The following is a 71,729-nucleotide window of genomic DNA, read 5'->3' as shown; positions in this document are numbered from 1 at the left end:
AGCCGCCGGTGGGTGTGTCTATGTGACGCCCTGGCAAAACCAGGTTGTCACAAAGGTTGCACAAATCTCTCAGATGCAGGACTCCATCCTCCTTGGCATACCAACACAAACCCACACCCAGGTACACAACACCAGCCAGTAAAGCCTAGTCACCCCCCCCATGACAATAGGGACACACCAGTGGGCGGGACCAGGTGGATGGGAGCGCCCACCTAGGGGTCCTGAGGTGTTCTGGGAGGGAACAAGAGTTTAGTGTGGAGTGAGGAAGAGAGAGCAGTGTGGAGTGACAGCGGAGTCAGGGTTTGGGGCCCTTGGACTACCGGACTACTGACTAGGTGGCAGACGGCAGACAGGACCACAGGCAACGGAGATCCGGTCGCGGGAGACCTTAAGTGGACCGGGGCAGGGTTGTAGCCTGCCGGTGCCGACAGCAGGAATCCGGTCCAGAGGCCGTGCACAGTCGGGGTGCCTGGACCCTAGGGCGAGGAAGGTTTCAAGCCCCTTGTCAATTAGGTAGCCGGGGACAAAGTTCCAGGCCTTGTTCCACCAGCAAGCCCAGAGAGCGAAACGGAAGCCCAATGCGGGGGATAGGGTTTCCGCCAGAATCAACAGAGATCCCACGGGTCAGATTTTGCGGGCCACAGCTCCCAACATACAAAGTTACCGGAAGTGGACTTCCCCTTTTCAAGCAGAGTTGCCCCAGTGAAGACACAAACACTGAGTGCAGGAGGAAGGGACCCCTGTTTGCTACATCAGGGTGTGGGACCATAATACACCCGCCGGAGGTTACTGGTCACTGGCAATTTGGTTTACCACTGAACTCTGTGTGCAATCTTTTGGAACTGTGAGTACACCATTCCGGCCCGGTCCGGCCTTGCATGACACACTCCGCATCATACTCCCTCTCTCCCTGCATACTTGGGCCCCGGGACAACACCCGCCCTACCCGTGGAGGGGATACCATCCTGCTGCCCCACGCCATCAGCCCCGGGTGTCCCATATCCAGGCAGCGGTGGTGCTACTAACTCTCACCGCAACCCACGGGTGGCGTCACTGACAAACTTTCTCCCTGTAAATACCCCCTTATTGAGTTGCGAGGACGTACGGCTGCACGAGCCCCGGGTCCGGCTGCCACTCGAGCCACAGATCTCGGATCCGATAATAGATGAGGGGAGAAAGGACTTAGTGTGCAACGATTAAGTACCACCATAATAGATCCAGTTCACAACCAATTATATTGCATATAAAAATCATTTTTATTGTAACAATTATAAAAGAGTTTGGATTGTCATCAAAGTTTAAATTTTACACAGTACAAAATTGAATTTCAGGGTAAACAAGGACAAAGACAAGCAGCACATTATCCCAAACATGTAAAATGTAAAGGGCTGACTAATATATAACCTATGGAAGATATAATTGAATCAGAATACAAAAGGGTGATAAGAAATATTCCATAGGAACATGGGGTGAGTTAAGCGGGCTTTACACGCTACGACATCGCTAATGCGGAGTCGTTGGGGTCACGGAATTCGTGACGCACATCCGGCCGCATTAGCGATGCCGTTGCGTGTGACATCGATAAGCGATTTTGCATCGTTGCAAAAACGTGCAAAATCGCTAATCGGCGACACGGGGGTCCATTCTCAAATCTCGTTACTGCAGCAGTAACGAGGTTGTTCCTCGTTCCTGCGGCAGCACACATCGCTGCGTGTGACGCCGCAGGAACGAGGAAGCTCTCCTTACCTGCCTCCCGGCCGCTATGCGGAAGGAAGGAGGTGGGCGGGATGTTACGTCCTGCTCATCTCCGCCCCTCCGCTGCTATTGGGCGGTGGTTCAGTGACGTTTCAGTGACGTCGCTGTGACGCCGCATGGACCGCCCCCTTAGAAAGGAGGCGGTTCGCCGGTTACAGCGACGTCGCCGGACAGGTAAGTATGTGTGACGGCTGTGGGCGATGTTGTGCGACACGGGCAGCGATATGCCCGTGTCGCGCAACAGATGGGGGCGGGTACCCACACTAGCGATATCGGGACCGATATCGCAGTGTGTAAAGTAGCCTTTAGATCAAGCAAATAAGGGGGATAAATATAGTAACACTCTAAACCCATATACCCACAATCTCCCTATACCGAATAACGTATTAGTAGCTCACCCGGAGCTTAACAAGATCCAATGGCATATTAGGAGATCATAGTTAAAGATGGATCAAACTCACCCATGTGCAGAATCGCGCCAATATAGTCAAAGATCGTGTGCCCCTACGCGTCTCGCTGAAAGCTTCATAAGGGGGAGGTAAAAAGGAAATACTGCCGATCAAATCCCGGATCCGAGTGTCCCGAGCAGCCCCTGTCGTGGTCTCCCCCCCCCCCATCCGCGACATCTACATCGTACAGCACTGAAGAGAGTCACTCTATCAGCGGTGGAGGACTCGAACTAACAGCAAACACCTGAGTGACGGCACCGCCGATCATGCTGCTCACTTCAGTCACTCGGGTGGTTTGCTGTGACAGCTGGAGGACTCCAGCTGTGGAGCGACAGGCACCCGCCGTACTGTGGGACCTGTAGCTGTGATATCAGGGGTTCACCCTAGTTTATTCTGATCACTGCGGCTCTGTCCACACTCACAGCTGGCAGCCATGCTGTATGGTCGCTGGCTGTGACAAGAAAGGGATATAGCAGAGCTGGAAGCGTCGTGGGACCTCATGTGGATTACTTTGGACCTGGAGGGGTGTTTTGGGGGTTAATAAAGTAGTGAAAGAGGGTGGCTTTTTATTTTATTTCAAATAAAGGATATTTTTGGCTGTTTGTGGTTATTTACTTTCACTTACAGATTAGTGATGTGGGGTGTCTCATAGACGCATGACATCACTAACCTAGGGCTCAGTGACCGCTATGGGCTGCTGCCATTAACTCCTTATTACCCCGGTTGCCACCGCACCAGGGCAACGGGAAGAGCCGGGTCCAGCGCCAAAAAATTATGGCCCTTACCACCCTAATATCAGCCCCCAGTTGTCTGCTGCACCTTGGCTGGTATTAGAAAAATGTGGGGATCCCACGGCATTTTTTTTTTAATAAATCAAATAATTAAAAAAAAGTGTGGGATCACGTCTATTTTTCATAACCAGCCAAGGTACAGCAGAGAGCTGAGGGTTGCAGCCTGCAGCTGCTGCTGTTCCTGTGCTGGATATGAAAAATGGGGGGGGACCCCATGTTATTTTTTTTTACCCCCAAAAAATAAAAAAAAAGCTAACCAAGCTGGCTATCCCTCTATCAAGCTATTCTATTATTTCTTTCTATGTATTCTGTTCTTTCTTATTATCTAATCTATATGTTCTTATTATCTATCTATCTAGCTATTCTTTATATTTTTTCCATCTATTCTAACTATCCATCCATTATCCTTTCCTATCATATTTTGTTTCTCTTCTACGCACCTACATTGCAAGTGTTTTTTGGGAGATTTCCAGGCTCTCTCTGACAAGGTAAAAAAGGAGCCAGCACGATCTGAAATTGGCATGCATCATATAAAAAGTGAAAATTCACAGATTTATTCCAACTGTACTATAATAAAAAAAATGAGATTTTTAGCAAATAATTGATCAATTCTTTGAGCCACCCCTGCCAACGTCACGGCAAATCTCAATAGGGGGGTCCTAACCTATATTACGTATTTCATGTGCCATGCGGCCTCCTAGATAAAGTTAAAAGCAGAACCATAATGGAGCACACATACCTGTAACCTGTATATAGCCGCTTCCATGTTGCAAAAAAGGCAATTGTGGATAGAGACCAGCCCAGGTCCCAGCATGTGGAGCAAGCTCTACACATACCAGGACTATATCAGAACTGACCCTCCCAGTGCCAGACAGCAACCATTGATAAAGGCGGACCAGATCCAAGAATGGTGCTTAATTAGCATTGCCTGTGGAAAGGGGTGAGGTAACTGAATCTGAACAGCTACCAACAGGAGGAATACATTGCAAACCAAAATCAGGCGTGCATGGTATGGTGATGGTCAGTCACCAGAAATTGTAGCATAACTACAGTCATAACAGAGAAAAAGAAGCCAGCACGATCTGAAATTGGCATGCATCATATAAAAAGTGAAAATTCACAGATTTATTCCAACTGTACTATAATAAAAAAAATGAGATTTTTAGCAAATAATTGATCAATTCTTTGAGCCACCCCTGCCAACGTCACGGCAAATCTCAATAGGGGGGTCCTAACCTATATTACGTATTTCATGGGCCATGCGGCCTCCTAGATAAAGTTAAAAGCAGAACCATAATGGAGCACACATAACTGTAACCTGTATATAGCCGCTTTTTATGTGTAGAGCTTGCTCCACATGCTGGGACCTGGGCTGGCCTCTATCCACAATTGCCTCTTTTTATGTGTAGAGCTTGCTCCACATGCTGGGACCTGGGCTGGCCTCTATCCACAATTGCCTCTTTTGCAACATAGAAGCGGTTATATATACAGGTTACAGGTATGTGTGCTCCATTATGGTTCTGCTTTTAACTTTATCTAGGAGGCCGCATGGCACATGAAATACAGAATATAGAGTAGGACCCCCCTATTGAGATTTGCCGTGACGTTGGCAGGGGTGGCTCAAAGAATTGATCAATTATTTGCTAAAAATCTCATTTATATTACAGTACAGTTGGAATAAATCTGTGAATTTGCACTTTTTATATGATGCATGCCATTTTCAGATCGTGCTGGCTCCCCTCTCTCTCTCTCTGACAAGGTGCAGTTTTGGTTGCAGTTTGGGTGCAGTTTTGGTTGCAGTTTTGGTTGCAGTATTTGTGTGCAGAAAAAACTACAGCGTGTGTGACGCCCTGGACCCCAGGGGTCACAGGTAACAACACCAACAACACCACACACACACCCCCATCCCTTGTGAGGACACATCCGTCACCCGAAAGGGAGACCTGATGTCACTCGAAAGGGAGACCTGATGCCTCCCTCAGGGCCAGTAGGGCACACAAGGTGGGCGGAGTCAGGCGGAAAGACACGCCCACCGAGGAGACTACGGTCCTGAGGCAGGAGTTAGATAGAGAGTAGGTGTGGAGGAAGGAGTAAAGCTGTCAGGGACCCGGGTTGGAGACTGGGACCGCCGAAACGTCAGGCAGGCAGACGGTGGTGGCCGCCTGCAGGAGTACCGATATAATGACCGGCGGAACCGTATTGACCGGTCCTGGGTTGGAGCCCGCCGGACCTGAACCGGGGAGTCAACGGTTATCCGGAGCACTACTAACCGGGTACTCAGACCCCGTCCTAGCTTAGAAGCCACTGACTTTAGGCAAATTCACTGATTGCAGTCTGGACCTCACGGGTTCATCCTCACCCAAAGTCCCGAAAGAAGGCAAAAGCCCACCGATACCGGGTGAGAGCCACCGCCAAGGGCCAAACATCCGACGGGCCTGCGCCTGCGGGTAACCGAGGGCTCTTCCGGCAGCTAAACGCCGGGGAGCGGGCTACCACTGCCCAGGCAGGGGAGCCAAAAGCAGAGAAACAGAAGGTGCAAGGGAAAGGGACCACCACCAGCCTCACAAGAGACACAAGCCGGCTTCGGGACCCGACCATCCCCGAACTTTGGTTTACCATTGACTCTGAGTGTGATTTCATAGTGAGTACACCAGTGCCACCCGGGCACAGCACGGCACCGCAGCACGGCACCTTGCACCACGACATCATCGCCTGCCCCACTGGGCCCCGGGACACACCGTCCCTACCCACGGAGGGGCTAACATCTAGGCTGCGCCCCCAACACCGATCCCGGGAGCCCCCTTCACTCCCGCCGCAGCGGTGGTGCATTCCGTCACCACGACCCGTGGGTGGCGTCACGACTCATCCAACGACAACGCGGCCCCCAGCTGCGAACCTCATCCTACACCACCACCCTACTGCCTCCCCTTAACAGAGCGACGTGGCCCCCGGTCCGGAGGCGCTCGAGCCACCGACAACCCGAGCCTGGACCTCGAGCGGCTCGGCCCAGCAGGGAGCAGCCGAGCCCTCCCAGGGCGGTACACATGCACATGTAGCCTAAGGGCACAAACACATCAGCGGTATTCTGCCGCACTGCCGGATCTGGCATAAGGGCAATACAGTACAATACAGTTCACAGACAGTGCGGCAAGCCCCGGTCACATGCTGTCACATGCTCCGGTCACATGACCTCCTGACGAAGCCCTAGGCGGTGAAACGCATTGAGGCTTGGTGGGTGGGATCAGTTAACATTCTGGTCAGGTCTGTATACCCTTACTACACTATTGGGCTATGTGCCCACGCTGCGGAAAATGTCAATTGTTTTTGCCATTTGGGTTTTGCACTGCAAAGCTGAGTTTTTGACCAAAGTTCTGCAACAAAAAGGCTGCAGTTTGAACTGCATAGTGCGGACAAGAAACCCAAATTCCCATAGACTTTGCTTGAAAAGCAGAACACAACCATTTTGGCATTAAACGCTGCAGTTGAAAAAGCAGCAAAAAAGCAGGTAAAAAGCAACATGCGGACATAGCCTAAGAGGCTCCCCTTGTGGCCCATAGGTGTGTTGATAATCCACGGGGGGTTTAATATGGATGCTTCCTATATTATAAGCATGATTCGACCCATTTTTGGTATACGGGATTAAAAATCGCTGTTAAGTGAGCAGACTGTTTTTGATGTTTTGCTATAAATGTATTTACACTTTGGAATAATGGTATTTTATAGATACTTGTGGTAATTAGTTAAATCAGTGTGCTCATATAAGACCACTCCCGAGTTTCCACATGTGGGTTATGTGTCAGTGATTTAGCCTCCATATATTTACTATATGTGTATACAGACCGAGGATTCTGTTGTAATACCGTACTATATAAGGTGTTAAGACCTACTTCTCGGCCCCCACCCACCCTTCCCCAATTCGTGGGAGTCACAGTTGTATACCTTTCTACCCTGCTGTGCCTTCATGGTTGTTCATGTGTTTTTATCATTTTTTGCTAAATAAATTAATAAAGTATTTTAAGGAAGTTTGGCATCATATATTCTTGGTCAGAGGATATAAGTGGATCTATTGTTTGGTAGGATGCAATCCTGATAATGTCAGTACAAAATGTGGAATATGTGGTTACATGACCGCATGTGCCCAGAGCTTGCCAGTGAACTTTAAGGCCGGTTTCACACATCCGGCTTTTTGCCGTTTTGCCGGATCCGGCGCTCTCCCGTACAGACAATACAGTACAGTGACAGCGCTGTAACTTCCGGGTCACATGCGCCGGTCACATGACAGCATGTGACCGGCGCTTGTTGCGCTGTCACTGTACTGTAGTCACTGTATGGGAGATCGTCGGATCCGGCAAAAAGCCGGATGTGTGAAACCGGCCTAATGTACTGAACTGTCCTTGTGCTGGATCTGCGAGTGCGGCTGGAAAACACTGATGTGAAACAAGCGTAACCAGCACTCCTCCCATTTGGCACAGGCATTTTTAATTAGCAGGAGAGTGGAAGAGGAGTTCCACCTATTTTTTACTTTCAATTCACAGTCAAGGAGCTTGTGGAAGGTGAGGTCATTTTTGTGTTGTTTAGTACATTTCTCATGGTGCTGTGCTTTTGTACCTTAGTTTGGCCTGGAGTTTTGGGAACTCAGCCTTGCAGCCCTGCTGGTGCACTGTGGTGAAGGTGGGCACATGATGCTGCACCTTTAAGGCCATAAGGGGCCCACTGAGATATTTGCTGTGATGTGGCAATAGGTTTCATACAATTCTGATCAGAATGTTAAAGGCAACCTGTCCGGTCCCATATGCGTTCTAACCTAGAAGAAGGGTGATTTGTGGCCTAGAAACCTCTTCTTACCCATCCCTGTATTGTAATATGAATGTATAAAAATATATTTTATTACTTACGTGTTACCTATGTAAATAAACAGAGGGTCTAGTCCCCTGGGCGTCACATTGCCCTGTGGGCATGATACCATGGATTTACATGAGTGACGTACCCGTTGCTCCTTGAGATTGTGCTCACTTCCCATTGCCGCAGTGCTTGTTATCAAAGTGCTTGGTTTCAGATGCGCACTGCGTATGCTCAGAAGACTCCTGCGGTTCTGACCATGCACAGAGCGCGTCTGAAGACGAGAAGCAAGAACCTGGAAGGCTTCGGGAATGGTAAGTGTGCACGCATGGGATCACAAGGAGAGACGGGGATGTCACTCATGTAAATCCATGGGTATCACGCCAACAGGGGCAGAAGAAAACCAAAAATGAAAAAACAAAAATAGACCAGCTCACCTGTACCCAGTGCACGGACAATAGTAGTAATAGTTATAGCAGTAATGCACATAAAAAATAAAAAACATTTTTTATTTCAGCATATTTTTTTTTTTTTCTGTTTTCACATACAGAAATTAAAAACTATCTCTATGTGAAAACAGAACTTTTTTTTTTTACGATATTAAAAAAAAATAATTACACACACACACTGTTGCTGATGGACTGAGCAAAGAAAATAAATTATCTGGTCTTTAAGGCTACTTTCACACCTCCCGTTTCTGCAATGCGGATACCAATGGTCTTAAAGCTTGCAAGTGCCAGCATGTTGAAGACGTACTTTGTGGGCAGGGATAGCGCGTGATGCATTCCTGTCCCACAAAATAAGAGAAGCCGCATCACTGTCCCGTGTGCTGTACATGCCTCCCAGTGCTGTCTGTGGCCCCCCCCCTCCCCTTTCAGCGCTGTATGTGATGCACAGCCATGTCTATGCCTCTCGGTGAGGTGTATACCCTCTTGGGTTATGTATGTATGCCCTCAGCCTTTCATGTGGTGTATATACTATAGCCCCCATGTCTCCTGTGATGTGAATATGCCCCCAGCCCCTCCTGTGCTATATATATGGTAGACCCCATGTCTCAGCCTTCATCTGCAGGGAAAGATGCGGATTTGGCGTGCGAGCCCACATCAAGCTCTGGGAGACAATTCATGAGGTGCATGGCACACCACTAGTCGTAAAGGGGTTAAAGAGAACTTAGCATTTGGATTATGCATGTTAAAATAAAAGTATGGCCATAATGTAGCTGTTATTGATTCAATAGAAACCATCCGTGCACAAATCCATAGTCTGGTTGTTTAATCAGAATTTGAAGTTCGGATGTAACAAGCTTTCGATGCATTTGGGCAAGACAAAGGGGTAGGGTCTACGGCTCTGCCCCAACCACTCTGCTGCCTCTTCTGTGTCTATCTTCCTCTTGTTTAAATGTTCGTGTCAACGCCATTCTAGCTGCGGGTGGCGATTGAGCAGATTAATCTCCTTGTTGGCATGAATAAAATAGTTCCGGTAAAAGTACATGCGCAGATTGACCTCCCGGCAGTCTTGAGTAAAACTGCCCATCTACTTCTAAGACCATGTGCACATGGTGAGTTTGGTGATTTTTTTGTTTTGTTTTTTTACCTCAGTACATTATTTGTAGCCAAAACAAAGAGTAGGTGATAAATACAGAAGTGGTGTTTCTATTAGGATATGTCCGCACCCTGCAGTTTTGTCGTAACGACAAAATGCACCCTGTGGGCAAAAACTCATGCGTTTTTGACCATTTTTTTTAAATTTGTTATCACCAATGACTGAAAAAATCCATTAGATGTGCTTTTCCCCGGCTCAACCCGATGCACTGGTGCGGTGGCAAATGGGGTAATATATGGGGTTGATACCAGATGTGTAATGTCACCTGGCATCAAGCCTTGGGGTTAGTGATGTCATGGTGTCTATCACATACCCGACATCAGTAGCCCAGTCAGTAATTAAAAAAAAAAAAAAAAAATTAGACGACAAATTTTTATTTGAAAAAAAAACCCTCCCTAACACATTCCCTCTTTCACCAATTTATTGAAAAGAAAAAACAATCAAATCCGGGTCCGAAGTAATCCAATAAGGGGGTTCCATGACGATCCATACTCACTGTCCCAGTCAATGAAGAACAGAACGTTCCCCATTGGCTCGGAGAGCAGTGCAGTGACCTGAGCTAACATCATGAGGTCAGCCCAGGTCACTGCAGTGCATTACGAGCCCTTACTTCAGGTTAGCGAGGTACATTACTTGCGGTGATGGAAGCCGCTACACACCTGACGTCAGTGCTGGTCACTGAGTTCTATGCCCGCCGCGTTCTCAGATCATCTCTCACGAGTGGCCTGTGACGTCACCGCTAGTTAGTCTCAGGCCGCTGGCGAGAGGTGATGTGAGAACACGGCTGTCAGTGACGAGCCCTGACGTCAGGTGGGCAGGAGTTAATCACCGCAGGAAATGAACTTTACTAACCTCCTGACGGCAGCGGTCATCATCCCCGCAGGCAGCTGCGGGGCTGGAGTGGGACACAGACTGCAGGGGCACCCGACTTAAGTTCCTTTCCCTGATTGTACACCGTTTTGGTCTCCACATCGTCTTTTTTAATGCTTGGAATAAAGAATATAATGTTTTTACCACAGAAGAGTCTGTGCCGGCTCCTTCCCTCTTCTGCTCTTCCTCACAGTATTACCGGCTGGGACCTGCCGGTGGATACCGAGCACTTGCGAATGCAACAACCCAAGCTACAGGTGAGCTGAAATCCTTTTCCTCTTGCATCTGTGCAGGCACCGTACTGCACAGACTGCAGGGGCACCCGACGGAGGTCACATGGAAGTGCTTCCGTGCGGCTTCCAGGGATTTTGCGGACCCATTGACTTGTATTGAATCACGTCCGTTATTACGGAACAGAATAGGACATGTTTTATAATTACGGAACGGACATACCGCATCCGATGTGTTTTTTTTTTTTTGTAGGAACTGATGCTTCCCTGTGCCATCCCGTCCTACACAAAAGACCCTGAAAACATGGTCCTGTCAATAGGTCCGCAAAAAAACAGGAACTGACCAGGACAGATGGAACGGTTATCTGAATGAGCCCTTATATGAAGTAAAATTCGCCCCAGCAACCATGGCTCTTGAAAGAAGGGGCTGAAGCTGTGGAGATTAGCTCCAACCTGAGGGGCCGGTAAGAACACTTTGGGCGGGCTCGGTATATTGTGGGCGGCTCCCTGATAGGCCAGGCTCTGTGCGGGCACCGTACGGTGACGTAATGGGCCAGGCTCTGTGCGGGCACCGTACGGTGACGTGATAGGCCAGGCTCTGTGCGGGCACCGTACGGTGACGTAATGGGCCAGGCTCTGTGCAGGCACCGTACGGTGACGTAATGGGCCAGGCTCTGTGCAGGCACCGTACGGTGACGTAATGGGCCAGGCTCTGTGCGGGCACCGTACGGTGACGTGATAGGCCAGGCTCTGTGCGGGCACCGTACGGTGACGTGATAGGCCAGGCTCTGTGCGGGCACCGTACGGTGACGTAATGGGCCGGGCTCTGTGCAGGCACCGTACCGTGACGTAATGGGCCGGGCTCTGTGCAGGCACCGTACGGTGACGTAATGGGCCGGGCTCTGTGCAGGCACCGTACGGTGACGTAATGGGCCGGGCTCTGTGCAGGCACCGTACGGTGACGTAATGGGCCGGGCTCTGTGCAGGCACCGTACGGTGACGTAATGGGCCGGGTTTTGTGCAGGCACCGTACGGTGACGTAATGGGCCGGGCTCTGTGCAGGCACCGTACGGTGACGTAATGGGCCGGGCTCTGTGCAGGCACCGTACGGTGACGTAATGGGCCGGGTTCTGTGCAGGCACCGTACGGTGACGTAATGGGCCGGGCTCTGTGCAGGCACCGTACGGTGACGTAATGGGCCAGGCTCTGTGCGGGCACCGTACGGTGACGTAATGGGCCGGGCTCTGTGCAGGCACCGTACAGTGACGTAATGGGCCGGGTTTTGTGCAGGCACCGTACAGTGACGTAATGGGCCGGGCTCTGTGCAGGCACCGTACGGTGACGTAATGGGCCGGGCTCTGTGCAGGCACCGTACGGTGACGTAATGGGCCGGGTTTTGTGCAGGCACCGTACAGTGACGTAATGGGCCGGGCTCTGTGCAGGCACCGTACGGTGACGTAATGGGCCGGGTTCTGTGCAGGACCGTACGGTGACGTAATGGGCCGGGTTCTGTGCAGGCACCGTACGGTGACGTAATGGGCCGGGCTCTGTGCAGGCACCGTACGGTGACGTACGCGCTATTCTCCAGGACATTTTTCCCCTCCTGACCGTTCTGTAGTCATGTCATGATGACCCGCCCCTATGCTCCTATTGGTTCGGCGCCTTCCAGTCACTGCACAACTTCATTGGTCACCAGTAAACCGCAGTCATTGATTGGTCCGAAACAGCGCTTCAAATAGGCAGAACCCAATGATGTCCTAGCTCCGCCTACTCGTTCTGCGGGCGCCAAAACTCAAAGGCAGAAGGAGCGGGAGATCCAGACTCTTCTCATCTCCGTGTATCCCGCCATGGCCACTCCGCCCAAGAGAAGCTGCTCCGAGCTCCCGCCATCGCCCTCCTCAGACACGTCCTCTCCGGGGGAAAGGAGCAAGGTGAAGCGGATCTCTATAGAGGGGAACATCGGTAAGAAGTGTGGCTATGGCGGGCTCAGGGGCTGCACTGTGATTGGGTGACCAGGCCGGGTGTAGTGGAGGTGCCGGGTTTGGGCTGTTGCTGGGATCTGTATGGCTTTCCCTTGCTGTACTGTGCTGCTTCCCTGGGATATAAAGGGGCAGTATAACATAAGACGTCCTCTGGGCCAAGTGGCGCTGTCTGACATTGGCTAATATTCTGTGTTTCTGACATGCTGGGACTTGTAGTTCCCACTGATCACATACTGCGGTTACTGCTATAGGTCAGTTACTTCTGCCAGAACCTCCAAGAATTAGCACATTGGGTAATATCTCTGCTGCACACCCTCATGAAGTGGTCACACTGATCGGGGTGCACAGACTTTTGCACATAGTTTTGAATGTGACATGTGAGCATCTGAGGCTAGATCTGGGTATATTTGGCCCATTCACCTCGATAGGACTTTCAGGGAACTGCTTTCTGGAGCCCAAAAATTCCACCATTGTATCCTAGAGCGGGCTGATCGATCTGATTTACACCTTAGTTGATGATGGCCGGGGTCACACGTCCACTTTTTATGGCCCAAGTACAAAGTGGCCGCAGATTTCCTGGCCTCAACATACAAATGTGGCGCCCCTGACCTGGTCAGGCACCACTGAGTACTGCACCCATGCTGGGGACAGTACAATACAGGTAATCCAGAAGGCTGACCGAGGTGTGACTACACAGGCGCATAGTGATCAGGTCTCACACATGTACCTTTGAGAGGACCCCTGGGGATCCCAGGAGGGGGAAAAGCCTTCACCTTCACTGGAATAGTGGAGGGGGCCAAAAGCCTCCATCTCCTCTCAAGGGGTGTGGTAAGAGAATCTGGTTGCTAGGTGGCGTAGGCAGGCACAAAAGGGAAAAGAGAAGGAGGAGTAAAGAGTCTGCAGCAGAGTGTGGAGGAGTGAGGAGCAGAAAAGAAAAGCTCTGACAGGAGCAGCAGTGAAGGTCCCAGATGTGAGCCGGTTCAGAGCAGAGTCCAGGGAGCTCCGAGGAGAGCTGACCCCTTCCCCTGGGCTGCTGTAGTCTGACAGCGTCCGCGCAGTGGCTACCGACGGGGGAGAACGGTCACCTAGGAGTGCTACCCGAAACCCATCTCCAGCTAGAGAGAGAGCACAGAGTGGGAAGTAAGGAGACTGCTAGGGAGAACCAGGCCCAAACGGGCGGCAGATCCCGGAGTGGGGATAGATCCACCTTTCCCTGCTAAACCTGCCGGTGTGGGGCCCTCAAAGCCCACACCACAACACCACAAAAGCCGCAGCCACGTAGCCACAGTTAGGGCCCATAGCTCACAGGAGGCAAGCAGCTGGAGTGAGCTGGTCCAGGCCACAAGCAAACGGCAAACGAAGGGGAGTGAGGCTTCAGCAACTTCCCTGGGTGACCCCCATAGGGACTAAAAGTCGGGGTTACCCCAAACCACCAAGGGCTAAGGAAGGCGAGTTGGTAGTCACCATCAGAAGTCAGCCTGAAGGATACCTGGTTCCCGCCTGGTTCATCCCAGCTACGCCCGGGTTACTCACCCTGCCACCTGAAGTGAGTAAAAACCCTGAAAGACATTCTGCCTGTGTGGAGTTATTCTGCGCCTTGTGGTTCTGCGCACCTACACAGGGCCCTGGGGCTTGCCTCACTCTCAGGAGGCTATTCCAACTAACTGCACTCACCATCAGCCCCAGGCGTCCCTCAACCTGCAGTGGCGGTCCCTACTGGCCGCAATACTGAGAGTGGCGTCACGACAAGAAGAAGATCTCCTACCGGTGACCAGATCCAGCTGCGTGGAGTCCCTGAAGGTAATGCACTGACCCAGCGTTTGCGGGGCTTCACACAAACAGCAATTATGTTTTACAGAAATGAAGAGGGAGATTCTTTTTTTGGCGTGCACCTGCTCCAAACTTGCCTGAGAACATCATATTGCCATGCCCGAACCTCAGTGCGTCTCTTGGGCTACATTCACACAACCAACCCGTTTTTGCGGTCCGCAAGAGACGGTACTGTTTTTCCACGTATGCATCTGTGTGACAACCGTTCCGTATATGGTCCGTGTGCCTTGTGGTTTAGGTGTATAGCGCCACCTGGTGGAAAACAGCGGAGTTAGCATTTTTGTCTCAAACGGCACGAGAGAGAAAAAAAGTGAATTAAAAAATTGTAGGGCATAATCAATTCAATACGAATCGACGCCTATAGCTGCCGCCGTTCTCAAGTTAATGGCGGTGGACAGGATATGGGTGGACAATAATGGCGGTGGACAGGATATGGGTGAACAATAATGGCGGTGGACAGGATATGGGTGGACAATAATGGCGGTGGACAGGATATGGGTGGACACACTACATCTCTCGATCAAAAAAAAAAGACTGGCAGAACTTTCAATAGTGTGTACAGGTGCAAAACACCTCTAAAAAAATGTATTAGGTTGCCTTTACAGTTATATTTTTCATTATGTACAGATACGTACCTGTTCATACTATTGGAAGTGCTGCCAGTTATATATAATATATGTCAAAGCCTGCGATACTTGATTTGAGAATATGGTGGGCTGGAGAGCTCAGTGATGAGCGCTGAGGTCACAAGTTCAGCAGAGTTCATTAACGCAGGTAATGAACTTGGTTAACCTCGTGACGTCTGCGCTTGTCATTCCCCGCAGCTGCTCATACACTGCTGTGTGAGCAACTGCAGGGCTGGAAGAGGCACCCATAGACGGAAGCCATACGAAAGGGCTTCCATGTATTTTGCCCACCCATTGATTTGTATTTGGTCACGGTCTGCATTTTGAAGAATAGGAAATGTTCCATAATAACAGAATGGATATATGGACACGGATGGCACACAGAAGCACTTCTATGTGCCATCTGTTCCTACACAAAACACATTGAAAACATGGTCTTGTCTGTAGGTCCACAAAACATGGAAAAAAACCAAAAAACTGACAAACGGAACAATCATCTGAATGAGCCCTTAGCTTTACTGGTGGGCTGACACTTTACTTTGGATACTCCATTTGTCGGACCAGAAGAATCATTAGGATTTGTGCATGAGTAGTGAAACAGATGGGCTTTGGACATTAAAGGGAACCCGTCGTGCCCAGAATCACTATTTTCTTGCAGATATATGGTTCATCTTCAGGTACACAGCATAAAAACCTTACTGAAGCTACAATGAGAAAAGGAACTCTAATCCTGAATTACCCACCAGCCTCTAGTCATTGGAGCTGTGCAGGGTCCTTTATAATTACTGCCTCCTAGCCAGGGACATCCCCAGCACACTGACAACCTAGTATAGGGTACTTTCACACTTGCATTCAGCGCAGTCCGTCACTATGGAGAATAGCGCAGTCAGTTAACGCACTGCGCTATTCTCCATAGACTTGTATGGATGACGCACTGTAACGCAAGTGTCAGCGTTCCATCCGCTGGACGAAGCAGCGTCGTTATTTTGATGATGCGCCGGGCGGGAGGAAGACAGCATGTAACTTTTTTTGAGCATCGCAATCCGTAGGATTTCACTGTGCATGCGCTCTCTGGCTCCCTGCACCAGTAACCAAGGTAAGTATCGGGTAACCAAGCAAAGTGCTTTGCCGATATTTACCCTCGCTACGTGTGCAGGAAGCCCGACACTTCCCCGCTTGGCTCTGCCCCCTCCCGCACTCCACTCCGCATGTATGTACACATACATACACACATGCATGCATACATACATACACACTCACCTGTCCTCAGCGCCATGGCCCGCTCGGCTCCACCCACTCTGCACTCCGCCCCCGCACACATTCTCTGTGGCCGAATGATCAGCTGATCGGCCGCCGGCATGTGAGAGCGATCAGCTGAGCGCCCGGCAGCCGGCTATTGAGAGCGATCAGCTGATCGTTCACAATAGTCTGCTGCCGATAAAACTGTAGATAAGAAAAAAAAAAAAAGCTTTCCGTTGTTTTGTACGATCCGTAGCATCCGTTGTGCCATTATATGCAACGCATCCATTGCATCCGTCACACAACGCAATGCTACGGAAGCCGTCCAGAGCAAGTGTGAAAGTAGCCTTACACACACTGTAGAGCTTTGGGAGTGATTACTGCATACTCTCTGTATAGTGAATGGTAACTGTTATAGCTAATTTCCTGGCTCTGATAACGAAGCGAAAACAGTGTTCATTTTATCTCTGTAGCCTCTGCTCCATTAAGCCTACCAGATATAAAGTGAATACTTAACAAAAGTTTAACACAATCTGTCATCAGCATAATGTTGGGGTTGAGACCCTGATTCCAGCAATGTATCAATTAGTTTTATGGGTGCAGCAGAGAACTGTAATTTCAGCAGTTCTTTTGAATGCTGAGCGGTGTATGGCTATGTGCGCACTTTTTTACCGCGTTTTTCGGGTGCGTTTTTGTTCAGAAAACTGCATGACTAAGGGTATGTGCGCACGTTGCTTTTTACCTGCTTTTTTGCTGCTTTTTCTTCTGCGCTGTTTAATGCCAAAATGGATGTGTTCTTCTATTCAAGCAAAGTCTATGGGAATTTGGGTTTCTTGTTCACACTATGTTGTTCAAAATGCTGCCTTTTTGTGGCAGAACTTTGGTCAAAAACTCAGCTTTGCAGTGCAAAACCCAAATGGCAAAAACAATTGACATGTTGCTTCTTTGAAAAGCTGAGTTTTTGACCAAAGTTCTGCCACAAAAAGGCAGCATTTTGAACAACATAGTGTGAACAAGAAACCCAAATTCCCATAGACTTTGCTTGAATAGAAGAACACATCCATTTTGGCATTAAACAGCGCAGAAGAAAAAGCAGCAAAAAAGCAGGTAAAAAGCAATGTGCGCACATACCCTTACTTCACCAACAAAGTCTGAGTTTTCATCTTTGCTGTCTGCACACAGTTTGTTTTAGCTGCATTTTTGTGGTGCGTGCCCACAAAAACGCAGCATGTCAATTATTCCTCCGTTTTTCACCCATTGAGTTCAATGAGATCAAAGACGCAAATTGCAAATATAGCTACGTTCGTATGACTAAAAATGCAACTATAAACGCAAGGGGTGGGTAGTACAGTGACGTGTACAGGAAGAGGATTCCTTCTGTTGATAGAAGAGTGAATCCTCCCGGTACCGCCACCTCCCGTCCGGCGCCATGTCCAGACGGGAGGTGGAAGCAGCTGCAAAATCAAAAGTCAACAGTAGAAAAAAAAATCATACTCCCTTCTCTGCAGACTCCCGAGACACGTCCGATCATTCCAGGACCTGCCGGTGATCAGCTGATGCGGTCACCTGACTGCGTCAGCTGACAGTATACGTCCAGCGGTGAGGCCGGCTTTTTACCGTCCGGCCATTTTAAACGATCAACTGATGCCGTCAGGTGACGGCATCAGCTGACTACCGCCAGGTCCTGGAGCGATCAGACTGGAGTCTGCACAGAAATGTGTAGTGTGTGTTTTTGTTTTGTTTGTTTTTTTTTTTTTGCACTGATGCATCAGCTGATTGTATAAACGGCTTTTATACAATCAGCTGATATCATGTGATTCACGTTCTTGAACCCGACACATCATCTGATCACTTTGCTTTCCAGCAAACCGATCAGATGATATTGGATCTGGATTGGACATCACGGGACCCTTGACACAGGATTACTGCAGGTGGGGGGGGGGGGGTTTCATTCAATAAAGATGGAGTCACTAATTGTGCTTGTGTTTTATATCAAATAAAAATTTTTTTGAGGTTGTTTTTTTTTTTTTTTTTCGGCGCTCCATTGGGAGACCCAGACGATTGGGGTGTATAGCTACTGCCTCCGGAGGCCACACAAAGTATTACACTAAAAAGTGTAAGGCCCCTCCCCTTCTGCATATACACCCCCCGTGGATCACGGGCTGCTTCAGTTTTCATGCTTTGTGCGAAGGAGGTCAGACATCCACGCATAGCTCCACTGTTTTTAGTCAGCAGAAGCTGCTGACTATGTCGGACTATATACTCCTAGATGGCTGGACAACAGCAGCAAAAAGCAAGGGTGCTAAGGCACAGGCTTTCTATGCTGCTTGTACTGCATGTGCTGAAGTGTTCATTTGTACTTTCTGCTTGTATGCTATACATTGCACTGTACGGTCGCTATTCTTGGCTATATGCTTCTAGATGGCTAGACAACAGCAGCAAAAAAGAAAGTGCCAAGGCACAGGCTTTCTATGCTGCTTGTACTGCACGTGATACTGTTCCACACGGCAGGTTCCACTGTCCCCATTGTGTGCAATGCTCCCCTATAGCACTTGGTCAGCCGGGGTCTCTGCTAGAGGTGGCTAAAGGAACCACCTGTGAACCCTGTCCAAGGACAGGGACGGAGTTGCAGTTTCGGCTGATAGGTCTGTGACTGTGACTAACATCTTAGAGACTTTGCAGTCCAGACGGACCATGGGCAATGTTGATACGCCCTCATTTGGAACAAATCAGTGCTCCGGGGGGGTCCCATGCATCCCAGGGCGCAGGCTCTGACACGGACGACAGTCCCAGACAGTCTAAGCGAGCTCGCTGGGAGCGGCACTCGGCTTCATCACTGGTTAGGGTCCCAGCGGGACTCTCTGTATGATGAGGCAGACGTAGCTGATCAGGACTCTGATCCTGAGACCGCTCTCAATCCGGATACTCCGGATGGTGACGCCATAGTGAATGATCTTCTAGCGTCCATCAAGGGAATGTTGGATATTTCTCCCTCAGCTCCTCCGGTGGAGGAGTCAGCTTCACAGCAGGAGAAATCCCTTTTCAGTATCTCAAGCGTATATTGAGTACTTTTCTGGCCACTCTGACTTCAGAGAAGCAATCCGGAAACACCACACTTATCCAGATAAGCGTTCTCCAATCGTATTAAGGATACACGTTATCCTTTTTTCCCCCTGACGGGGTCAAGCGCTGGACCCAGTGTCCAAAGGTGGATTCCCCTATCTCCAGGCTTGCGGCTAGATCCATAGTTGCAGTGGAAGATGGGACTTCACTTAAAGATGCCACTGACAGACAGATGGTCCTCTGGTTGAATTCTGTCTATGAAGCTATCGGCGTGTCGGTTGCTCCGGCATTCGCAGCCGTATGGGCATTCCAAGCTTTTTCAGCTGGTCTTGCGCACGTGGACACTGTCACATGTACATCTGTGCCGCAGATGGCGTCCTTAACCTCGCAATGTCTGCATTGCGACTTACGCTATTAGTGCTGTCCTGCACTCTACGAGCCGTACGTCAGTGGCGTCCGCCAACTCCGTGGTTTTACGCAGAGCCTTGTGGTTGAGGGAATGGAAAGCAGATTCTGCTTCCAAAAAAGTGCTTAACCACTTTGCCGTTATCTGGTGACAGACTGTTTGGTGAGCGATTGGATGAAATCATTAAACAGTCCAAGGGTAAGGACTCTTCCTTACACCAGCCCAGATCAAACAACACCCAACAGAGGAAGGGACAGTCGAGGTTTCGGTCCTTCCCAGGCTCGGGCAGGTCCCAATTGTCCTCGTCCACAAGGACTCAAAAAGCTCAGAGAGGCGCAGATTCCTGGCAGGCTCAATCACGCCCAAGGAAGGCAGCCGAAGGAACCGCTACCAAGGCGGTTTCCTCATGCCGTTCAGCCCTCTCTCTCCGCATCCGCGGTCGGTGGCAGACTCTCCCGCTTTGGCGACATCTAGCTGCCACAGGTCAAAGACCGGTGGGTGAGAGACATTTTGTCTCACGTGTACAGGATAGAGTTCTGTTCTCGTCCTCCGACTAGATTTTCAGAACTTCCTCACCTCCCGACCGAGCCGATGCTCTTCTGCAGGCAGAAGGAGTGGTAATCCCTGTTCCTCCTCAGGAACAAGATACGGTTTTTACTCCAATCTGGTTGTGGTACCAAAAAACGACGGCTCTTCCGTTCCGTTTTGGACCTAAACCTGCTCAACAAGCACGTGAAAACCAGGCGGTTCCGGATGGAATCCCTCCGCTCCGTCATTGCCTCCATATCTCAAGGAGATTTCCTAGCGTCAATAGACATCAGGATGCTTATCTCCACGTGCCGATTGCTCCAGAGCACCGGTGTTGGCTACGATTCGTTATTGAAGACGAGCATCTTCAGTTCGTAGCCCTGCCCTTCGGTCTGGCGACAGCCCCACGGCTTTTCACAAGTTCATGGCAGCAGTGGGAGTAGTCCTGCACTCTCAGGGTCACTCTGTGATCCCTTACTTGGACGATCTACTTGTCAAGGCACCCTCTCAAGAGGCATGCCAACACAGCCTGAACGTGGCGCTGGAGACTCTCCAGAGTTTCGGGTGGATCATAAACTTTTCAAAGTTAAATCTGACGCCTACCCAATCGCTGACATATCTTGGCATGGAGCTTCACACTCTCTCAACGATAGTGCAGCTCCCCCTGGACATACAGCGTTCACTACAGACGGGGGTGCAGTCTCTCCTTCAAGGCCAGTCACACCCCTTAAGACGCCTCATGCAGAGGCAGTCCTTTTCGCGCAGTTTCATCTGCGTCCACTCCTATAGGACATTCTTCGCCAATGGGATGGGAAGTCAACGTCCCTAGACAGGAACGTACCCCTTTCTCAGACGGGCAAGGACTCTCTTCAGAGGAGTCCACCCCTCAGATCAATGTTCTGGAAATCTGGGCAGGGTATCTTGCCCTGCAAGCCTTCCAGCAGAGGCTGGAAGGCAAACAGATCCGAATTCAGTCGGACAACTTCGCAGCGGTGGCATACATCAACCACCAAGGCGGAACACGCAGTCGGCAAGCCTCCCAGGAAGTCCGGCGGCTTCTGATGAGGGTGGAAGACAGAGCACTCACCATATCCGCAGTTCACATCCCGGGCGTAGAAAACTGGGAAGCAGACTTCCTCAGTCGCCAGGGCATGGACGCAGGGGAATGGTCTCTGCACCCGGACGGGTCTCAAGAAATCTGTAGCCGCTGGGGGAGGCCGGACGTCAACCTAATGGCGTCTCGGCACAACAACAAGGGCCCGATTTTCATGGCGCGGTCTCACGATCAAAGAGCTCTGGCGGCAGGCGCCTTAGTTCAGGATTGGTCGCAGTTCCAGCTACCCTATGTGTTTCCCCCTCTGACACTGTTGTCCAGAGGGCTACGCAAGATCAGCTCCGATTGCCGCCGCGCCATCCTCGTCGCCCCAGACTGGCCGAGGAGGTCGTGGTACCTGCATCTGTGGCATCTCACGGTCGGCCAACCGTGGGCACTACCAGACTGGCCAGACTTACTGTCCCAAGGGCCGTTTTTTCCATCTGTATTCTACAGCCCTGAACCTGACTGGTGGCTATTGAGTCCTGGATCCTAGCGTCTTCAGGATTATCTCAAGACGTCATTGTCACCATGAGACGGGCTAGGAAGCCGACGTCTGCCGAGATCCACCACAAGACGTGGAAGATATTCTTATCTTAGTGCTCTGCTCAGGGAGTGTCTCCCTGGACATTTGCATTGCCTACTTTTCCTTCCTTCCTGCAATCTGGTTTGGGAAAAGGTTTGTCGCTCGGCTCCCTTAACGGACGAGTCCCAGCGCTGTCTGTATTCTTTCAGAAGCGCATAGGGCGACTTCCTCAGGTACGCACGTTCCTGCAGGGGGTTTGTCACATTGTCCCTCCGTACAAGAGGCCGTTAGACCCATGGGATCTGAACAGGGTACTAATTGCTCTCCAGGAGCCGCCCTTTGAGCCTCTGAGGGATGTTTCACTTTCTCGACTTTCACAGAAAGTGGCCTTTTTGGTAGCGGTCACGTCTCTTCAGAGAGTGTCCGAGCTCGCAGCGCGGTCATCCAAAGCTCCCTTCTTGGTGTTTCACCAAGACAAGGTAGTGCTGCGCCTGATTCCGGGGTTTCTCCCTAAGGTGGTATCCCCCTTTTTCATCTCAGTCAGGATATCTCCTTACCTTCCTTTTGTCCTCATCCAGTTCATCGATATGAATTGGATTTGTATTTGTTGGATCTGATGAGAGCGCTCAGAATCTACATTTCCCGCACGGCGCCCCTGCGCCGCTCGGATGCACCCTTTGTACTTGTCGCTGGTCAGCGCAAAGGGTCGCAGGCTTCCAAATCCACCCTGGCTCGATGGATCAAGGAACCAATTCTTGAAGCCTACCGTTCTGCTGGGCTTCCGGTTCCACCAGGGCTGAGGGCCCATTCTACCAGAGCCGTGGGTGCGTCCTGGACATTACGGCACCAGGCTACGGCTCAGCAGGTGTGCCAGGCGGCTACCTGGGCGAGTCTGCACACCTTCACCAAGCGTTATCAGGTGCATGCCTACGCTTAGGCGGATGCCAGCCTAAGTAGAAGAGTCCTGCAGGCGGCGGTTGCCTCCATGTAGGGAAGGGCTGTTTTTACAGTCCAAACTTGAGGTATTAATTTACCCACCCAGGGACTGCTTTTGGACGTCCCAATCGTCTGGGTCTCCCAATGGAGCGCCGAAGAAGAAGGGAATTTTGTTACTTACTGTAAATTCCTTTTCTTCTAGCTCCAATTGGGAGACCCAGCACCCGCCCCTGTTCCTTCGGGATTTTTTGGTTGTTCGGGTACACATGTTGTTCATGTTGAATGGTTTCAGTTCTCCGATGTTCCTTCGGATTGAATTGTTTAACCAGTTATTGGCTTTCCTCCTTCTTGCTTTTGCACTAAAACTGAAGCAGCCCGTGATCCACGGGGGGTGTATATGCAGAAGGGGAGGGGCCTTACACTTTTTAGTGTAATACTTTGTGTGGCCTCCGGAGGCAGTAGCTATACACCCCAATCATCTGGGTCTCCCAATTGGAGCTAGAAGAAAAGGAATTTACGGTAAGTAACAAAATTCCCTTCTTTTCCCTTTTAGAGATTCATGGTGGCAATGTCTAATATTGGCGTGACACCATGAATTTCGGGCTTTGGGCCAGTTGATAATGCACAGCTAGCCCTAACCCCATTATTACCCAGCGAGCCACCCGGCACCAGGGCCACTAGAAGAGTTAGGTACAGCGCCAGAAGATGTAGCTTCTATGAGAGCGCCATTTTCTGAGGCGACTGCGGACTGCAACTCGTAGTGGGGGTGTCCAGAAAGATTGGGCACCCTGCGCTGCGGATTCCAATCCCCCAGCTGACAAGTTGTACCTGGCTGGACACAAAAATTGGGCAAAGCCCACCTCGTTTTCTTCTTGTTTTTTTAATTTCATGAAATAAAAAAAAAAAAAACGGGCTTCTCTATACTTTTCCTTCCCAACTGGGTACAAATAGGCAGCTGGGGGTTGGGGGCAGCCCGTACCTGCCTAGCATACAAAAGTTTGGGCAAAAAACTCCTGCATACAATCCTGGATGGAGCATGCTGAGCTGTCTAGTTCTGCAGCTGCTGCGGAGAATAAAGGAGAACAGATTGATGAAGGAAATGACATAAGATCTTATTTATTTTTTTTTCTTCACCAATCTTTAATGGCATTGTTCACTGATGAAAAAAAAACCCAAACATGCATGAACAAAAACGCACCTAAACACGGTAAACGCATGCTTTTTTTTTATGCGTTTTTGCCGCAGATGCATTTTTTTGCGGCCAAAAAGCAGCATCTTTGGAGCTAAAAAAAAGTGGTTAGGTGCGCACATGCCCTATAACCCCACCATTAATGGCAGCATCCTGTGTACACTGTGCATAGGCAGAAAGCTGCTGATCAGTGGTGAGGTTATACAGAGCATCTGGCCTAAACCCGAGGTTTTGTGCAGATTAAAATAAAATTTTCTAAGTAATGCATTACTGGAATCAGACTCTCTGCCCCTACACCATGGTGCTCTCAGATTAAATGGTAAAAGCATGATAATCTCTTTAACCCCTATGACATACTAGTATGTCATGGCGCGTGTCCCTTCTTTTCCTCCCTGCATGTCTGCTGATTTGATCAGCCGACATGTGCCTCTACCATCATGGGTGGATGTCAAGTCCTGCTGTCAATCTCTGACTGTTGGATTTAACATGTGCAAGTGGGGCGTGCGCCATTCCCTGCTCCCCTTTGGCCCTGTGGTGTGGTCACATGGCACTGATGGGCTGTCATGACATCCAGGGGTCAGCTGATGAGCCCTGTGTCTGTCACTGATCTGCCTGCGAGCCAGTATTCATAGACCATGATTTCATGTGTTGCTCTGTAAAATATAAAATAAATGAATCCAAACAGTGAAAAAAAAAATATAAAACTCCAGAATTACTTTTTTCTTTGCCACCACAACACATTACAATAAGAGGCGACCAAATATATCATATCTACCCCAAAACATTGTGTCGGTAAGAACGTCTGCCTTGGGTGTAAAGGCCCAGTCACACACAACGACTTACCAGCGATCCCGAAAACGATGCCACCTGATAGGGGAAAATTCATCAATCGGTGTGAAAAAAACCTCTAAATTTCTGTATTCGTCATTCTCTTACAGCTGCAGGCAAATCTACATTTGTCAACATCCTCAAGAAATGCAATGAAGACTGGGAGGTTGTTCCTGAACCTATAGCAAGATGGTGCAATGTTCAGAGCAATCAAGATGAATTTCAGGTACTGTGTGTTTCAGATCTCACATTTAGATGATCAGTTTCTGTGATAAATAAATGACCCCATAACCTTAAGCTGGGTTCACACTAAGCGACAGCGACAACGATGTCGCTGTTACGTCACCATTTTCTGTGACGTAACAGCGACCTTGTAAGTCGCTGTTATGATCGCTGCTTAGCTGTCAAACACAGCGACGCAGCAGCGATCATAACGTCGCTGTGCTACATGTGCAGAGAGCAGGGAGCCGCGCTTAGCGCTGGCTCCTTGCTCTCCTAGGTACAGTACACATCGGGTTAATTAACCCGATGTGTACTGCAGCTACATGTCACAGTGCAGGGAGCCGCGCACACTGCTTAGCGCTGGCTCCTTGCTCTCTTTGCTACAGTACACATCGGGTTAATTACCCGATGTGTACTGCAGCCACATGTGCACAGAGCAGGAGCCGGCACTGGCAGCAAGGGCGGAGGCTGCTAACTAAGGTAAATATCGGGTAACCAGGGAAAGGTCTTCCCTTGGTTACCCGATGTTTACGCTGGTTACAGCTTACCGCAGCTGCCAGACGCCAGCTCCTGCTCCCTTCATTTCGTCGCTCTCTCGCTGTCACACACAGCGATGTGTGTGTCACAGCGGGAGCGTGACGACCAAAAAATGAAGCTGGACATTCAGCAACGACCGGCGACCTCACAGCAAGGGCCAGGTCGTTGCTGGATGTCACACACAGCGACAGCGACGTCGCTGCAACGTCACAGAAAATGGTGACGTAGCAGCGACGTCGTTGTCGCTGTGTGTGACACCAGTGTTACTCCCACAATACTCTCCATGGGAATCTCATCCAACCCTTGCAGATATATCATGTTTTTATAACATAGTGCAGTATACATTATGTCAAGATACAGCAATGAACACTGAGGACACAACCACATCTGGCTGTCTCCTTCTGCTCCCCACATGTGTCAGTAAGATATAAAGAGAGAGTGTGTGTGTGTGTGTGTATTTATACATATATATATATATGTGTATGTATATATATATGTGTGTGTGTGTGTGTGTGTGTGTGTGTATATATCTCCCCACCCGTGTCAGCACCATCACACTACCTCCTCCATGCTTCACGGTGGGAACCAGCCATGTGGAGTCCATCCGTTCACCTTTTCTATAAAGACACGGTGGTTGGATCCAAAGATCTCAAATTTGGACTCATCAGACCAAAGCACAGTTTTCCACTGGTCTAATGTCCATTCCTTGTGTTCTTTAGCCCAAACAAGTCTCTTCTGCTTGTTGCCTGTCCTTAGCAGTGGTTTCCTAGCAGCTATTTTACCATGAAGGCCTGCTGCACAAAGTCTCCTCTTAACAGTTGTTCTAGAGATGAGAAGGTGTGTCCAAAGTTTTGGTGTGTGTGTGTGTGTGTGTATATATAATATATATGTGTGTGTGTGTGTGTGTGTGTGTGTATATGTGTATAATATCTCAATCACAGCCATGTCCAGCGTCTGACGCTTGAGAACAAGTGCATGTCTGCTCAACCATAGGTGCAGGACGCATAATCCACAGACACACGTGTAAATGGAGAATTAAGAGGTTTTCTGATCATGGTGAGATCTTAGGCATCAATGTAGCACCCAGCAGGGATATGGGGTACTCAGTTCCTGGCAGTGTACGTCTTGGGAATGTCACGATGGTGGCCGTTACCCGGTTCTGTGCCCTGGGCCCTTTTTGTAATGGGGATATTTACAGGGGATTGGTGAATTAAAGTGATTTGTGACACCACTTGCGGTGTTGCGTCTAAGTGTAGGGAGCCGCCGCTGCAAAATGTCTCTACTGGGGCTGATGGTATTAGCAGATAGTATGGTAGACCCTCCGCAAGTAGGGTTTTGCCCCAGCAGATGTATGGTGCGGTGGGCGTCGGAAGAAGGAGTCCAGACACGTATTCAGTGCAACTGGTTTACTCACTGCTGAGATGGTAACTGGTTGCCCGAGGCCGACTGTTTTCGCCTCCAGGACCCCTTCGTCCCAGTGCCAGTCTGGTTCTCTGGTATCTTCTTCCCCTGCACCTATCTCTGGTAAGTGGGTCCCCGTGGTATGGAACTACTGGGGGTCCCCGGTCTGTGGTTTGTCCACTTCTGTCCGCCTGACGGTAGCGTGAACTCTGTGGGGATGAAGTGTCTGGTCCTGTTCCCGGTTCTCCCTTTGCTACTGAGTTTTTGGATTCTTTAGGGTCAGTAAGGTCCTTGGTGGTCCCCTTTGCTGTGCAGGTGTTAACATGTCGGCTTAAAGCTCTTTCCTGTCCTAAGGTTCAGTACCCCGTCGGTGCGTAGTTCTGGGAGTACTCCACCAGCAACCACTTCTCCTGGGTACCAGGTCACCGTCAACCCGAGTCAGGACGTTGCTCAGTCACACCTTTACACCTCCACTGTCAACTCTATCTGACTTCTCTCCACAGTCTGCCCCTCCCACCTAGTCAACTAGTAGACTGGAGTGGCACCACCTATAGGCGGCCATCCATTGGTCCCACCCTATCTAGGTACCATTGTATGGGCATTGTTGGGGAAAACTGGGATTACCTGGGTTTTTGGTGTTACCGGCACTGGGGTTCTGGGTCCCTAAGGGGGTAGGCACTGCATCCTGGTGGGGATACAGAACCTTGTAGCACCATGAGGGCTTCAGTGGCGCTACATGAATGGGGAGCAGATGGGGTAAATGTGGTGTTATCGCTCACACTCTCTCTTACTGGTCGCTAGAAGTTCAGCATGGCACATCATGGCAAAGAATTCTGAGGATCTGAGAGAAAATTGTTGCTTCACATAATGATGCCTAGGCTAAAAGAAATTTTTCAACAATCTGAAACAGGTTCAGTACGATGGCCAAGACGATACAGCAGTTTAAAGGGACATGATTAGCACAGGATGACTGTTCACACCAAGTACAGGTGCTTGTGTGTCATGGTGGGGTTATTCATTTCAATACACCTTCCAACCTGCTGGTTTTCTATCTCCTCCCTTCTCTGCCTCTACAAATCCAGAGTCAATCACAGAAGAGCTAAGAGTGGAGATGGTGGGAAGGTGTGTTTAAATGATTAGCCCTGCCGTGATGCACGAGCGCCTGTACTTCCTGTGAACAGTCATCCTGTGCTGATTAGTTCCTTTTTAAAGGGAACCTGTCATCAGGAATTTGGCTTTCAACCTAAACGTTTCCCCCTCTGCAGCTCCTGGGCTGCATTCTAGGAAGGTTTTTGTACTTTTTGTGCCCCTTTTTAAACCAAAATAAACACTTTATAAACTTGTACCTTTCGGTTTGAAAATCTTGTTAATTTTCCATGGGGGCGGGCCGTGTGGCGTCCGTTGCTGTAGCTTACGCCGTCCCCCATGCTCCAAATCATGCCTCATAACGCCGCCCACTGCGCCGAGGTCCCGTGCACGCCGGGACACCTAGTGACGTGATCGCAGGCACGAGAGTATGGGCGGCGCTGTGATTACATCGCAAGTGCGCGCCCATACTCTCGTGTGCGCGCTCTCCCCACTGCCTCCAGCGTTCTGCGCCGGCCCGACGTCACCTCCTTCCCATCGTACCCTGCAGCAGGAAATAGATGGGAGGAGCGGAGCACAGGAGAAGCAGAGGATCTGAGCGACGTACAGAGGGGAGAGCGCGCACACGAGAGTATGGGCGCGCACTTGCGATGCAATCACAGCGCCGCCCATACTCTCGTGCCTGCGATCACGTCACTAGGTGTCCCGGCGTGCACGGGACCTCGGCGCAGTGGGCGGCGTTATGAGGCATGATTTGGAGCATGGGGGACGGCGTAAGCTACAGCAACGGACGCCACACGGCCCGCCCCCATGGAAAATTAACAAGATTTTCAAACAGAAAGGTACAAGTTTATAAAGTGTTTATTTTGGTTTAAAAAGGGGCACAAAAAGTACAGAAACCTTCCTAGAATGCAGCCCACGAGCTGCAGAGGGGGAAACGTTTAGGTTGAAAGCCAAATTCCTGATGACAGGTTCCCTTTAACAAGACAGGTTTTACTCAAAACAGGCCTCATCATGGTCAACCAAAGAAGTTTACTGCACGTGCTTAGTGTCCTATGCAGAAGTTGTCTTTTCAGACTAGACGTATGAGTGCTGCCAGCATTGCTGCAGAGGTTAAAGGGGTGGGTGTGGGTCAGCCTGACAGTGCAATTGTTTGCAAGGCTGTTGTCCCAGAAGGACACTTCTAAAGATGATGCAGAAGAAAGCCGCAGTTTGCTGAAGACTAAGGACGTGGATTACTGGAACCATGTCTTGTGTTCTGATGAGACCAATATAAACTTATTCAGATGGTGTCAAGAGTATATGAGGCAACCAGGTGAGGAGTGCAAAGACAAGTGTGTCCTGCCTACAGTCAAGCATGGTGGTTGGAGTGTCATGATTTGGGGCTGTATGAGTTCTGCTGGCTGAGGAGAGGAATCATGAATGCCAACATGTAGTGTGACATACTGAGACAGAGCGTGATCCCCTCCCTTCGGAAGCTGTGCTGCAGGGCAATATTCCAACATGCCACACCTCCATGGTGACAACTGCCTTGCTAATGAAAGGTGCTGCCCTGGCCAAGCATGTCTCCTGACCTAAACCTTATTGAGCATCTGGGGGCATCTTCATATGAAAGGTGGAGGAGCACAAGAGCGTGAACGTCCGCGAGCTCTGTGATGTTGTGGAAGAGGATTCCAGTGGCTCCTGTGAAGCTCTAGTGAACTCAATGGCAAAAAATTAAGGCAGTGCTTAAAGAATGGTGGCCACACAAAATATTGTCAATTTCAGCACAATTTGGCCACTTTCACTTAGGGGTGTACTCTTTTCTTGCCAACGGACTAGACATGTGTTGAGTTATATCTTCAGTGTTGTCCCTTGAAAAGATATAATCTAAATATTTTTTAAAAAAAGAGGGGTGTACTCACTATTGTGATTTACGGCATGCATATACACATGTTGTGAACTTCAAACCCTCCCTCTTGCTGGGTATTTCTATGTACACATATAGAGCCCGACTGATATTGCTCATCAGCCTTAAAGGGAAGGTGTCGCGATTTTTTTATTTTTGTATTAAAAATAGTGATTATGAAATCAAGTATTTTTAATACAAAATTAAAATCGCAGCTTATTTAGTTTTTATTTAATTATAATTTTAGCATTTTGCATGTGTGCTGACAGAGCAGTGTGTGCGCGCGTGCTTGTGTGTGCGCGCGTGCTTGTGTGTGCGCGCGTGCTTGTGTGTGCGCGCGTGCTTGTGTGTGCGCGCGCGTGCTTGTGTGTGCGCGCGCGTGCTTGTGTGTGCGCGCGCGTGCTTGTGTGTGCGCGCGCGTGCTTGTGTGTGCGCGCGCGTGCTTGTGTGTGTGCTGGCAGAGCATTTTTTGTGTGTGTGTGTGCTGGCAGAGCAATGTGTGTGCGTGCTTGTGTGTGCTGGTAGAGCATTGTGTGCGTGCATGTGGCAGAGCATTGTGGGTGAGCATGCAGCAGAGCATTGCTCCGCTCCTCCCAGCCCCCCGCTACTGCTGCCGCCCCTCCCCCCGCCGTTTCCGTCTCTAATGATCTAATGACACCCCATCCCTCCCCTCTACCCAGCCCCCGCTGCTGTGTGTGTGTGTGTGTACTGTGTGATAATGTCTGCTGAGCTGTGTATCTAATCCTATCCTGTGTGATACTCATGCTGTCATTGGTGACACTTTAGACATTTCTGGTCACCAACAAAATGGCTCTGTACTGTGTCCCTACATGTCATTCTCTGTTATCTGTTGTAAACACTCAGATTAGGAGGTGGAGCTGTGACATCACACACGAGAGCAGACTCCGCCCACTTTTACTGCAGTTGTAATGTGAGCTTTTTATAAAGTGGAATTTCTGTAGGATTTCAGAAGCTGCTCCCCCTAGTGTTTAACAGTGGAAAATATCAAACTTTTTAATTTCTTTATCGTTCCTATGGGAACCCAGACATTGGGTGTATAGCTTCTGCCTCCGGATGACACACAAAGTACTACACTCAAAAGTGTAGCTCCTCCCTCTGAGCTTATACACCCCCTGGAGAAACCAGATCTAGCCAGTTCATTGCTTTGTGTTCAGGAGGCATACATCCACACATGCATTCTCATCTGATTTTTCTTTTTTTTTTTTTTGGAAAGAGTTTGAAGAAAAGCGGGTCCAAGTCTGGACCCCCGGCATGTCCCTTCTCACCCCACTGTGTCGGCGGTGCTGTTAAGGTTGATTCCAAGGCTGGAGCCTTACATGCCGCGCTCCTTCACCATCCCTCGGGCTCTGGCTTGAAGTGGGAGCCAGTACGGTTCTCCATGCTTGGCAGGAGACCGGTCTCCATCCGCAGCCCTTCAGGACCCTGCTGGACGGATCACTCATCCCCAGGGACTTGGAACCCTGCGTCTCAGCAAGCTAAGTACCTGAGACGTTTATATTCTGGGGGTCCCTATACTTTATTATGGTGGGAGAGTGTGCTGAGTGAGTTTTCTGACATTTCCGGCCGGTTCTCTGGCTGTCGCCTGAGAACCGCGCCGATGGTGCCTGCGCGCCGGCCGCACCGCTCAAATTTAGACCCCGGCTTCGCCGGAGGCCTACTTTCGATTTCACTGCCCTCGCATGTCATTAATGCAAAGGGACAGTGCGGCTCCGCCCAGCGGCTGGTTTGCACAGGGGAGAGACACTCCTCACTGAGTACATGTCTCCTCCCCTGTAAGTCTATTTGGCCCTTCAGTTCCCGCTCTCAGAGTGGTCCCGCCCCCTCTCCTCGCTCCGGCGCCATTTTATCAGCGCTGGCTGCAGCATCCCTGCTGAGGTGCTTGGGGGTCCGGGCTTCGGGATCTGGAGGGCACACAATACCGCTCCAGCGGTCTGGTAAGCCACAACCTCTGGTTGTGGGCCTCTGTATATACTCTCTGGGGGTCACTCTAGCAGAGCCCCCACTCTAGCAGCATGTCACACACGAGGAGCAAGGCTCCAAAGCAGTATTCAGTATGCACTGCATGTAAGCTCATACTGCCTGAACCGAGCACCTATCCACATTGTGATGCCTGCTCTAACCTGACAATGCCTCAGCCTGGAATCGCACCCACAGTGGTCTCTCAGGCTGCTCCGGCTCCTGTGGCTGAACCCCCGGCTTGGGTAGAATCCTTAACCAGGTCTATCTCCCAGTCTTTTGCCGACTCCATGGGACAGCTGTCCCGGACTTTGCTGAACATGCATCAGCCCCCTTCACAGGGTGCCTCTGCTGCTAGGGCTCTCTCAGCGGAGCTCACAGAGGATTCCTCATCTGGTCCCAGACCCCGTCCTCCTAAGAGGAGACGTAGGGCTCCCTCCCCTTCCTCGTCCCGCGGCTCTGTTTCAGAGGCTGACTCGCAGGACGAGGAGGATGCCTTTACAGGGGGCTCGGAGGCTGCCTCCATGTGCCCCATTGATCTGTCCGAAAGTGACTCAGATGTTAGTGATTTGATTGCGTCCATCAATTCTGTACTGGACCTCAATCCGCCAGTATCAGAGGAGCAACCCTCTCTGGCAAAAAAGCACCAGTTTACCTTGCTTACGAGAACAAGGAGTGTGTTCCTTAACCACTCCAGTTTTCAGGCCACTGTGACCAAGCCCAGGGCCTGCCCTGACAAACGCTTCCCAAAGCGTGGTTCTGATGACCGTTTTCCCTTTCCACCAGAAGTGGTCAAGGACTGGGCTCATTCACCAAAGGTGGACCCTCTGGTGTCTAGACTCTCAGCCCGGACAGTTGTATCAGTGGCTGATGGCACCTCTCAAGGATTCCACTGACCGCCAGGTTGACCTTCTGGCCAAATCTGTATATGAGGCGGCAGGGGCCTCGTTCTCCCCATCTTTTGCAGCAGTGTGGGCTCTCAAAGCCATCTCTGCTTCCTTGGAGGAGATGCATTCCCTCGCCAGGGAATCTATGCCCGAAATGGTTGCCTTAACTTCCCAAGCTTCCGCTTTTCATCCTATGCCATGTCTGCCATGCTGGAGGCTTCTCACCGCACTGCGGTGGCTTCGGCTAATTCCCTCGCTATCCGCGGGATCTTGTGGCTTCGAGAGTGGAAGGCAGATGCTTCTTCAAAGAAGTACCTGGCTGGGCTCCCTTTTGCTGGGTCCAGGCTATTCGGTGAACAACTGGATGAAATTATTAAGGAAGCTACTGGCGGGAAGAGTACTTCCATGCCACAAACCAAAACCAGGAACCTGTCCAGGGTAGGAACCAGTCGAGGTTTCGTTCCTTTCGTTCCTCCAACTGGTCGTCCTCTAAGCCCTCGGCCTCGTCCTCTAACTCAGCCAAGGACCAAAAATCCAACTGGCGCACAAAGGCGCGTCCACAGAAGACCGCAGGAGCTGCTGCCACCAAGGCAGCCTCCTCTTGACTATCTGTCCGCGCCAGCAACGTCCTTAGTCGGTGGCAGGCTCTCCCACTTTGGCAACGCGTGGTTTCAACACGTCTCCGATCAGTGGGTGCGGGATGTCATCTCCCACGGCTACAGGATAGAATTCTCCTTCAGCCCGCCAAACAGATTTTTTCTGTCAACTCCCCCCTGTTCCAAGGCCGCCGCCTTCTCTCAGGCCGTGGCATCCTTGCAGGCCAACAGAGTAATTGTACCGGTTCCCGCCCGGGAACGGTTCAGAGGTTTCTACTCAAATCTCTTCCTAGTCCCCAAAAAGGACGCTTCCTTCCGGCCCATCCTGGATCTCAGGCTTCTCAACAAGCATGTTCAGGTGCGGCATTTTCGCATGGAGTCTCTGCGGTCAGTCATTGCATCAATGACCCAAGGGGATTTCCTGGCATCCATCGACATCAGAGATGCCTATCTGCATGTGCCAATTGCAGTTTCTCACCAGCGTTGGCTACGTTTTGCAATCGGAGAGGAACATTTCCAATTCGTGGCTCTCTCCTTCGGGTTAGCCACGGCCCCTCGGGTATTCACCAAAGTCATGGCAGCAGTGATTGCGGTTCTGCACCTCCTAGGGTTGGCAGTGATCCCTTACCTGGACGACCTTCTAGTCAAGGCTTCATCCAGCGTAGACTGTCAGCGGAGTGTCTCGCTCACTCTCGCCACTCTAGCCCAATTCGGGTGGCTGGTCAATCTGCCCAAATCCACTCTGACTCCGACCCAGAGTCTCGCGTACCTAGGGATGCAGTTCGAGACTCTTCCGGCACTTGTGAAGTTGCCCTTGATCAAACAGCAATCCCTCCAACTGGATGTGCGCTCTCTGCTGAGGCCCCGCCGTTATTCCATCAGGCACCTGATGCAGGTGCTGGGTCAGATGGCGGCGTCAATGGAGGCTGTTCCCTTTGCCCAGTTCCATCTGCGTCCTCTGCAGCTGGAAATTCTCCGCTGTTGGGACAAGCGGCCTTCCTCCTTGCACAGGTTAGTGCCCTTGTCGCCACAGACCCCAGGAGCTCTCTTCAGTGGTGGCTTCGGCCCCTCTCTCTGTCTCAGGGACGCTCCTTCCTGGCTGCATCCTGGGTGGTCCTCACCACGGATGCCAGTCTATCCGGCTGGGGAGCGGTATGTCTCCACCACCGAGCACAGGGCACTTGGACTCCGTCCGAGTCAGCCCTCTCGATCAATGTGCTGGAAACCAGAGCCGTGCTCCTGGCTCTCCTAGCTTTTCACCACCTATTGGCGGGCAAGCACATCCGAGTCCAGTCAGACAACGCAACAGCGGTTGCCTACATCAATCACCAAGGCGGGACACGCAGCCGCCTGACATTGTTGGAGGTACAACGTATCCTTCAATGGACGGAGGACTCCAAGTCCACCATATCCGCAGTCCACATCCCAGGCGTGGAAAACTGGGAGGCAGATTATCTCAGCCGTCAGACCGTGGACAGCGGCGAGTGGTCCCTGCATCCGGCAGTGTTTCAGTCAATCTGCCGCAAGTGGGGCACTCCGGACGTGGACCTAATGGCATCCCGTCACAACAACAAGGTTCCCGTTTACGTGGCTCGCTCCCATGATCCTCAGGCCTTCGCAGCGGACGCTCTGGTTCAAGATTGGTCCCAGTTTCGTCTGTCCTACGTGTTTCCCCCTCTAGCTCTTGCCCAGAGTCCTGCGCAAGATCAGAATGGAGGGCTGTCGGGTCATCCTCATTGCTCCGGACTGGCCCAGGCGAGCTTGGTACCCAGACCTGCTCCATCTGTCCGTAGAGGTGCCGTGGCATCTTCCGGACCGTCCATACCTTCTCTCACAAGGTCCGTTTTTCCGCCAGAATTCTGCGGCTCTCAGATTGACGGCGTGGCTCTTGAGTCCTGGATCTTGACGGCTTCTGGTATTCCTCCTGAAGTCATTTCCACTATGACTCGGGCTCGGAAGTCTTCCTCGGCTAGGATCTATCACAGGACTTGGAAGATTTTCCTGTCCTGGTGTCGCTCTTCCGGCCATGCTCCTTGGCCTTTTTCCTTGCCGACCCTTCTGTCCTTTTTACAGTCCGGTCTGCAGCTAGGACTGTCCCTCAATTCTCTCAAGGGACAAGTCTCTGCTCTGTCAATGTTTTTCCAGCGGCGTATCGCTTGGCTGGCTCAGGTCCGCACCTTCATGCAGGGTGCGTCTCACATCATTACGCCTTACCGGCGCCCCTTGGATCCCTGGGACCTCAATGTGGTCCTCACGGCCTTGCAGAAACCCCCCTTTGAGCCTCTTAGGGAGGTTCCTTTGTTTAGTCTTTCACAGAAAGTGGTCTTTCTAGTGGCCATAACTTCCCTCAGGAGAGTCTCTGATTTGGCTGCGCTCTCTTCGGAGTCACCTTTTTTGGTTTTTCATCAAGACAAGGTGGTTCTCCGTCCGACCCCGGACTTTCTCCCTAAGGTGGTTTCTTCTTTCCACCTTAACCAGGACATTACCCTGCCTTCCTTTTGTCCGGCTCCTGTTCATCGCTTTGAAAAAGCGTTGCATATTCTGGATCTGGTGCGGGCGCTCCGGATCTGTGTCTCGCACCGCTGCTCTTAGGCGGTACACCACTCTTTTTGTGCTAATCACAGGTCGGCGTAAGGGCCTCTCTGCTTCTAAGCCGACCTTAGCCCGTTGGATTAGGTCGACCATTTCAGAGGCCTACCAGTGTTCTCAGGTGCCTCCCCCGCCGGGGATCAAGGCACACTCGACCAGAGCTGTCGGTGCCTCTTGGGCTTTCAGGCACCAGGCTACGGCTCAGCAAGTCTGTCAGGCTGCCACTTGGACTAGCCTGCATACCTTTTCAAAGCACTACAAAGTGCATGCTCATGCTTCGGCAGATGCGAGCTTGGGCAGACGCATCCTTCAGGCGGCTCTCACCCGTTTGTGAAGTTAGGTTCTGCCTACTTCTCAGTTTTTCTTCATCGTTCCTATGGGAGACCCAGACCATGGGTGTATAGCTTCTGCCTCCGGAGGACACACAAAGTACTACACTAAAAAGTGTAGCCCCTCCCTCCGAGCATATACACCCCCTGGATAACCAAATATAGCCAGTTCAATGCTTTGTGTTCAGGAGGCACACATCCACACATGCATTCTCATCTGATTTTAGTTTGAAGAAAAGCGGGTCCAAGCCTGGACTCCCGGCATGTCCCTTCTCACCCCACTGTGTCGGCGGTGTTGTTAAGGTTGCTTTCAGGGCTGGAGCCTTACATGCCGCGCTCCTTCACCATCCCTCGGGCTCTGGCTTGAAGTGGGAGCCAGCACGGTTCTCCCTGCCTTGCAGGAGACCGGTCTCCATCCGCAGCCCTTTCAGGATCCTGCCGGACGGAGCACTCATCCCTCAGGGACCTGGCCCTGCGTCTCACAAGCTAAGTATCTGAGACGTTATTATCGGGGGTCCCTTGTACTTTATTGTTGGGGAGAGTGTGCTGTGTATCTATTGTGACATTTCCAGCCGGTTCTCTGGTTTTCACCTGAGAACCGCGCCGATGGTGCCTGCTCGCCGGCCGCATCGTTAAATTTAGGCCCCGGCTTCGCCTGAGGCCTAGTTTCGTTTTCACTGCCCCTGCATGCCAATCATGCAGAGGGACAGTGTGGCTCCGCCCAGCGGCCGTTCGGCACAGGGGAGGGACACTCCTCTCTGAGGTAATATTCCCTCCCCTGTATATCTCCTTGGCCCTCCGGATCCCGCTCTTAGAGTAGGCCCCGCCCCCTCTCCTCGCTCCGGCGCCATTTTATCAGCGTTCTTATGCATGTCTGCATAACCACATTGTGACAGCGATTGGCGATGGCCATCTCTCTGGGCGTCCTTGCTGTGGGATCTGGAGGGCACAGAGATGTCCCAATGTCAAACGGTCTGGCAAGCCACAACCTCCGGTTGTGGACCTGCTTATATACTCTGCGTATATACTCTGCTGGGGGTCATTCTGGCTCAGAGCCCCCACTTCAGCAGCATGTCTCACACGAGGTGCAAGGCTGTACTTAATATGCACTGCATGTAGGCTCGTACTGCATGTAGGCTCGTACTGCCTGTACTGAGCACATAACCACATTGTGATGCCTGCTCTAACATGGTGGTGCCTCAGCCTGGAGGCTCATCCCAAGTGGTCCCTCCGGCTCCAGTGGCTGAACCCCCGGCTTGGGTAGAATCCCTCTCTCCAGGGGACAGATGTCCCGGACACTGCTGAGCATGCATCAGACCCCTTCTCAGGGCGCTTCTGCTGCTACGGCTCGCTCAGCAAAGCTCACAGAGGATTCTTCATCTGGCTCAGACCCCGTCCTCCTAAAATGGAGACGCAGGGTCCCCTCTCCTTCCTCGTCCCGCGGCTTTGATTCACGAGCTGACTCGCAGGACAAGGAGGATGCCTTTACTGGGGGCTCGGACGCTACCTCCATGTACCCCATTGATCTGTCCGAAAGTGACGCAGATGCTAGTGATTTGATTGCGTCCATTAATTTTGTACTGGACCTCAATCCGCCTGTATCAGGGGAGCACCCCTCTCTGGCAGAAAAGCATCAGTATACCTTGCCTAAGAGAACAAGGAGTGTGTTCCTTAACCACTCCAGTTTTCAGGCCACTGTGACTAAGCCCAGAGCCTGTCCTGACAGACGCTTCCCAAAGCGTGGTTCTGATGACAGTTTTCCGTTTCCACCAGAGGTGGTCAAGGAGTGGGCTCATTCACCAAAGGTAGACCCTCCGGTGTCTAGACTCTCAGCCCGGGAAGTTGTATCAGTGGCTGATGGCAACTCTCTTAAGGATTCCACTGACCGCCATCTGTATATGAGGCGGCAGGGGCCTCGTTCTCCCCATCTTTTGCAGCAGTGTGGTCTTTCAAAGCCATCTCTGCTTCTCTAGAGGAGTTGCATTCCCTCACCAGGGACTCTATGCCCGAGATGGTTGCCTTAACTTCCAGGCTTCAGCCTTTTCATCCTATGCCATGTCTGCCATGCTGGAGGCTCCGCACTGCGGTGGCTTCGGCCAATTCTCTCGCTATCCACAGGATCTTGTGGCTTCGAGAGTGGAAGGCAGACGCTTCTTCAAAGAAGTACCTTGCTGGGCTCCCATTTGCTGGGCCCAGGCTGTTCGGTGAACAACTGGATGAAATTATTCAGGAAGCTACTGGCGGGAAGAGTACTTCCATGCCACAAACCAAATCCAGGAACCTGTCCAGGGCAGGAACCAGTCGAGGTTTCGTTCCTCCTTTCTAAGCCCTCGGCCTCGTCCACTAACTCAGCCAAGGACCAAAAACCCAACTGGCGCACGAAGCCGCGTCCTCAGAAGACCGCAGGAGCTGCTGCCACTAAGGCAGCCTCCTCTTGACTATCTGGCCGCGCCAGCAATGTCCTTGGTCGGTGGCAGGCTCTCCCGCTTGGCGACATGTGGTTTCAACACGTCTCCGATCAGTGGGTGCGGGATATCATCTCCCACGGCTACAGGATAGAATTCTCTTCCAGCCCGCCAAACAGATTTTTTCTGTCAACTCCCCCCTGCTTCAAGGCCGCCGCCTTCTTTCAGGCCGTGGCATCCTTGCAGGCCAACGGAGTAATTGTACCGGTTCCCGCCTGGGAACGGTTCAGAGGTTTCTACTCAAATCTCTTCCTAGTCCCCTAAAGGGACGGTTCCTTCCGGCCCATCCTGGATCTCAGGCTTCTCAACAAGCATGTTCAGGTGCGGCATTTTCGCATGGAGTCTCTGCGATCAGTCATTGCCTCAATGACCCAAGGAGATTCCTTGCATCCTCGACATCAGAGATGTCTATCTGCATGTGCCAATTGCAGTTTCACACCAGCGTTGGCTACGTTTTGCAATCAGAGAGGAACATTTCCGATTCGTGGCTCTTCCCTTTGGGTTAGCCACGGCCCCTCGAGTATTTATCAGGGTCATGGCAGCTGTGGTTGCGGTTCTGCACCTCCAAGGGTTGGCATCCCTTTTCCTGGACGGCCTTCTAGTCAAGGCTTCATCCAGTGCAGACCGTCAGCGGAGTGCTTCGCTCACTCTCACCACTCTAGTCCAATTCGGGTGGCTTGTCTTTTTCCCAAGTCCACTCTGACTCCGACCCAAAAGCTCACGTACCTAGGGATGCAATTCGAGACTCTGCCGGCACTTGTGAAGCTGCCCTTAGTCAAACAGCAGTCCCTTCACTAGCGGTGCGCTCTTTGCTGAGGCCCCGCCGTCATTCCATCAGGCACCTAATGCAGGTGCTGGGTCAGATGGTGGCGTCAATGGAAGCGGTTCCCTTGCCCAGTTCCATCTGCGTCCTCTGCAGCTGGACATTCTCCGCTGTTGGGACAAGCGGACTTCCTCCTTGCACAGGTTAGTGGCTCTGTTGCCACAGACCAGGGGCTCCCTTCAGTGGTGGCTTCGGCCCCTCTCTCTTCAGGGACGCTCCTTCCTGGCCCCGTCTCACCACGGATGCCAGTCTATCCGGCTGGGGAGCAGTATATCTCCACCACAGAGCGCAGGGCACTTGGACTCCGTCCGAATCAGCCCTCTCGATCAATGTGCTGGAAATCAGAGCTGTGCTTCTAGCTCTCTTGGCCTTTTGGCCTTTCACCAAGTTGGCGGGCAAGCACATTCGAGTCCAGTCAGACAACGCCACAGCGGTTGCCTACATCCACCACCAGGGCGTGACACTCAGCCGCCTGGCAACGTTGGAGGTTCAACGCATCCTTCAGTGGACGGAGGATTCCAGGTCCACCACATCCGCAATCCACAACCCAGGCGTGGAAAACTGGGAGGCAGATTATCTCAGCCGTCAAACCGTGGACAGCGGCGAGTGGGCTCTGCATCCGGCAGTGTATCGGTCAATCTGTCGCACTTGGGGCACTCCGGAAGTGGATCTTCGCTCCCACGATCCTCAGGCCTTTGCAGCAGACGCGCTGGTTCAAGATTGGTCCCAGTTTCGTCTGTCTTACGTGTTTCCCCCTCTAGCTCTTGCCCAGAGTCCTGCGCAAGATCAGAATGGAGGGCCGTCGGGTCTTTCTCATTGCTCCAGACTGGCCCAGGTGAGCTTGGTACCCTGACCTGCTCCATCTGTCCGTTGAGGTGCTGTGGCATCTCCCGGACCGTCCAGACCTTCTCTCACAAGGTCCGTCTTTCCGCCAGAATTCTGTGGCTCTTGAGTCCTGGATCTTGACGACTTCTGGTATCCCTCCTGAAGTCATCTCCACTATGACTCTGGCTCGGAAGTATTCCTTGGCCAAAATCTATCACAGGACCTGGAGAATTTTCCTGTCCTGGTGTCACCCTTCCGGCCATGCTTCTTGGCCTTTTTCCTTGCCGACCCTCCTGTCCCTTCTACAGTCCGGTCTGCAGCTAGGACTAGCCCTCAAGGGACAGGTCTCGGCTCTGCCAGTGTTGTTCCAGCGGCGTATCGCCCGGCTGGCTCAGGTGCGCTCCTTCATACAGGGCGCATCTCACATCATGCCGCCTTACCGGCGGTCTTTGGATCCCTGGGACCCTAATCTGGTCCTCACGGCTTCCAGAAACCCCCCCTTTGAGCCTCTTAGGGAGGTTTCTTTGTCTCGTCTTTCACAGAAAGTGGTCTTTCTAGTGGCCATAACTTCCCTCGGGAGAGTCTCTGATTTGGCTGCACTCTCTTCGGAGTCACCTTTTTTTGTTTTTTCATCAAGACAAGGTGGTTCTCCGTCCGACTCCGGACTTCCTCCCTAGGTGGTTTCTCCTTCCACCTTAACCAGGACATTTCCCTGCCTTCCTTTTGTCCGGCTCCTGATGTGTCTCGCACCGCTGTTCTTAGGCGGTGCACCTCTCTTTTTGTGCTGACCACAGGTCGGCGTAAGGGCCTCTCGGCTTCTAAGCCGACCCTAGCTCGTTGGATTGGGTCGGCCATTTCCTATGCCTACCAGTGTACTCGAATGCCTCCCCCGCCGGGGATCAAGGCACACTCGACCAGAGCTGTCGGTGCCTCTTGGTTTTCAGGCACCAGGCTACGGCTCAGCAGGTCTGTCAGACTGCCACTTGGACTAGTCTGCATGCCTTTTCGAAGCACTACCAAGTGCATGCTCATGCTTCGGCAGATGCGAGCTTGGGCAGACGCACCCTTCCGGCGGCTGTCGCCCATTTGCGAAATTAGGTTTTGCCTACTTCTCAGTTTTCTGTTTATTCCCACCCATGGACTGCTTTGAGACGTCCCATGGTCTGGGTCTCCCATAGGAACGATGAAGAAAAAGAGAATTTTGTTTACTTACCGTAAATTCTTTTAAGTTCCGTAATGGGAGACCCAGCACCCTCCCTGTTGCCTGTTGGCAGTTTCTTGTTCCGCGTGTTATCACCGGCTGTTGTAGACAGAGGCTCCGGTTGTTCCGGTTCTTGCTCTATCTCTACTTGTGGGTGGCTACTCTCCTTCAGCTTTTGCACTAAACTGGCTATATTTGGTTATCCAGGGGGTGTATATGCTCGGAGGGAGGGGCTACACTTTTTAGTGTAGTACTTTGTGTGTCCTCCGGAGGCAGAAGCTATACACCCATGGTCTGGGTCTCCCATTACGGAACTATAAGAAAAAGAATTTACGGTAAGTAAACAATTCTTTTTTTTAATATTTTGCACAATTAAAAACAAATAATAATGTGCCGCCCTGGCAAAGCCAGGGTGTCACAAAGGTCTGCATCCATGCTTTTGGTGCAGATCTCACACTCCCTTGGGGAGTTCCCCACACCAGCACACACCATCCAATCAGGCCCCACTCACCCCCTCCCCAGCAAAAGGGAGCAGCGGGAGGAGCTTAGAGCAGAGTGGAGTTTGCAGTCAGTCTGCAGGAGGAGAGAGTTCTGGAAGCAGCTCCGTTGGGAGCAGAGGAGAAGTGGCAGTGAAGGCCTCAGGAGCAGGCCAGCCACTTGTGGGGACCCGGAGTGGACTGGGAGAGGGTAGTACCCCCCCGCCCCCCTTCCCTCCTCCCCCCCCCCCCCCCCCCCCCCAGCTGTCGGGACTCAGACTCAGTCCGGACCAGTGTGCAGAGCAGACACAGACCTCGGGCAGGAAAGGAGAACATGAAACCCGTCCTCACAGCAACCAGCCGTGGGTACCAGTTACCAGCAACTTGGTTAAATTCTGGACTCTTTTCAGTTATTGCTTATACTGTGAGTACTCCTGTACCACCCAGTCCAAGCCGTGGACTGCACCCGTTATTCCCCAAACCACCACTCCCAATTGGGCCCCGGGACTACAACTCCCCTACCCGTGGAGGGGATCCCACCTTGCTGCCCCACACAATCAGTCCCGGGCACGGTCCTCAGAGGCAGCGGCGGTGCCACCACCTTTATCACCGCAACCCACGGGTGGCGTCACAGACAATTTCCCTTACTTAATCCCCCTTTTATTGTGGAGCCTGGGATCACAGACCCTGTCGTGCCACTGGGATACTTACTGAAGTGACCCTTGGCCCGGATCTGAGTACCCCTTGTCCCTGGGTGACACAATAATATTTAAACAAAACATTTAAACATTACTTTACATTTTTTCAGTTATTGAAAAATGTTATTTTTTTTTTGTTACCTTCCCTTTAATGATTTTGGCTTATCTTACTCCAGTGTGTCCATTAACGGGTACATGTCATTTAATGAATCCGGCACACCTTACAAATGCTCTGCGCCTCCACCAGCAATGGTTTACCGGTCATGGCCTGGTAACGTCTTAATACTACCGTAGTAATTTTATAACCAGGTAATGCTTCTGGTGTAAGGTACGAAGCAGAGACAGTCTTACGTGAGCTAAGACATTTCGAGCTCTTCACATAACTAAAGAATTGTCTGAAAATGTTGTTTGTTTTTTTTCTCTCATGCACATTATCAGGAGCTGACAACATCCCAGAAAAGTGGCGGCAATCTTCTCCAGATGATGTATGAAAAGCCTGAGCGCTGGTCCTTCACCTTTCAGTCCTATGCTTGCCTCAGTCGTATCCGGGCCCAGGTGAAAGCCTTTGGAGGGAAGCTGAGGGAAGCAGAAAAGCCAGTCCTCTTCTTTGAGCGTTCGGTCTACAGCGATAGGTAATGGCCTTACTAACTATTTCTCTACCAAGTAGTTGGTACTCAATAAATGCTGTTTGGTATAGTAGAAGGATAAATTCAGACATTGATTCTGCACTGAAATTCCATTATGGTACGTGGAAATTTTTACTCCAGATTTCAGTCTCTGCCATGTGAAAAACTCAGCTGCCTGTGGATGTATTAAACTGGTTAATAAGGGTAGATAATGTACATGTAAGCATTCACTACACAACGTGAGGATCTACACTAATTCTTTACACCCCCATTTCCCTTTTTCCAGGTATATTTTTGCCTCTAATCTGTATGAGGCGGAGTGTATGAATGAAACGGAATGGACAGTTTATCAAGACTGGCATGAATGGATGAATTCCCAGTTTGGCGCTGATCTTGAGCTCGATGCTATTATCTATCTCCGTGCAGCACCTGAGGTAAGTTCACTTTTAAGTGGTTCCGATGCTTGGGCATTGCTATGCGTAGAATTTGTGCCCACTTGTAAACTAGTGTACAAGTTCCCTGATTTATCTCGGCTAGTGCAGCCTCCAATACAAGAATCCTAAAAGGCCATGTAAGATTCTGCACCAAGGTAGGAAATAGTGAGCGCTGATCTGTCACACTGATGTGCATTACTGTGTTCACTGAGGGTGTCACTTGCCATTAAAAGTTTCAGCCCCCCCCCACTACCTTCCACACAACCACATTAACATGTTTCGCTGTGAACCCAGACTCCTGTAATGGTCTTTAAAGCACCACTCCAGCGGTTGTTTCCCTCCCCAGGGCTGGAGTGGTACTTAAATCTAAGGCTTCCATAAAGATATATTGAATTGTGATCTCTAGCACACAGTGATGCTGCCGGCAGGTGACAAATCACAGGAGACCACCTTTTATCCAGGGTTGCTCCTGTCAGACACTGGAAGCTGAGTATAAGGCCTTTTTCATACATCTGTGCTATACAATGTTTTGCAGTGTGTGTGATACTGTGAAAACAGAGGTGTCAGACCCATTGATTTTAATGGTCTGTGTGTCCGTGTCTCCGGTACGTGTGAAAACTGACGTCACGTACCGGAAATACGGATGTGTGAAGGAGGATTTGGACTGTACCGGGATTAACATTTAAATTGTCACTCCAGCGTGGAAATAAAACCCCCCCCTGTGGTGGTGCTTTTTAAAGAGACTGTTCTTTTTCAACTAAATTGCTTTCATGCCTGTATTTTGATATATTTTAAAAATTGCACTGTTTTTGCCTTTCACAGGTACCAAATGCATGGTACTTGGCTGTGGCGCAAACACTGCTGTGGCTGGTGATGAGCTTAGCAACTCTAGCAGTGCGTTCCACTGTAGACTGTATGGCCCTTTTAAGAGCTAACTTCTGCACTGTCAGCGTGATGCCAATGTCCGACACCAGGAATAGTTGTGAAGTGTTATGGTACACAACCCTAGGGGACTATAAGGATCAGCAGTCTGATTGCTGCTTAATTTCTGCTGATCAGAGCTGCAGAAATGCTGCGTTCTTGTTACAGCTGCTGCTCTGTCAGCTGCAACAGGAACTTCGTCACATGACTCGTCACTACCAGGGCAACCATTGTCTACCCTTGATTGCACCACAGGGCCTCCGATGGCCGCATGGAAAGGCGTGTTCCCCGCTGCAGCGATTTTTAAATCGTGCTGTCACATTTTGACAGTGCAATTTTAGGGGTTAACCCACGGATCCACCCACACCTGCGAGGCACACGTTTGCTGTTCAAATCAAGCAGACATGTGCAGGGATCGCTGCTGGCTCACCACAGCAGCCAGCGGTGATCACACCTTCATGATTTAGGATGTACCGTTATGTCCTAGGTTGTGAAAGGATTAAATATTGGGAAATGTAGCATTCTCCTTCCTTGCTTTCCCCTTTGGTGGTATATGTTAATTTTAAAACTGCCACCTATTAAAAATTACATCTGTTTTCAGACCTTCGTCACTTCTCTAATCTGGTTCCAGCTGCAAATATTAAGGATCTAAACCAACTGATAGATCCTGGATGCCCAATTAAGATCAGGGATTCTTTCATACCCAGGTTAAAAAGCTGAAGAACTGTTACAGCAAAGACTAATTTTTGGTGGCCACTAGGTGGCTTCTCCATGCCCCACTCCAGCTTGATAGGTCCTTCCCTGTGTAGATATGGAAAAACTTGTCAATGACGTTTTGTGGGGTCCCGTCCGGACTAGTCTGTTCCTTTTAGAAACTGGCAACCGTTTTCTCTTGATCTGTAAAATACAATTTTATATGTATCTTGTAATCCCTGATAAGATTTTATTGTTTATTTGATGTTCTCTCGCAGCTTGACTTTCAGTTTCATTAAAAAGTGTTCCTTTATTATCCAGAAATGCCTGAACCGAATTTACACTCGTGGGAGAGAGGAAGAGCAAGGAATTCCTATGGAGTATCTAGAGAAGCTTCATTATAAGCATGAGAGCTGGCTCCATCACAGGAACATGAGGTTAGCTGCCTACGTACTCTTCTAGTAATTAGTATTTCAATAAGAACTCGCACCTCTTGACTCTTTAGTTTTAGTACTCTGTTCAGCAGGTTTGCACCATTTTTCTATATTGACAAAATCTTCTTTACCAAATTCAGTGAAATATTCAACATTCTGTGAATAATTTTCAGATTTTTTGTGGTAAGATCATATCCAAAAGGAAGATTTTCTGCCCCTATATAAATGACAGCCCACATTTCGACAGTTGCTATAAATAATTTTGGGGCGGTTGTTTGGGCAAAATAAGTTTCCCGAGGAGAGGCAGTGTGTAACCCCAGACATGCCGCCAGCCATCTGGAGCCAACATAGGTTGTTTTGTGCAGAGACTGTAAGCGGGTGGGTTCAAAATGCTCACTATACCCCATGAATAAAATCCTTGTGGGGTCTAGTTTCTAATATAGGGTCACTTGGGGAGGTTTCTGCTGTTTAGTTATCTTAGGGGCCCGGCAAATGGTCCTGGCAATTTTTTTTTAGCCAAATGTGCTTTCTAAAATTCAAATATTGCTCCTTCTGTTCCCGACCCTCCCATTTGTCCAAACAGATGTTTCTGACCACATGTGGGTATCGGCGCGCTCAGAAGAAACTGGGTAATACATTTTGGGGTCCTTTTTGTTCATTATTCTAAAAGTGAATAAATTTGGTCTAAAGCAACATTTTCAGGTAAAATTGTTGTTTTTTTTTCTTCTTTTTTTATTATCCCACATCGCTTTAGTTCCTGTGAAGCACCTAAAAGAGGAACCTTCTTTTTTTTTTTTTTTTTTTTTGAGTAATGAGGAGTGCAGTTTTTAGGATGGTGTCACTTTGGGGTATTTTCTGTTACCTAGGCCTCAGTCACAACTTCTAATGTGATGTGGTCTCTTTTAAATAAATTAAATAAAAAAAAAAATGCCTAATATACATAATGGGTGCAGAAGTTCTGCAAAAATCAAAAGCTCCTTGTGGCAATGTAGTTTTTTGGGTAACAGCCAGATAGCAAGTTTTTCCAATCCTAGCCATTCAAGGTGGTGTCAGCTGTAATAAAACGCCCAGCACCTGTTGTGTATGGAGCATGCCCAGCTCCTGAGGCCGCTCCATAAAGCGTTCACCATACTTGTATGGTAGGTGTTTAAAAGAAGAATGTGTGCAAATAACCGAACTATGAAACATTTCTTGAATGGTATCAAGCCTGGTGTGTGCAAATGTGTTGCCATCAAGTGGGAAGAATCTTCTGCTGAGACGCTTAGCTTCACCATTGATGCTTCTACTTTACAGGAGGCTTGTTCATATAAAAAATTAACTAGATAAGATAAACGCCAACATTTTCTTTATTTTTCAGGATGGATTTTGCATATTTGCAAGATATTCCCATTTTGACTCTTGATGTGAATGAAGATTTTAAAGATGATAAACAGAAGCAAGAGTGTCTTATAGAAAAGGTAGAGTGGAACCCCATTCATTATTATAGAGAGGGGAAAAAATAAAACTATACTTCCACAAACCCACCCCCCTCCCCTTACCCCCACCCCCCACCTCCTCATTCGTTTTTTTATTATTGAATGCTGGTAATGTGCATTATTAGGCAACGTTGCTTTTCTTTGTCGCTCCATTGGGAGACCCAGACAATTGGGTGTATAGCTTCTGCCTCCGGAGGCCACACAAAGTATTACACTTAAAAGTGTAAACCCCTCCCCTCTGCCTATACACCCTCCCGTGCATCACGGGCTCCTCAGTTTTTATGCTTTGTGTTGAAGGAGGCACACATGCACGCAAGCTCCACATTTTAGTCAGCAGCAGCTGCTGACTTTATCGGATGGAAGAAAAGAGAGCCCCAGGGCCCCCGGCATGCTCCCTTCTCACCCCGCTCTGGTCGGCGGTGCTGTTAAGGTTGAGGTACCCATTGCGGGTACAAAGGCTGGAGCCACATGCTGTTATCCTTCCCCATCCTTTTGGGGCTCTGGGTGAAGTGGGATCCTAACCGGTCACCATGCACTGGGACCGTGCTCCCTCCGCAGCCCCTGGGGGAATCTGCTGGACAGGAGACCGGGTATCGTCAGGGACAGGCCCTGCTCCTCTGAGGTACTCTGTGTCCCCTTGGGGACGGCTCATAGAGCGCCTGTGTAACGGACACTGCAGCAGCTGCTGGGTGTTTTGTGTCGCCGGGACTACCGCACCGACCGCGCTTGTTTGCCGGCCGCGCTAATAAATTTAGTCCCCGGCTTTTGCGGCCTAGTACCGCAAACTCCCGCCCCCCGGGCCTGCCAGTCAGGGGTAAGGGCGGGACGCTAGACTGGACGTCAGCGGTGAGGGCTGGAGCATACTGAGGTATCCTCCTCCCCCCTCACTAAGCACTGCGGGGCACCAGATTCCTGCACTTTCTGAGGCACGCCCACGGCTCCCTCCTCCTCTCAGAACGCTGGCAGCCATTCCTATCAGCACTTCTGACGCTGGAGAACTTCAGAGGGGAGACAACAGCCGAGCTCCATAGCTCTGGGAGGCCCAGGCAGGGAATCTGGTGGTCACACAACCGCTGAGGGCGGTCGGTAAGCAGCACCTGTTACTAGGTGCTGGCCCCCCTGGGTGCCGAAGTGTATATTTATATGCTTATATTGTATACATTTACTTTGTTCGGCCGCACTATTTGCTTTTGGCTATATACCCTCACTGATTGCTCTAAGAGGAGACAACAGCATGTTGTCCGCAAAAAGCAAGGGTGCCAAGGCACAGGCTTATTTTGCAACCTGTACCTCTTGTGCGGCTATGCTACCTGCAGGTTCCACCTACCCTCATTGTGTGCAATGCTCGGCCCCTGTGACACTCACTCAGCCGGAGCCTCAGCCACTAGTGGGACCCTCGGCCCAGGTAGAACCACCGGCTGCCACTGTCCAGGTGGCAGGGACAGAGTTTGCAGTGTTGGCTGACAAACTTTGAGTCACTTTCTCAATCCATGGCTCAGTCTATGGATAGATGGTCTGCTAAGATACTAGAAGCTTTGCAGTCCAGACCGGTAACACAGGCCCCGGGCACTGTTGAATCATTGCCTTCAGACCCCCCTCAGTCGGCGCAGCAAAGTGCTCCTGGGGAGACTCATAGGTCCCACGGTGAGGACTCCGACACGGACCGCAGTCCCAGACCGGCTAAGCGGGCTCGCTGGGAGCTTCCCTCGACTTCATCACACTGCTCAGGGTCTCAGCATGAGGCTCTCTAGAGGATGAAGCGGAGGTGGCAGATCAGGGCTCTGATCCTGACGCCGCTCTCAATCTTGATACACCTGAAGGGGACGCCATAGTAAACGACCTTATAGCGTCCATCAATCAGGTGCTAGAACTTTCTCCTCCAACTCCTCCGATTGAGGAGTCCGCTTCTCAGCAGGAGAAATTCCAATTTAGGTTTCCCAAACGTACACGGAGTGCGTTTCTTGATCACTCCAACTTCAGAGATACAGTCCAGAAACACCGAGCTTTTCCGGACAAGCGCTTTACCAAGCGCCTTAATGACACACGTTACCCCTTCCCCCCTGATGTAGTTAAGGGTTGGGCTCAGTGTCCCAAGGTGGATCCTCCAGTCTCTAGACTGGCGGCTAGATCCATAGTTGCAGTGGCAGATGGTTCATCGCTCAAGGATGCCACTGACAGGCAGATAGAGCTCCTGATGAAATCCATCTATGAGGCTATAGGCGCGTCTTTTGCTCCGGCATTCGCAGCCGTATGGGCACTCCAAGCTATAACAGCTTGTCAGGCTGAGATTAATAGTCACACGTGCCTCTACTCCGCAGGTTGTGTCTTTAACCTCTCAGGCGTCGGCTTTTGCGTCCTACGCCATGAATGCTGTCCTGGACTCTGCGAGCCGTACGGCGGTAGCATCCGCCAATTCAGTGGCAGTCCGCAGGGCCATGTGGCTACGCGAATGGAAGGCAGACTCTGCTTCCAAGAAGTTCTTAACCGGTTTGCCATTTTCTGGCGACAATCTGTTTGGCGAGCAATTGGATGAAATCATTAAACAATCCAAGGGAAAGGACTCGTCCTTACCCCAGTCCAAACCAAACAGACCTCAACAACGGAAGATACAATCGAGGTTTCGGTCCTTTCGGCCCTCAGCCAGGTCTCAATTCTCCTCGTCCAACAGGCCACAGAAGGACCAGAGGAGCTCTGATTCATGGCGGTCTAAGTCACGTCCTAAAAAGACCGCCGGAGGAACCGTTCCCAAAGCGGCCTCCTCATGACTTTCAGCCTCCCCAAACCGCATCCTCGGTCGGTGGCAGGCTCTCCCGCTTTTGCGACGCCTGGTTGCCACATGTCCAAGACCGATGGGTGAGAGACATTCTGTCTCACGGTTACAGGATAGAGCTCAGCTCTCGTCCTCCGACTCGTTTCTTCAGAACATCTCCGCCCCCCGAGCGAGCCGATGCTCTTCTTCAGGCGGTGAACGCTCTGAAGGCAGAAGGAGTGGTGATCCCTGTTCCCCTTCAGGAATGGGGTCACGGTTTTTACTCCAACTTGTTTGTGGTGCCAAAAAAGGACGGATCTTTCAGTATCGTTCTGGACCTCAAACTGCTCAACAGACATGTGAAAACCAGGCGGTTCCGGATGGAATCTCTCCGCTCCGTCATCGCCTCGATGTCCCAAGGAGACTTCCTAGCATCAATCGACATCAAGGATGCTTATCTCCACGTGCCGATTGCACCAGAGCATCAGCGCTTCCTGCGTTTCGCCATCGGGGACGAACACCTTCAGTTCGTGGCACTGCCTTTCGGCCTGGCGACAGCCCCACGGGTCTTCACCAAGGTCATGGCAACAGTGGTAGCAGTCCTACACTCTCAGGGACACTCGGTGATCCCTTACTTAGACGATCTTCTAGTCAAGGCCCCCTCCCGGGTGGCATGCCAACACAGCCTGAACATTGCTCTGGAGACTCTCCAGAGATTCGGGTGGATCATCAACTTCCCAAAGTCAAAATTGACACCGACCCAATCGCTGACTTACCTCGGGATGGAGTTTCATACTCTCTCAGCGATAGTGAAACTTCCGCTGGACAAACAGCGTTCACTACAGACAGGGGTGCAATCTCTCCTTCGAGCCCAGTCACACCCCTTGAGGCGCCTCATGCACTTCCTAGGGAAGATGGTGGCAGCAATGGAGGCAGTTCCCTTTGCGCAGTTTCATCTGCGTCCACTCCAATGGGACATTCTCCGCAAATGGGACAGGAGGTCGACGTCCCTCGACAGGAACGTCTCCCTTTCTCGGGCAGCCAAGGCCTCTCTTCAGTGGTGGCTTCTTCCCACTTCTTTGTCGAAGGGGAAATCCTTCCTGCCCCCATCCTGGGCTGTGGTCACGACGGACGCGAGTCTGTCAGGGTGGGGAGCGGTCTTCCTCCACCACAGGGCTCAGGGTACCTGGACTCAGCCAGAGTCCTCCCTTCAGATCAATGTTCTGGAGATAAGGGCAGTGTATCTAGCCCTAAAGGCGTTCCAGCCGTGGCTGGAAGGCAGACAGATCCGAATTCAGTCGGACAACGCCACGGCGGTGGCGTACATCAACCACCAAGGCGGCACACGCAGTCGTCAAGCCTTCCAAGAAGTTTGGCGGATTCTGCTGTGGGTGGAAGCCACAGCCTCCACCATCTCCGCAGTTCACATCCCGGGCGTAGAAAACTGGGAAGCAGATTTTCTCAGTCGCCAGGGCATGGACGCAGGGGAATGGTCTCTTCACCCGGACGTGTTTCAAGAGATCTGTTGCCGCTGGGGAATGCCAGACGTCGACCTAATGGCATCCCGGCACAACAACAAGGTCCCGGCATTCATGGCACGGTCTCAAGATCACAGAGCTCTGGCGGCAGACGCATTAGTTCAGGATTGGTCGCAGTTTCGACTGCCTTATGTATTTCCTCCTCTGGCACTACTGCCCAGAGTGTTACGCAAGATCAGGTCCGACTGCCGCCGCGCCATCCTCATCGCCCCAGACTGGCCGAGGAGGTCGTGGTACCCGGATCTGTGGCATCTCACGGTGGGTCAACCGTGGGCACTACCAGACTGACCAGACTTGCTGTCTCAAGGGCCATTTTTCCATCTGAATTCTGCGGCCCTCAACCTGACTGTGTGGCCATTGAGTCCTGGATCCTAGCGTCTTCAGGGTTATCTCAAGAGGTCATTGCCACTATGAGACAGGCCAGGAAACCAACGTCCGCCAAGATCTACCACAGGACGTGGAGGATCTTCTTATCCTGGTGCTCTGATCAGGGTTTTACTCCCTGGCCATTTGCCTTGCCCACTTTTCTGTCCTTCCTTCAATCTGGAATGGAAAAGGGTTTGTCTCTTGGCTCTCTCAAGGGACAAGTCTCGGCGCTCTCCGTGTTTTTTCAAAAGCGTCTAGCCAGGCTTCCGCAGGTACGCACGTTCCTGCAGGGGGTTTGCCACATTGTCCCTCCTTACAAGTGTCCGCTAGAACCCTGGGATCTGAACAGGGTGCTAACGGCTCTTCAGAAACCACCTTTCGAGCCAATGAGGGATGTTTCTCTTTCACGCCTTTCGCAGAAGGTGGTCTTCCTAGTGGCAGTCACATCACTTCGGAGAGTGTCTGAGCTAGCTGCACTGTCATGCAAAGCCCCCTTCCTGGTGTTTCACCAGGATAAGGTGGTCCTGCGGTTACGGAATTTCTTCCTAAGGTGGTATCCCCTTTTCATCTCAATCAGGATATCTCCTTACCTTCTTTTTGCCCTCATCCAGTTCACCAATGTGAAAAGGATTTGCACTTGTTAGATCTTGTGAGAGCACTCAGACTCTACATTTCTCGTACGGCGCCCCTGCGCCGTTCGGATGCGCTCTTTGTCCTTGTCGCTGGCCAGCGTAAGGGGTCGCAGGCTTCCAAGTCAACCTTGGCTCGGTGGATCAAGGAACCGATTCTTGAAGCCTGCCGTTCTTCTGGGCTTCCGGTTCCTTCAGGGCTGAAAGCCCATTCTACCAGAGCCGTGGGTGCGTCCTGGGCATTGCGGCACCAGGCTACGGCTCAGCTGGTGTGTCAGGCGGCTACCTGGTCGAGTCTGCACACTTTCACGAAACACTATCAGGTGCATGCCTATGCTTCGGCAGATGCCAGCCTAGGTAGGCGAGTCCTTCAGGCGGCGGTTGCCCACCTGTAGGAAGGGGCCGTTTTACGGCTCTTTTATCGAGGTATTCTTTTACCCACCCAGGGACTGCTTTTGGACGTCCCAATTGTCTGGGTCTCCCAATGGAGCGACAAAGAAGAAGGGAATTTTGTTTACTTACCGTAAATTCCTTTTCTTCTAGCTCCTATTGGGAGACCCAGCACCCGCCCCTGTTCCCTTCGGGCTGTTGTTCTTTTGTGTACACATGTTGTTCATGTTGAATTGTTCTTTGGTTCATGGTTTTCAGTTCTCCGAACATCCTTCGGATTGAATTTACCTTAGACCAATTTATAAGTTTCCTCCTTCCTGCTTTTGCACCAAAACTGAGGAGCCCGTGATGCACGGGAGGGTGTATAGGCAGAGGGGAGGGGTTACACTTTTTAAAGTGTAATACTTTGTGTGGCCTCCGGAGGCAGAAGCTATACACCCAATTGTCTGGGTCTCCCAATAGGAGCTAGAAGAAAAGGAATTTACGGTAAGTAAACAAAATTCCCTTCTTCCTGTTCATAAATATGATTTGCCTCCAAACTCCCAAGTTTTACCAGATGTTTCTAGTTTTGTTACACCTGTGCTATGTTTATTAGGCTAGTTTCACACTTGCGTTCAGCGCATTCCGTCACTATGGAGAATAGCGCAGTCTGTTAACGCACTGCGCTATTCTCCATAGACTTGTATGGACGACGCACTGTAACGCAAGTGTCTGGGTTGCATCCACTGGACGATGCGGGCGTCGCTATTTTGACGCTGCGTCGGGCGGATGGAACGCAGCATGTAACGGTTTTTCTGCGCTTGGCGGAGTGTCAAAACGCAACCTGCAGGAATCCGTTTGGTGTCCGTTGTTTTTATAATGGACGCCTATGGTTGCGGATTCCGTTAGAATGCGTCATTTGACGGATTCCGTTAACGCATCCGTCTTTACACCACTGCGCATGTTCAGATGTGTAAAGTCAAGGAAAAAAACCTATAACGGATTGCGTTATTTCTTCATCGTTCCTTATGGGAGACCCAGACCATGGGTGTATAGCTTCTGCCACCGGAGGACACACAAAGTACTACACTAAAAAGTGTAGCTCCTCCCTCCGAGCATATACACCCCCTGGATGACCAAATCTAGCCAGTTCAATGCTTTGTGTTCAGGAGGCACACATCCACACATGCATTCTCATCTGATTTTGATTTTTGGAAAAGAGTTTGAAGAAAAGCGGGTCCAACCCTGGACTCCCGGCATGTCCCTTCTCACCCCACTGTGTCGGCGGTGTTGTTTAAGGTTGATTTCAGGGCTGGAGCCTTACATGCCGCGCTCCTTCACCATCCCTCGGGCTCTGGCTTGAAGTGGGAGCCAGCACGGTTCTCCCTGCCTGGCAGGAGACCGGTCTCCATCCGCAGCCCTTTCAGGATCCTGCTGGACGGAGCACTTTTTCCTCAGGGACCTGGCCCTGCGTCTCACAAGCTAAGTATCTGAGACGTTATTTTCAGGGGGTCCCTTGTACTTTAATGTGGGGGAGAGTGTGCTGTGTATGTATTCTGACATTCCCGGCCGGTTCTCTGGTTTTCACCCGAGAACCGCGCCGATGGTGCCTGTTTGCTGGCCGCATTGTTAAATCTAGGCCCCGGCTTCGCCTGAGGCCTAGTTTCGATTTCACTGCCCCTGCATGTCAGTCATGCAGAGGGACAGTGCGGCTCCGCCCAGCGGCTGTTCGGCACAGGGGAGAGACACTCCTCTCTGAGGAAAGATTCCCTCCCCTGTATATCTCCTTGGCCCTCCGGATCCCCCTCTTAGAGTAGGCCCCGCCCCCTCTCCTCACTCCGGCGCCATTTTTTCAGCGTTCTTATGCCATGTCTGCACAGCGATCGGCGCTGACTGCAGCATCTCTCTGGGGGTCCGGGCTCTGGGATCTGGAGGGCACAGAGACAATGTCAAACGGTCTGGCAAGCCACAACCTCCGGTTGTGGACCTGCTTATATACTGCTTATATACTCTGCTGGGGGTCATTCTGGCTCAGAGCCCCCACTTCAGCAGCATGTCTCACACGAGAAGTAAGGCTGCAAGGCTGCACTCAATATGCACTGCATGTAGGCTCGTACTGCCTGTACCGAGCACATATCCACATTGTGATGCCTGCTCTAACATGGTGGTGCCTCAGCCTGGAGTCTCATCCCCAGTGGTCCCTCCGGCTGCTCTGGCTCCGGTGGCTGAACCCCCGGCTTGGGTAGAATCCTTCTCTCCATGGGACAGCTGTCCCGGACTCTGCTGAGCATGCATTAGCCCCCTTCTCAGGGCGCCTCTGCTGCTACGGCTCGCTCAGCAAGGCCCACAGAGGATTCTTCTTCTGGTCTCAGACCCCGTCCTCCTCAAAGGAGACGCAGGGTCCTCTCTCCTTCCTCGTCCCGCGGCTCTGATTCACGAGCTGACTCGCAGGACGGGGAGGATCCCTTTACTGGGGGCTCGGACGCTACCTCCATGTCCCCCATTGATCTGTCCGAGGGTGACGCAGATATTAGTGTTTCGATTGCATCCATTAATTCTGTACTGGACCTCAATCCGCCAGTATCAGAGGAGCCACCCTCTCTGGCAAAAAAGCACCAGTTTACCTTGCTTACGAGAACAAGGAGTGTGTTCCTTAACCACTCCAGTTTTCAGGCCACTGTGACCAAGCCCAGGGCCTGCCCTGACAAACGCTTCCCAAAGCGTGGTTCTGATGACCGTTTTCCCTTTCCACCAGAAGTGGTCAAGGACTGGGCTCATTCACCAAAGGTGGACCCTCTGGTGTCTAGACTCTCAGCCCGGACAGTTGTATCAGTGGCTGATGGCACCTCTCAAGGATTCCACTGACCGCCAGGTTGACCTTCTGGCCAAATCTGTATATGAGGCGGCAGGGGCCTCGTTCTCCCCATCTTTTGCAGCAGTGTGGGCTCTCAAAGCCATCTCTGCTTCCTTGGAGGAGATGCATTCCCTCACCAGGGACTCTATGCCCGAAATGGTTGCCTTAACTTCCAGGCTTCAGTCTTTTTATCCTATGCCATGTCTGCCATGCTGGAGACTCACCGCACTGCGGTGGCCTCCGCTAATTCCCTCGCTGTCCGCAGGCTCCTGTGGCTTCGAGAGTGGAAGGCAGATGCTTCTAAAGAAGTTCCTTGCTGGGCTCCCTTTTGCTGGGACCAGACTATTCGGTGAACTGGATGAAATTATTAAGGAAGCTTTTGGCAGGAAGAGTACTTCCATGCCACAAACCAAAACCAGGAAACCTGTCCAGGGCAGGAACCAGTCGAGGTTTCGTTCCTTTCGTTCCTCCAACTGGTCGTCCTTTAAGCCCTCGGCCTCGTCCACTAACTCAGCCAAGGACCGTAAACCCAACTGGCGCACGAAGCCGCGTCCTCAGAAGGCCGCAGGAGCTGCTGCCACTAAGGCAGCCTCCTCCTGACTATCTGGCCGCGCCAGCAACGTCCTTGGTCGGTGGCAGGCTCTCCCACTTTGGCGACGTCTCCGATCAGTGGGTGCGGGATACCATCTCCCACGGCTACAGGATAGAATTCTATCCAGCCCGCCAAACAGATTTTTTCTGTCAACTCCCCCCTGCTCCAAGGCCGCCGCCTTCTCACAGGCCGTGGCATTCTTGCAGGCCAATGGAGTAATTGTACTGTTTCCCGACTGGGAACGGTTCTGAGATTTCTACTCAAATCTCTTCCTAGTCCCCGAAAAGGACGGTGCCTTCCGACCTGGTTCTCAAGCTTTTCAACAAGCATGTTCAGGTGCGGCATTTTCGCATGGAGTCTCTGCGGTCAGTCAATGACCCAAGGAGATTTCCTAGCATCCATCGACATCAGAGATGCCCATCTGCATGTGCCAATCGCAGTTTCACACCAGCGTTGGCTACGTTTTGCAATCGGAGTGGAACATTTCCAATTCGTGGCTCTTCCCTTGGGGTTAGCCACGGCCCCTCGAGTATTCTCAAGGTCATGGCAGCAGTGATTGCGGTCCTGCACCTCCAGGGGTTGGCAGTGATCCTTTTGTCCTGGACGACCTTCTAGTCAGGGCTTCATCCAGTGCAGACTGTTAGCGGAGTGCCTCGCTCACTCTCGCCACTCTAGCCAATTCGGGTGGCTTGTCATTCTGTCCAAGTCCACTCTGACTCCGACCCAGAAGCTCACGTACCCAGGGACGCAATTCGAGACTGCCGGCACTTGTGAAGCTGCCCTTAGTCAAACAGCAGTCCCTCCTCTGGCGGTGCGCTCTTTGCTGAGGCCCCGACGTCGTTCCATCAGGCACCTAATGCAGGTGCTGGGTCAGATGGTGGCGTCAATGGAAGCGGTTCCCTTGCCCAGTTCCATCTGCGTCCTCTGCAGCTGGACATTTTCTGCTGTTGGAACAAGCGGACTTCCTCCTTCCACGGGTTGGTGGCTTCGCCACAGACCAGGGGCTCCTTTCAGTGGTGTCTTCGGCCCCTCTCTCTTCAGGGACGCTCCTTCCTGGCCCCGTCCCGGGTGATCCTCACCACGGATGCCAGTCTATCCGGCTGGGGAGCAGTATATCTCCACCATGGAGCGCAGGGCACTTGGACTCCGTCCGAATCAGCCCTCTCGATCAATGTGCTGGAAATCAGAGCTGTGCTTCTAGCTCTCTTAGCCTTTCACCATCCGTTGGCGGCCAGGCACATTCGAGTCCAGTCAGACAACGCGACAGCGTTTGCCTACATCAACCACCAGGGCAGGACACTCAGCCGCCTGGCAATGTTGGAGGTTCAACGCATCCTTCAGTGGACGGAGGACTCCAAGTCCACCATATCCGCAGTCCACATCCCAGACGTGGAAAACTGGGAGGCAGATTTTCTCAGCCGTCAAACCGTGGACAGCGGCGAGTGGGCTCTGCATCCGGCAGTGTTTCGGTCAATCTGCCGCAAGTAGGGCACTCCGGACGTGGATCTTCGCTCCACGATCCTCAGGCTTTTGCAGCAGACGCACTGGTTCAGGATTGGTCCCAGCTTCGTCTGTCTTACGTGTTTCACCCTCTAGCTCTTGCCCAGAGTCCTGCGCAAGATCAGAATGGAGGGCCGTCGGGTTATTCTCATTGCTCCAGACTGACCCAGGCGAGCTTGGTACCCTGACCTGCTCCATCTGTCCGTTGAGGTGCTGTGGCATCTCCCGGACTGTCCAGACCTTCTCTCACAAGGTCCGTCTTTCCGCCAGAATTCTGTGGCTCTTGAGTCCTGGATCTTGACGACTTCTGGTATCCCTCCTGAAGTCATCTCCACTATGACTCGGGCTCGGAAGTATCCCTTGGCCAAAATCTATCACAGGACCTGGAGAATTTTCCTGTCCTGCTGTCATTCTTCCGGCCATGCTTCTTGGCCTTTTTTGCCTTGCCGACCCTCCTGTCCCTTCTACAGTCCGGTCTGCAGCTAGGACTATCCCTCAATTCCCTCAAGGGACAGCTCTCGGCTCTGCCCGTGTTGTTCCAGCGGCGTATCGCCCGGCTGGCTCAGGTGCGCTCCTTCATGCAGGGCGCATCTCACATCATTCCGCCTTACCAGCGGCCCTTGGAGCCCTGGGACCTTAATCCGGTCCTCACGGCTTCCGGAAACCCCCCTTTGAGCCTCTTAGGGAGGTTTCTTTGTCTTGTCTTTCACAGAAAATGGTCTTTCTAGTGGCCATAACTTCCCTCAAGAGAGTCTCTGATTTGGCTGCACTCTCTTCGTAGTCACCTTTTTTGGTTTTTCATCAAGACAAGGTGGTTCTCCGTCCGACTCTGGACTTTCTCCATAAGGTGGTTTCTGTTTCCACCTTAACCGGGACATTTCCCTGCCTTCCTTTTGTCCGGCTCCTGTTCATCGCTTTGAAAAGGCGTTGCATACTCTGGATCTGGTGCGGGCGCTCCGGATCTATGTGTCTCGCACCGCTGTTCTTAGGCGGTGCACCTCTCTTTTTGTGCTAACCACTGGTCAGCATAAGGGCCTCTCGGCATCTAAGCCGACCCTAGCTCGTTGGATTAGGTCGGCCATTTCCGATACCTACCAGTGTACTCAAGTGCCTCTCCCGCCGGGGATCAAGGCACACTTGACCAGAGCTGTCGGTGCCTCTTCGGTTTTCAGGCACCAGGCTACGGCTCAGCAGGTCTGTCAGGCTGCCACTTGGACTAGTCTGCATACCTTTTCGAAGCACTACCAAGTGCATGCTCATGCTTCGGCAGATGCGAGCTTGGGCAGACGCATCCTTCAGGCGGCTGTCGCCCATTTGTGAAGTTAGGTTTCGCCTACTTCTCAGTTTTTCTGTTTATTCCCACCCATGGACTGCTTTGGAACGTCCCATGGTCTGGGTCTCCCATAAGGAACGATGAAGAAAGGGAATTTTGTTTACTTACCGTAAATTCTTTTTCTTATAGTTCCGACATGGGAGACCCAGCACCCTCCCTGTTGCCTGTTGGCAGTTTTCTTGTTCCGTGTGTTTTCACCGGCTGTTGTTGTAGACAGAGGTTCCGGTTGTTCCGGGTTTTGCTCTGTCTCTACTTGTGGGTGGATGTCCTCCTTCAGCTTTTGCACTAAACTGGCTAGATTTGGTCATCCAGGGGGTGTATATGCTCGGAGGGAGGAGCTACACTTTTTAGTGTAGTACTTTGTGTGTCCTCCGGAGGCAGAAGCTATACACCCATGGTCTGGGTCTCCCATGTCGGAACTATAAGAAAAAGAATTTACGGTAAGTAAACAAAATTCTCTTTTTTGTACGATCCGTAGCATCCGTTGTGCCACTATATGCAACGCATCCGTTGCATGCGTCACACAACGCAATGCTACGGATCCCGTCCAACGCAAGTGTGAAACTAGCCTTATAAGAGCACCAATTCTGCCATGAGGGTGTTTGCTCTCAGGTGGGGTGATGCTGTCTTCTGCATTTTGGCATCGCACTATGGGTACTGTTCCACTTGCGCTTTTCATGTGCGAGTGTGATCCATTAAAACATCGGATTGCACTCGCACCAGTGCTAAACTATGGGGCAGAGTCCATATGCGATTGATTTTTCATACCATAGCGGCATGAGTCTCTCCTCACGCACTCCCATGCAAGCCTGTAGGAGCGTGTGAAACATCGCACTACACTCGTATGTAAGATGAGTGCAGGGCGATGCACACAGAGACAGACAGGAGATGTAGAAAGTGCTCGCTCCCGCCCTCCCTCTGTGATCACATCAGTCACATGACCCTCGCAAGTGGAAAAGTACCCTATGAATGAGTGGCCAGCAGAGCAGCTCGAGCCCAATTAAGGTAAGGCTTTGTTCACCTATTCAACTAAAATTGCCCTAAAAAAGTTGCTATTTTGCTGCAGCATAATAAAAATTACAAACAGTAAACGCAGCCTGATAAGATCTCCTGTAATCTGTCGGGCAGAGACAACGGCTCACCTGCTTTAACAACGCTCTTTCTGAATCTCTCCATAGTGCAATACCAGAATGCAGCGCACCTTGCATTAGTCGGAGCGCTAAGTAGATACTACATATCAATACAAGCAATGCCTCCATGGGGAGCAAGCGCATTCCTGCCGTGCCACCCATTTGCAGATGCAACAAATACTTCAATTACATAGACGCATATGGACAATGGACATTGCACATGAAAACCCCCATTATAATCACATTTTTTAATCAGAGAAAAAGGCCAAATAACTTAGTCAATTTCCGGGCTTTCATACCTTTTACCATGCTGACAAAATGTAGAGTAGAGGGCCGCATTTACTGCCAAGAGAGCAGTGTTTAGCTGCTAAAAAAAAAATTTCTGCAAAAGAAAATGAAACGTGTGAAATTCGCATTAGGCTTTATGTAAAGAACAAAGTGTTTAAAGCCAAGAACTAAAAACAATGTCTTCTGGTACTGTCCTTGGAGAATGGGAAAGCCTCTACTGATCAAACTGGACATGATCCAATTGGCAGAACATGTAAAAATTGTGTTCAGCGCCTTTAATGAGGGTATCCACTAATCCCACAGCCCCTTCTTTAAAGGGAATTAAACATTAGGATTTTCATGTATAAGGTGCAGCCAGTGCAGTACTGGCACAATCAGGCACATTGTGTACATGCCATTAGTGGGCAGCTCGGGTGTTTAGTCAGTGAAATCCAACTTTATAAAGTTTGAAAATTCATGCACTTTTTGATTGACGTGTGCACCTCTCTCCTAATGTCTGGGCGTGTTATGCACTTGTATCCCCGCCCCCTGTTCCTCCCTCTCACTGGCCGTATGTAAATTTCTCTCATCAGAAACATGGCGCCGGGGTTGGCGCCTGCCCATAGCGCTTATCTCCGGCGCCATGTTTCTGAAGCCCGCTGTACTTTAGTATTTTGCAGGAGAGGGCGGCGCATGAGCCCTCACTTCTTCAGATCCCGGTGTGACCGCGGGAGCGCGCGTGGTCACAACAGGACTGCAGAACAGCTGATGAGAGGACGCGATTAGCTGCAGGTAATCGCATCCTCTCATCAGCTGTTCTGCAGTCCTGTTGTGACCACGCGCGGTCACAACGGGATCTGAAGAAGCGAGGGCTCATGCGCCGCCCTCTCCTGCAAAATACTAAGTACAGCAGGCTTCAGAAACATGGCGCCGGAGATGAGCGCTATGCGCAGGCTCCAACCCCGGCGCCATGTTTCTGATGAGAGAAATTTCCATACGGCCAGTGAGAGGGAGAAACTGGGCGGGGGGGCGGGGATAAACGTCCATAACACGCCCGGACATTAGGAGAGTGGTGCACACGTCAATCAAAGTGCATGAATTTTCAAAATTTATACAGTTGGATTTCAAAGCCTAAACACCCGAGCTGCCCACTAATGGTATGTACACAATATGCCTGATAGTGCCAGTACTGCACTGGCTGCACCTTATACATGAAAATCCTGATGTTTGGTTCCCTTTTAACCCCTTAACGACCTTTGATGGATCTTTCCGTCATGGAGCATGTGCCGCTAAGCCCAGCCACGGGCAGGATGTGGCAATCGGCGCACATATCGGCTGTTTTCCACAGCTGACGTGTGCCTGCATGTTACGAGTGGAATCGCATTCCACCCCTAACATTAACCCTTTACATCTCGCTGCCAAAGTCTGGCAGCGAGATGTATATACGCGCGGTCACAACTTTCTTACCGCCACCCCCACCGGAAGTCACGTGAGTGATCACGTGACTTTCGGTGGTTGCCATGGTAGCACAGGGTCATGTGATGACGCCTGCAGCTATGACGAGTCACTTTCGTTTTCACTCGGCCCGGAGGCCAGTGAAGCAGGAAGTGACCGTATCTGCTGTTTTACAGCTGTTTAGCTGTCATCAGCAGATGGGGAAGAGCGATCGGATTGCTGATCGCTATAGCCCCCTAGGGGGACTAGTAAATAAAAAAACTGAAAAAAAAAGTTTTAAAACATAAAAAAACCAAAACTAAAAATTCAAATCGCCCCCCCCCTTCACCCCATTGAAAATTAAAGGGTTAAAAAATAAAAATATACACATTTGGTATCGCCGCGTTCAGAAATACCCGATCTATCAAAATATAAAATCAATTAATCTGATTGGAATTTTTTTGCCACTACGCCGTTTACCAAACGCCAAAATTACGTTTTTTGGTCGCCGCAAGCTTTACGCAAAATGCAATAACAAGTGATCAAAACGTAACATCTGCGCAAAAAAATGGTACCATTAGAAATGTCAGCTCGAGATGCAAAAAATAAGCCATCACTGAGCCATAGATCCCGAAAAATGAGAACGCTACGGGTTTCGGAAAATGGCGCAAAACGTACGCCACTTTTATTGGACAAGCTTGTGAATTTTTTTTAACCCCTTAGATAAAAGTAAACCACATGTTTGGTGTCTACAAACTCGCACCGACCTGAGGCATCATACCCACACATCAGTTTTACCATATAGTGAACATCCCAAAAACTATTGTGCCATCACACTTTTTTTTTTTTTTTTTGCAGTTTTTCCACACTTGGAATTTTTTTGCTGTTTTCCAGTACACTATATGGTAAAACTTATGGTTTCATTTAAAAGTACAACTTGTCCTGCAAAAAACAAGCCTTCACATGGCAAGATTGACAGAAAAATAAAGTTACGGCTCTTGGAAGGAGGGGAGCAAAAAAGCAAAAAACGGAAAGTGCCTGGGGGCTGAAGGGGTTAAATACTACTGTATATTTCCAATGTAAAATGGTAATGATATACTAGGCTCCAGTGCCGTTCTAGTAATGTCCATGCCACGTCTAAGGGCTCCTGTGACACTAGCTGCGGTGCTCATGTGGCGGAACAGTCAGTGATGCTAAAGGACTGCGTCACTCACACTACCGTTGGAAGTAGCGAGGATTGCAGATCTTTAGTGGCCAGTGACTGGCTGCAGTGGCATATCAATGACCAGGTGCTTATAGATCACTGTAACAGCAATGGTGAGGGAGAGGAGTATTTTGCGATTGATTTCCTAATGTAAAATATAATAATTTTTTTTTTTTTTTTACAGAAGACCTGTGACTTGCAAAAAAAAAAAAAAAGAAAATTGAGTGCCTGTAAAAAATTATTGAGCTCCCCGATTGTAACTCTTTTTCCATTTTGTACTGCATTGCTCCATTAGGCTGCTTTCACACATCCGGCTTGAGCTCTGCGGCTCAATCCGGCTATGCAACGGATTCGGTGAACACACCGCATCCTTTGCATAAGTTTTTTCCTTTGCGGCCAGTCCGGTTTTTGCCGCCTGCGGCATGCTACTGAGCATGCGCAGTGGCAAAGACCGCATGCGGCGGCCGGATGTGGTTATTGCTGCATCGCGCCGCATCCGGCAGCCATAGGCATGCATTGAAAAATGCGCCGCATCAGGCGAATGCGGCGCGATGCGGGGTTTTTTTGCCGCAAGAAAAAACGTGCCAGGCAACGTTCCATCCGGCCGCCGCATCGGCTAAATCTGCCGCATGCGGCAAAAACCGGATGGAACGCAAGGCCTTGCGGCACAATGCGGCACTAATTAAAGTCTATGCAGAAAAAACGCAACCGGCAGCAAAAAAAAAAAACGGTTGCGATTTTCCTGCAAAGTGCCGGATTGTGCCGCATTGCAGAAACCGGAGGTGTGAAAGCAGCCTTACAGAGACACTTTTTTTTTCTGGTGCTAATCATGTGAAATCTCGTAAACGTGCAGTTGCCCTGCATATCGAAGTCTTCACCTGTGGCGGGTGTTTTCACCATCCGAACCGGAATTTTTAGTGTGCTCCAGAAGAGGCAAATGTGAAGATCTCTGCATTGGAGTGATGCAGCGCAAAAAGGAATAGATGGATAGAGCTATTTTAACATCTTCCCGACAGTTGGCGTACAATTGCATCATGTTATGTCCCTGCTTTTGGTGTGTGAGCCCACATCTTTTCTGGCAGATGATGGCTGAATAATTCGGCCATCATCTGCCTCTAACAGCCATGGGTGGAACGGAGCTCTGCCCACAGCTGTTAATATTAAATGCTGCTGTCAATCTGACAGCCGCATTTTACACACACTGACATGGTGGCGTAACATTCAATGCTCCCATCGGTGAGGTTGTGATTGCGAGGCGCCAATGGATAGCCTAGACAGTCGGGCATCTGCTGTATTTCCCCCTGCTAGTCATGTATTTTCCCCTGCTAGTCATGACAAGTCTCTTCCTAAAGCCAGTGTTTTCATGTATAGTAAAAGTGATCAAGCCCCATAATGGGACTCTCTGTAAAAAGGAGGAAAAAAAAATTAAAATGTCCCCCTTTTTTGCCCCATTGAAAATAAAGCAATTTAAAAAAGAAAAATACACATATTGGTATCTGCACATGATCCATCAAAACATAAAATAAATCCAATTGGTAAATGGTGCAATGAGGGAAAAATAAAAATAGCAGTCACATTAGTAGGCAATCAAAACCTTGTATCTTAAGTATCTACCCCAAAATGGATACAGCCCCATATCCTAAAAATTGAAACTGTTAAAGGTCTCCGAATATGGGGGCAGAAGCAAATATTTTATTTATATTTATTTATTTTTTTTTTTTTTTCCTCCCATATTCCTAGGTCAATTTAAGGTAAAACGTACCCAAAAAACTATTGTGGAATTGCCCCCCCCCCCTCCCTTTTTTTTTTTTTTTTTTTTTTTTTTTTTTTTTTTTTTTTTTTTTTGCAATTTTGATGCACTTGTTTCCCCCGCTCCCCTCCCCTGCTTTCCAGTGCGTCACATTTTAAAATGAATGTGCTCATTCAAAAGTACAACTCCTTCCACAAAAACACAAGCACTCATTTCGCTATGTGGCTGAGGGGGAAATAAATTTTGTGGTTCTTGGAAGAAGGGGGTAGGAAAAAGCAGAAATGGCCCGGTCATGGAAGGGATAAACAATAGTGATGGGCAGACCCGGATTGTAAAAGTCCAGATTTGTGCGGGTTCGAAAGTCCCTGAGCACGGACCCCGGGCCCCAAATTCTCATGGAACTCTGGGTAATGGTTTGAGTCCGGCAACTCTGGTAATTTTAAATAAATAAAAAAAAATCAAAGTGGGTAAAGCATGAGAGTTAGGGTGGAAACACATCTATGCGAGTAAAATCGGTCCGACTGGGCTGAAAAAAACTCGGCTGATTTTAGTTCACGTTAGGTGCGAGTGCAACGCAAGTGCGATGCTATTTCTGAGATTTTACTAGCGTGTGTAATGCGTGTGTAATGCGTATTTTTTACTATGTCATCTGCCATTCAGCGCTGCTACATGGCCGCTGACAGCAGACAGCCATGTAGCAGAGCTGAATGGCAGATGACAGCAGACAGACAGAGCCGCACTGTCAGAATGAACTCGGGTGAACTTCACCCGACTTCATTGTCATGCTGCGGCTCTGTCTGTGCCGCGTCCTGATTAGCGGTCACCAGTGAAGGGCTCACCGGTGACCACTAATCCCCCGAGTGACTGAAGTTAGCAGCCCTCTCTCATACTCACCGATCCCCGGCGCGGCGCTGCACGGCTTTCTCACTGCTCCGGCGGCTTTTACTATTTTGAAAAAGCCGGCCGCTCATTAAAGAATCTCGTATTCCCTGCTTTCCCCGCCCACAGGCGCCTATGATTGGTTGCAGTGAGACACGCCCCCACGCTGAGTGACAGGTGTCTCACTGCACCCAATCACAGCAGCCGGTGGGCGGGTCTATACTGTGCAGTGAAATAAATAAATAATTAAAAAAAATGGCGTGCGGTCCCCCCCAATTTTAATACCAGCCAGATAAAGCCATACGGCTGAAGGCTGGTATTCTCAGGATGGGGAGCTCCACGTTATGGGGAGCCCCCCACCCTAACAATATCAGCCAACAGCCGCCCAGAATTGCCGCATACATTATATGCGACAGTTCTGGGACTGTACCCGGCTCTTCCCGATTTACCCTGGTGCGTTGGCAAATCGGGGTAATAAGGAGTTATTGGCAGCCCATAGCTGCCAATAAGTCCTAGATTAATCATGTCAGGCGTCTATGAGACACCCTCCATGATTAATCTGTAAGTTACAGTAAATAAACACACACACATGAAAAAATCCTTTATTGGAAATAAAAAACACAAACACATTCCCTCATTACCAATTTATTAACCCCGACAAACCCTCCATGTCCGGCGTACTCCACGGACCTCCAGCGTCGCTTCCAGCATGAAGGTGACAGGAGCTGCAGAAGACACCGCCGCTCCGGTCACCTCCAAGCAGCAACTGAGGTGAGTAGCGCGATCAGCTGAGGTGTCACTGAGGTTACCCGCTGTCACCGCTGGATCCAGTGACAGCGGGTAACCTCAGTGACAGCTCAGCAGATCGCGCTACTCACCTCAGTTGCTGCTTGGAGGTGACCGGAGCGGCGGTGTCTTCTGCAGCTCCTGTCATCTTCATGCTGGAAGCGACGCTGGAGTCCGTGGATTACGCCGGACATGGAGGGTTTGTCGGGGTTAATAAATTGGTAATGAGGGAATGTGTTTGTGTTTATTTCCAATAAAGGATTTTTTCATGTGTGTGTTTATTTACTGTAACTTACAGATTAATCATGGAGGGTGTCTCATAGACGCCTGACATGATTAATCTAGGACTTATTGGCAGCTATGGGCTGCCAATAACTCCTTATTACCCCGATTTGCCAACGCACCAGGGTAAATCGGGAAGAGCCGGGTACAGTCCCAGAACTGTCGCATATAATGTATGCGGCAATTCTGGGCGGCTGTTGGCTGATATTGTTAGGGTGGGGGGCTCCCCATAACGTGGAGCTCCCCATCCTGAGAATACCAGCCTTCAGCCGTATGGCTTTATCTGGCTGGTATTAAAATTGGGGGGGACCGCACGCCATTTTTTTTAATTATTTATTTATTTATTTCACTGCACAGTATAGACCCGCCCACCGGCTGCTGTGATTGGGTGCAGTGAGACACCTGTCACTCAGCGTGGGGGCGTGTCTCACTGCAACCAATCATAGGCGCCTGTGGGCGGGGAAAGCAGGGAATACGAGATTCTTTAATGAGCGGCCGGCTTTTTCAAAATAGTAAAAGCCGCCGGAGCAGTGAGAAAGCCGTGCAGCGCCGCACCGGGGGATCGGGGAACGGTGAGTATGAGAGAGGGGTGGAAACTGACCGACAGAGAGAGAATAGAGATCGAGAGGGAGAGACCGACTGACAGGGAATAGTGATTGACAGACATTGGGAGACATCGCTCGTTTCCAGTGTTTTAGGAAACATGCGAGAAATGTATTTAGAAAATCGGATGTCACTAAGATGGTGTGAATGCCGTCCCGTGACATCCGATTTTTTACACGCTCCCATAGACTTGCATTGGAGAAACTCGCAGTAGAAACTCGCAAAAAAGCAGCATGCTGCGATTTTTTTTCTCGGTCCGATTTGGACTGAGAAAAAAATCGCAGATGAGAGCTGAATCATTCACTAACATGTGTCCGATTCCAATGCGAGTTTTTCTCGCATTGCTCTACTGCGAGAAACTCGCAAGTGAGAAGCAGCCCTTATACTTAGTTTCTTGTGCAGCTGGGCCACTCATACTACTTCTGAGGCCGCCCATTAAACTCATGCATATGCACTGCTTCCCCCGCCCATCGGTAGTCAGACGTAACCCCACCCTGTGTCAGTGTCTGACTGCTTTCAATCAGAGAGACTGTGTGTGCCTATATTGCTGTAAAAATTAGAATAAAAAAAAATTGGCGTAAGATTCCCTCCACCCCCCCGCCATATTGTGATACCCAGCACAGATAAAGCACACGGCTACAGGCTCCAGCCCCCAGACGTGTGCTTATCTTGACTGTGTATCAAAATAAAAGGGACCCAAAAAAAGTGCGGTTGTCCTCCCACAAACCCCCCCCCCCCCCCAATTGTAATACATACACATATATATGTGTGTGTGTGTGTGTGTGTGTGTGTGTGTGTGTGTGTGTGTGTGTACGTCACGGAATTGCAGGGACTGCTGGTGGGGAAGTGGTGCATATGCATGAAGTACAAGTGGCCCCAGAAGTAGTATTAGAGCCGCGTAGCAACTGGTACGTATAAAATGCCTACACTAATCCCCCTATCCCTTCTGCCACAAATTAAGCTCCTGACTTGTGTCCCCATTAGACTTACGTGGGGACCATTGTTTGGCCAGACATCCAGGATCCATTCTGGGCCCGAACTGTTTTTATTTTTTGTTTAAATACCCAGTTGGACCCGTTGATCCTGGGTGTCTGTGAGTCTGTCCATCACAAATAAGAGAGTGACTGGTCCTCTTTTTAAGAAGTGGTAGTCCACAACCCTTTTTATTTAATTAAGATTTTTCTTGTGTGTGTCAACTAAGATGGCAGAGGGAAGGGGTTGTGACAGTACCAAGGTATTAGTTCTGTGTTTAGCTATTCACAATCAAATTCCTTTCTTTTTACAGGTTAAAGAATTCCTAAGTACACTATAACATCCAGAAGCCTGTAACAAGCACTTACATTGAAGGATTTCTGTTTTGTTTTTTAATGAAATGACAAATATGCATCATTGTGCAGCTAATGCTTTGTGTGGTTTTGTTTTGTTTTTTTTGAGGGAGTGTATTTATATAAATTTTCTGCATAGAAATTTAAATGGCTTGGGTATTTCAATTGAGCTATGATGATCAGCACTTACTTTTTTAACTTTTTTTTTTTTTTTTATGGATTATGTATATGTACATATATTTAAAAAAAGGTCTGCAATCCTGAATTGTTACTTGGTATATTCTGGAGGGGCTACTGTTGGTGTATATTCTTTAAGCTGCAGATTGATCTCCATGAGTTGTTTTTGTTTTTTTTTGTTTTTTTTTAATTTTGATTTGGGTCATCACAAATTTCTAATTTTGGCTGTATATTAGATGAAAGTCTGATTATTGGATCTTCTGCGTCTTCCACGCGTGATGTATGCATGGCTATGATAGACTGAAGATACTTTTTGGCAAATCTAAGTCATTGTTATCTTAAATTGGACACAGCATTGTAATTTGTCAAGTGCCCCAGTGTGGATCTTTTTCAGGCCATATTGGATCCAACAGCTGGACCACTTGGTTTTTGCTGGCCCTTTTTTTTTTTTAACTCAAACGTCAAATGCACGAGATACTTATAATGGGAATTTACTAAAGTACATGTCGGCATTACTACCCTAATGTTGCTTTAAGTGCACTTTGGTTATGCTTTAATATGATTATAATGACCTTTTTGAATATTTAATGAATAGTACACATGAAAATAAGCAACTTTGTAATATATGTAATCAGAGAAATCTTGTGATGTGAACTCTGTATTCAGTAAAGACTTTCCCATTACTGAAATAGATGGCCGCTGTTACTGATGAGATTCTATGATGGGAGGAGGGGGAGGAGCTCTCTAGCTCCTCCCTCTGGCTCGAACTACTCCAATCATAGAATCTCATCAGTAACAGCTGCCATCTATTTAAGTAATGGGAAAGTCTTCACTGAATACAGATTTTTACCTCTTAATTGAGAATTTTGATGACCAATTTTAGCAGAAAAAGAATCCCATTTTACTGATGAGATGTATTAAGTTGCCTCTCTTCATGTGTATTGTTTTATGAAAACAATGGTTACGCTTTAAATGAAAAGGGTCCTGGCGTTTTATTCTTCATGTAAGTGTAATAAAGCAGCTTTATGATAAAGTAATCAGAGCTCAAACTAATCAGTTGATTGTTTGCAAAGTTGTGTTTGGGGCCACCCGTGCGGTTTACATTAAACCTGGATGTATGAATTCACCGGATCATAAACAGTTGGTGTTTAGTTCACAAACTGGACCTATCCTATACATATGTCTCTGGCCATTCTTGCCCTGGGCCATAAATGAAAATTTGAAAATAACCCAAAGACTGAGCACTTGTTCTCTCTGTGAAAAGGATGGTTATGTAAGTTAAACTCCTACTTGTGAATGGGCCCTGGCAATGTAGAGCAGATAACTGGATTATGTTGCATATGTACGTTCTTGTGTAATACCAGTATTATCCCATAAATTTACAGCAGCCGTTAATTTTATTCACTTTTTTGATACAATGTTTTGAAAAATGTTTTGTAATGTCTTTAATAAAAAAAAAAAAAAAACCTTGTGGAATTTTATACTGATTTATTAATGAAACATTTCTAGTTGAAGTTAAAGGGAATGTCAGTGTAATCAATCCTCCTAAGCAGTCTACATGGGCATGTAGGTCCTAAAAATTGGACTAAAAATGATACCTTGATAGCTGCGATCTGATGTCTTATTCCAGGGAGATCAAGATTGTTCTTACTTGTAAATGAGCTGTTGAGATGAATGGATCTGATGTATGCTCTTGAGCAGTTTCCCAAAGTCCAGTCCTCTTGGCCCCCAACAGATCATTTATTCAGGATTTCCCAAGTATTGCCTATGTGAGGGAATTATCAAGGCATCAGAAATTTCCGCAGGATATCTAATCTGTGCAAAGCTATGGAAATCCTGAACACTTGATCTGTTAGGTGCTATGAGGACTGGAGTTTGTGAAACACTGTTCTGGAGGAAGGTTCTCTGGGAAACCTATTTTAACCTCTTCATGATGAATTACGTACTCACTAGTTGTGTCCCTGTGATCCCTGCACATGTCATCGGATCAGCAGATATGTGCGGCTAACGGGTCATCGATCCACATGCGCCAGGTAACCCCTTTAGATTGCGCTGTCAGACTCTGACAGCACAATTTAAAGTGCTGTGGCGGGAATCGCGCTGTTCTCCCGCCGCCATCGGCGTCCCCTTGACGTGATCACAGTGGGAGGGGTGGGTTACCATTACAGCACATGGGTCAGATAATGACCCCTGTTGCTACCATGAGTCCACTTCCTCTGAGAGCAACATTTCTCCTGATCAGAGCGATGCTAAAGCATCGCTGTGATAAGAAGCGTTCAGTGTACAGCCATAAAGTCCTCTACGAGGATTAGTAAAATCTGAATTTTTTTTTCTATTTTTTTTTTTCTAAAAATATAAAACAAAAAGCAAAGTTCAAATCCCCCCCTCCTGTTTGCCCCATTTTGAAAATAAAACAATTAAAAAAAAATACACATATTTGGGCATTTTATGACTGTGGTGATACCAACCTATCAAACTATAAAATCTGATTGGTACACGGCATAGCGTTTAATTTTTTTTCACAACATTCCGTTTTTTTTTTTTTGTTGTGGTTAGCTCAAGCTGCATGCAAAAAAGAATAAGCCTTCACTGAGCCC

At 50.1% G+C, this 71,729-nt stretch overlaps 1 protein-coding gene across 1 annotated transcript; it reads left to right on the top strand.

Annotated features, from left to right (window-relative positions):
• Positions 1-12,112: 12,112 nt before the first annotated feature.
• DCK (deoxycytidine kinase) lies at positions 12,113-70,571 on the top strand. The gene is made up of 7 exons (XM_075337356.1): positions 12,113-12,498; positions 24,893-25,008; positions 43,221-43,414; positions 43,695-43,842; positions 45,778-45,893; positions 47,248-47,347; positions 68,916-70,571. Exons 1-7 carry the CDS (start codon positions 12,384-12,386, stop codon positions 68,940-68,942), a joined length of 816 nt encoding a protein of 271 aa, XP_075193471.1. The 5' UTR covers positions 12,113-12,383; the 3' UTR covers positions 68,943-70,571.
• Positions 70,572-71,729: the final 1,158 nt, after the last annotated feature.

The sequence above is a fragment of the Anomaloglossus baeobatrachus genome, chromosome 1 (assembly GCF_048569485.1).
Source record: "Anomaloglossus baeobatrachus isolate aAnoBae1 chromosome 1, aAnoBae1.hap1, whole genome shotgun sequence".
Classification (NCBI taxonomy): domain Eukaryota; kingdom Metazoa; phylum Chordata; class Amphibia; order Anura; family Aromobatidae; genus Anomaloglossus; species Anomaloglossus baeobatrachus.
The sequence above is the reverse complement of the archived record's forward strand: the minus strand, read 5'-3'. Positions and strand labels throughout refer to the sequence as shown.

What these genes read in the sequence shown, in the direction of transcription:
- DCK (XM_075337356.1), top strand. Translation starts at nt 12,384, where the DNA reads ATGGCCACTCCGCCCAAGAGAAGCTGCTCCGAGCTCCCGCCATCGCCC. An exon ending in CTCTATAGAGGGGAACATCG is followed by an intron (nt 12,499 to 24,892) that starts GTAAGAAGTGTG and finishes ATTCTCTTACAG; the next exon opens with CTGCAGGCAAATCTACATTT. An exon ending in GCAATCAAGATGAATTTCAG is followed by an intron (nt 25,009 to 43,220) that starts GTACTGTGTGTT and finishes GCACATTATCAG; the next exon opens with GAGCTGACAACATCCCAGAA.